This window comes from Ambystoma mexicanum, chromosome 11 (genome assembly GCF_040938575.1).
Source record: "Ambystoma mexicanum isolate Mex_15411 chromosome 11, UKY_AmexF1_1, whole genome shotgun sequence".
NCBI classification, from domain to species: domain Eukaryota; kingdom Metazoa; phylum Chordata; class Amphibia; order Caudata; family Ambystomatidae; genus Ambystoma; species Ambystoma mexicanum.
Window position 1 is genome coordinate 885757487 of NC_090934.1, and position 72089 is coordinate 885829575.

Consider the following 72089-nt stretch of genomic DNA (forward strand, 5'->3'; position numbering starts at 1 on the left):
TCACCAAGGCCCAACAATGCTGGCCTTAAGGAGTTCCCACTCGCAGGCGGTGAGCGTGTGAGGAGGCAGCTCCGCCTCCGGGCCGCCCAGCGTTGAATCTTTCCCTCAAACATTCACTCTTATTTTAATACTCTGCTCGGCGGGAGCTACGCTCGAAGAGCGAGAAGTTTAGCAAAGTGTACGTTTGCCTGCTTGCCGAATCAAAGTCATAAAAATAATTCATTATCCCGCGGCCTCAGTGCTCGTCTGCCACAAGCATGTGTGTGGAGAGGTGGCTTCCTACCCCTCTCCATTTCCAGACGTGTGTCATCTGAAAGAGGCCTGCTAGGCTTCCAGGCTCAGCCTGGTGTGAACAAGAGTTTTTTCTTCATGAAGTACTTTACTGCCCTGCTTGGTCTATCAGGCTTCTCCTGCTTGAGTCCACATTTCATTGTTTAGTGGAAGTATTCTGCAAGCATATTCCTCCCTCACACAGCGTTCTGTCGCTGTTTTTATTTATTTATGTATTTTCCCCTCAGCCTGTTCGGCTCTTCAGGTGCATCCTGGTCTTCCCTGGAGAAATACATTGCTTTGTCCCCGCATTCACAGCTATTGCATTGCACTGGGAGATTGTCATTTATTTTGTTTGGGCTGCAATTATGGTTGCATCCAAGGGGTCAGAGGGACCCCCTTCTGCAGATGCTAGTACCCAGGTTAGGCCTTCGAAGAAAAGCGAGAGGTCTGGGGAGGATTCTGGGGTTAAGGGTTTGGGGGAGAGCTCCCTAGCTCCCCCCTCCTTCAGTTAGTAGGGCTATTCAAGATTCCATGGACTCTGCCCTGCATAACCTAAACTCAACCCTGGCCTCAGCCTTGGATAGGCTGATTAATAAAATTGCTGATTTTCACCCCAGTTCCGACCTGGGTCCTTCTTTAGAAGTGCATGCCTCTAAGAAGTGCACAGCAAAATCTAAGCATTTGAAAGGACAACTCAGTCCTGTCTCCAGTTCCCCTAGCCCAACTAATTCCCCTGGTAGGGTTCTGAAGCATAAGCTAGGAGGGGGGTGGAGAGGTATCCCTGATCCAATTCCTCCAGCTCAAGCCACTTCAACTCCCATATCCTCTCCGGATAGTTCGGAGGATTCTGACTCCCTGCCAAAGAGGTGTAAGAAGAAGGGGACCCCTTTGGATTTATCTCAAGGGGCTAAGGGTCCGTTGTTGGATGATAGTGGGGTTCCGTTTTTTGACCTTTCTCTCATCCAACACCGAGGTCTGCGGAGCCGGAGGAGCCTGAGAAACTTAGAAAGAAAAACTGCAGTGTTTTCAAACACAATAACGTTGTATTTATGTTTGCAGTCATTTCAAAAGCGACTGCAAACATAAATACAACGTTTTTAAAGCTGCGGTTTTATTTCTAAGTTTTCCGGGCTCCTCCAGCCCGGAAAACTTAGAAAAAAAAATGCAGCTAGTGCTTATTTAAAAAAAAAGAAAATAGCACTTACCGAGATGCAGCTGCAGCTTTTCTGCCTGTAGTCTCCGGTCCGCGTCCTCCGAGTCCCGGCACCAATGAAGGAAAAGCCACCCAGTGGTAGCTTTTGTTTACTACAGCTGGCTGGCTTTTCCTTCATTAGTGCCGCAAAAGCAAAAGCCAGCACAGGCGGGCAGCCATTTCACAAAATGGATGCGCCCATGTGCTTGCCTTTTCAATTTTTGAGCTTGAATTGCTCAAAATTTTACATAGGGACTTCGAAGAAAAAAAAATGCCAATCGTTTTTTTTTTATATTGTCTATCTATTTTTGAAATAAAATGTTTTGGGCGAACCATGGTTGAGCTATTAAAGTAGGGCAAGGCTTATAGGACTATTAATGGGTTCAGATCAGCCATTTCAGCTGGCCATGTGCTTGTTAAAGGAGAGCCAGTGGGCAGGCACTTCTTGGTAAGGAAGGACCTTAAGTCTATTCGCATTAAAGTCCCTCCTACAGCTAGATATTCAGTTCTTTGGGATGTCAATAGGGTCCTGGATTTGTTTCTCTCTTGGCCCCATAATAACGGTCTATCTTTACAGCAGCTTTTCTCTAAATTGGCCATGCTTCTGTGTCTCATTTCAATTAATGAAAGTGTCAGATATCAACCCTCTGGATGTTGACAATAAGGTTTTCTCCCCAAGGGGGTAACTTTCTTTGTGTCTAGAAGAAATAAATGTATGATTTCATCCATCTCATATCCAGCTTTTCCATAAAACATTAAACTGTGTGTTGTACAATGTTTAAAATGTTTTGAATTGAAGACAGATGGGCTTAGACCCCCGTATACATCTCAGCTGCTTATTTCCTATGGGAAATCATATAAGCCTGTTTCCCCCCCCACCTTGGCCAGATGGATTAGATAGATAATGAAGGAAGCTGGCTTGGACATCTCTTCCTTCGGAGTGCATCAGTAAGAGGGGCTATTGCTACCAAGGCAGCCTTTCTGGGGGGAAGTCTTGAACAAATTTTAAAAGCAGCTGACTGGTCCAGGGAATCTACATTCAAGAGATTGTATCATAAGCGTATTGACCATGTGGCACTTAATGTGATGCAAAGGCTTTAAACTTCCTGTATTGACATTGAATGGTTAATCCCCTTCGCTAATGTGAGAGGGGGTTTAGATTCTATTATAGACAAGGAGGCAAGTATTATCCCACCCATGCACCCTATTCTGTTTTGTTTACATGCAGCTCCTGGATGAGGCGGTCCAGGCAAGGAAGTTCCTGGAAGCCCTCTGGACGGTGTGGCACAGGAGGATCCCGGAGCTGGTCATCCATTGGAATGTTTGTGTTACTGTTTGTCTTAAGGATGGCATTGTGGTACAGCTTCAGAAGAGGAGTTGCTATTAGAGGAATTGACTTATATGGGGGTGGGTCTCTGCTGATTGGTTACTGGCAGGACCTGGGCCCCATCTTGGAATGGGATTCCTCCCTTTGGTTCTACTGAAATGCTGTTTTTTCTCCAGTTTAACTTCTTGAAAGTTGTTTGCTTTACGAAAATGTCTTTGCTGCTATGGTTTCAGTAGTAAAGATTGGATTGCATAATTCTCGCCTCCTTGTCTTTAGTGAGGGGGATTAACCATTGTGCAATGGGGCCATGCATCCTCTAGCCCAACTGCTTCCGCCCCAATCTACAGGAAAGCAGTGGTGATCTTGCCCTCAGGCGGTTAGTCTCAGCAACTTCCCTATTAATAATTACTGCATCCTTGGAGTCGTTGGCATAATCGTCTTCCCAGTGCTGGCTTTACGTGGGTCTCCACGTCTCGTGGGATTGGACTTTCCGCACATATTACTTCTGCTCTGGTATCGACGTGCCTTAGTAAACATTGCAGCTGTGCGAGTCATACATTAAGAATGACTTAATTTATAATTGCAATGAAACAGGCTTACCAGATCAAAAATGCCACCAGCTGCCTCCTCCGCAGTCTGCAGACTGCTGACTACAATTAGCCTTGCCCTTGCCCATGAGCGCGCGCCACGCGAGGCAAGGCTTTTTTTTACTCAGGTGCAGGCAGTTCAAAATCCTTCAGGCAGCACTGGGGATTCCAAAAAGTGTGCTTTTCAACCAGCAAAATGAAGCAAAGTCCGTCAGGCCGCACTTGTAAGGCCAGAAGATATGCTGTTCAGGCTAAACTCCAAACAGCAAAAGCAAGCGTGTGTCTCCCACAGCCGACTGCACTTAGCCTCGCACGCGCCCATGCACGCGCGCCACACGAGGCCAGGCCAATTATACTCATGTACCACAGACAAGATCCAGGCCAGTTGCACCACACCCTATGGTTAATTATAAGTACAAATTAAACTAAATTCAAAAAGCCTCTAGTGTTTTTATATTTTGACAAGTGTCCAACACTTGTCAAAACAAGAAACACTAGAGACTTTTTGAAATTAGGCACATTTTTACTTATAATTAACTATAGGTTGTGGCGCAGTTGGTCTGATCTTGTCTGTGGTTGTAATGATCTAGTGGCCTAGGGTTAGGGGTCACTTTTCCAGACCCGTGCTTGCCTCCCTTTAACTTGGAAAGATGTGTTTGGTTTGATATGGTCAGATGAAGCTCAGTGGAGGACTTACCCACTGTGAATAGGGCGTATACTCATGTGGAGGCAGACAGTCCAAATCCTTCAGGCGGCACTGGTGATTCCAAAAAGTGTGCCGTTCAACCAGCAAGAGGAAGCGAAGTCCGTCAGGCAGCACTGGTAATGCCAGGAGATATGCCGCTAAGGCTGCAGAACAAAGCAGAGTAAGTGTACACAGACTCCAAAGAGCAAAAGCAAGTGACGCTGGATAAGTTGCACGGCAAGTTTGGTCAACTTTCACAGTCAAGATCAAGAGGTACAGGTTCAAAATGGTTTCATTTTGCTACGGGAAGTCTCATGTAACCTTAACTATTGTGATAGGGTTAGGGACTTGACTCTCTTAAGGGGGATATGGACCTGTTAGGACAGTTTCTCTGAAGTCCAACCAAGGGCTTAGTAAAACCAAACAACTGAGACAGTACAAGACTCCACTCTTAGTGTAGGTCTGCACCACCTGAGTATATGGTAGCATAGACAGAGAAGCCAGGCGTATCTTAGGAGGGAGGGCTGTAGCAAAGAATTTGAAGTATACATATGGTCCAAAGAAACACTGAAACACTATGTACTGTAAAAATAAAAGGTTTATTTAAATACAAGTAGAGCAAGGTATATTATGGGTAAATAAGTACTACCACATTATATGTAACCACAATAATAAAAACACATCACTCTGCTTTAAAGTACACTGACCAAAGCATAGACCTTATTTAGAAGACTAACAGTATTTCTAGGTAAGTCAGAACTTATCAAATACATTTAGTATAGACCATACCAATTCATGGGGAGTAAAACCATACTTACTTTCAGATGACTTTACAGTAATTCAAGGGTAGCAGATCCTGTCAGTAATGCAGTGACACTCTTTTAAGCAATCACATAATCAAACAACCGTGTTATTGAGATACTTTTCTGAATAGTCGAGCACATATTCAAGGAACAGTATATACCTTTAACTATTATTCAGGACAACAGACATTTATTCTAGGTGAGTAAGGCCTTTGGGTATAATATACAATTACAGTTGCTTGAAAGCTCAGTGGAACACAGTCTAAGATAATCAAGAACTTTTTACACGAATTTAGGATGCACCAGGCAGGCCAAGGCCAGTTACACCTAAAGAACACGCTATTCTAGGCAGGTAAAACCTAATATTGTAATATACTATTACAACTGCTTTTCAGATCAATGGAACACAGACTGAGGGGAGCAATAACTCTTTAACTTATTTTAGGATGGCACACATCTAACTCAAGGTATGTGAAACCTATATAGCTTTTAAAGGAGCTATCAGCAACCTAAAGGTTTGTGTAGACCGAAGACTGTTTTAGCATGCGTATAAAACAGTCCAGGGAAAGCAACACCCAATGTTACACTTTATGAATGACTCAATGTTATTTTAGGTAGGTAAAACCTAAGACAGACTTATTCTAAACTGGCTATACAGCAGTTTAGGTGAAGCAAGACCCAGTTGGGAACTTATACACCTATTCTCTGAAAGAAATAGTTAGTGAAGCCAACAGCATTATCTTTGGGAAAGAGGCACAACCAATTAACAGGTGAGTATATTAGCCTTATATATACTTTTCAGAATGTCACAACACAGATTCAAGGTAAGTAAGAAAGTTTTTTTAACTGTTCACTCTGAGTTACAGTTCGTAACTAACTCTTTCACAAGTAAGTCACTTTTACACAATTTACAAGCAATATACACAAATCAATAACACACAAAGCTCCTCATAAACACAACAATTCATATCAAATCACATAATGTTTTTAAAATCTTTTTTTTTAAAGTTTTTTATTAAGTTTTTCAACAAACAAACAATAAAACCAAACATACAGTGCATGTACAACAGTTTCATTACACTTTTTAAATTTCCTAACCACTACTCCCACTACCCCACCCCCCCTTGCGAGTCTATCACATTGAGTCATCAGATTTCACACCCTGTGGTTCGGTCTCCTCCTCAACAGGTTCAGTCGGGTTATCTAATGACCCAAACAGTCCGGCTATCAGTGATTTCCAGGCCATCAGGGACTCTTTCTCCTCCTCCCCCCGTTGCTGCACGCCTCTTGCCATGCTATGGTTTCAGCTTCTGCCCATTTTTGCAAGTCTTTCCACCACACCTCTATCCTCGGCACATGGCATGACTTCCATCCCATGGCAATCCTTCTCTTTGCAAGCACATAAGCCAGATCCCTTAGTTTGCTTGCATGCCTGAGTTTACGTGGTCTGGGGAACCCCCCCAGCAGGCAGGCCCACACCGTATCCACTACTATCTTGACCCCTCTTCCTTCTAGCTTCTCTTTTACACCCCTCCAGAACCTCTCTATGATCGGGCATGACCAAAACATATGCACCATGCCTGCGTTCTCTTCGTCGCACTTGGGGCATGCTTGCCGACCTGCATTATCGAACCTCGATATCCTCCAAGGCGTCATATAAGCCCTGTGTGTTATGTAAAGCTGTATCTGTTTCAGCCTTGCGTTCCTGGACACCCTCTTATGATACCTTTGCACCCGTTCCCAGGTCCCATCTCCCATTTGAGCCCCAACCTCCGTTTCCCAGTCCAATCTCGGCTGCGTGACCTCCTTCCCCAGTTTAGACATTAACATCTCGTACAGCCTGGAGACCTCATTGCCCCCCTCAGCTATATCATATATAACGTCGATGGTGGCGTCCAGTTCTTCCTCCAACACAGTGTCGGGCCACAGTCTCTTAATCCTCTGTACCATTCTGTGGTACGTAATGTACTGGCCTTCATGCAGCCCAGCCTCCTCCCGCAGCCCCTCAAAGGTAACACAAGAGCCCCCCTGCTAAATATCCCCCATCGTTGCCACCCCAGCCGGCTCCCAGTGGGTCCGGAGTATCAGTCTCCGCTGAGCGTCTACCCCTGTCAATACAACCAATGGCATCTGCGGCGAGCATGGGGACGGGTTCCCCATCAATTGGCATGCCCTGCGCCACACCTTCCACCCGAGCAGCATCATTTTAGGGCGCCCCACCATCTCCGCCCTGGGTGCCCACATAACTTCTTTCAAATAAAAGGGTGCACAATCCCGCCCAAACAGCCAAAATTCGGAGGTCTCTTCATCAGATAACCATTTGGCAACACTCGTAATTGGGCAGCTTTATTCCCCCTTTGTCATGGAAGTTCTGGAGCTTCCATAACGCCACTCTGTTTCGCGTGCCATGCCACAGAAAGTCCCTACACATGCTATTCAGTTTGGTAAAAAACTCTTTAGGAATCAGATACGGAATAATCCCGAAGTAATGTAGAAGCCTTGGCAGGACCACCATCTTTAGCATCGCTCCCCGCCCCATCATCGCCAAAGGCAGCTTCGCCCAAAACCGCATGCATTTCTCAATTTTTTGGATTGCCACCTCTGTATTACACCTATGCTCCTCCCCCACGGTGTGATATAAATCTACCCCAGGTACCGAAAAGTGCTAACCACCCACGGTACCTGTAAGACCAGTAACCTTTCCGCTGGAACCCCTGTATGCCCCCCCAACGGGAACAGACTAGACTTCTGGGGGTTCACCGCTATGCCTGCTAGCACAGCGTACCTCCCAAGCACTTCCAAAATGTACTGGAGGTTCTCCTCCGGATACCGCACATATAGCAACATGTCATCCGCATATAGGGAGACCAAATGCCGCTCCCCGTTTATCTTGATGCCTATGGTGTCATATTGCTGCCTCAAATAGATCGCGAGAGGGTCCAGGGCCAATATGTAGAGCATAGGGGACCACGGACATCCTTGTCTAGTACCCCTACTAAGCTGCCACCTCTCTGATATCACAGATCCCGTCTTTACTCTGGCCAGCGGTTCACTGTACAAAATCTTCGCCCACCTTACATAGCCAAGCCCTAGTGTTTCAGGGCTGCCAGCAGCCACGGCCACTTGACGGAGTCGAAGGTCTTGATCGCATCCAAGGACACGATTGCCATTTCCTCCTCACTTCCGCTGCCAAACTCAATGATCCTCTGAAGTCGCCTATGATTGTTGGTGATGTTTCTATGGGGGACATAGCCCATTTGATCCGGATGTATTAGCTTACCAATTACCTTTTTCAGTCTATTCGCCAAGACCGCAGATAATATCTTGCCGTCTTGGTTCAACATTGACACAGGTCTGAAGGAACCACTGCTGCGCCCTGGTTTATTTGGTTTAGGGAGAGGTACTATAACAGCCTCTCTCAGTGACTCCAGCAGGTGACCTATCTCGAACGCCTCATTTATCATCTCTAGCAGCGGGGGGAGGACCTCTTCTATATATACCTTGTAAAATTTGCTTGGGAGCCCGTCTGTCCCAGGGGTCTTACTAGTAGGCAACTGCCTCACGATCCCCCCCAGTTCTTCCAGGGTAATCGGGGAGTCCAATTCCTCTCTTTCCTCCTCACTGATCTCGGGCAGCCCCATTTCGTCAAGCGTTTCTTCTATCATTGCCCGGCTACTTTCCCCATCCTCCCCATATAGCACTTTATAATAATCCACAAACGCTTGATTAACCCCCTCCTGGGTGTCCTCTACGCTACCATCTTCCCTCTCTATAGTTCTGATTGTGACTCTGGGGGTCTTGCTCTTATATAGCCACGCCAAAAGTCTCCCCGGTTTGTCACCTCCCGCATGCTGTCTCTCTATATACCTTTTATAGTTAAGGTTGCACAACCTCTCCCAGTAATCCGCACATTTTTGCTGCAGCTTAAGTATCAAATCTAGTTTCTCCGCTGTATCGTCACCGGCTTTTAAGGCCTCTTCCAATTTTGCTTCCGTCTCCCTCAGTTCAGTTGAAACCCCACCCTGTAGGCCCTTGGATTTTACCATGGCCGCCCCCTCATAACAACTTTAAAGGCCTCCCATAGTGTCCCCGCCGAGTCCACACTCCCAGTATTGGTTTCAAAATAATTTACTATCTCCTCCCGTAAATCTTCTCTAAAGAAGGGGTCTCTCAACGCCTCCACTCGTAGGCGCCATGTCGGGATCCTCGGGGGGCAGTATTGCCGCGCAAGAATCAGGGGCGAGTGGTCCGAGAGGATCCTGGCCCTGTATTCTACGTGCACAATCTCCGCTATCATTTCAGGTTATGCGAAGACATATTCTAGCCTTGTTGATAACTGCTGTGGGGCAGAGTAGTGCGAATATTGCCTTTCCCCAGGGTGCCACACTCTCCATGCATCTTCCAACCCAAAGTCATCAAGCAGTGTCTGTAGCGCCCTGGCTGCAGGAGCCGGTCTATCCAATTTCCCGTCCGATCTATCCACCTTCAGGTTCAATACACAGTTGAAGTCCCCTCCCAGATCACCGCGCTTCCCACACACACGCTCAGGTTTGCACTCAGTGTCCTAATGTACGCCGCCGTGTTCTGGTTCGGGCCGTACGTGTTAACAATACTTATCTCCCTATTCTCTAACAATCCCCTCAGCATAACCATCCTCCCGTCTGTCTCAGCCACCACTTGCAACCGCTGAAACGGGACATGTGGCACCACCCATATAAGTATTCCTCTTGCGTAGGCCGAGTACGAAGAACCCACTAACACCCCCTTCCATTTTCCCGCAATCGTGTCCATCTTCTCACGTGTAAGGTGGGTTTCCTATAGCAATGCAATATCTATTTTCTGCCTGTGCAGATACAGCATAACCTTGTTACTTTTTAAATAGCTATTAAGCCCCCACACATTCCATGTGAGTATTTTAAGGTCCTCCATGGCCTGGTATGATCCCATTCCCTCCCCCCCAGGTGCAGTGTAACCTTGAGTTCCATTCCAATCTATGTAGGCTTGCATCCCCTTCTAAAACCCGTTAACCAAAAACACACCAAACTTCCCACTCCCTCTCCCACCGCCTCCCAACCCTTCCCCAACACTCTTCCCCCCCAACTGTTGCCCAGCTCCATCCCTGGATCTCAGGCTCCCCCGCATCTAGCCCTTTCCGGCTTTTGCCTTTACTCGAAGCTCCGCAGGATGAGGCCGCCCTAGTGGCCAACCTACTATAACTACAACTACAATTCGGGGGGTAGGGTGCTACCGCCCTGCCGCTCCAATAGCACATGAAAGAACTACACGTTGCTATACAGTTTAAATATATGTAACCGCCACTATATTCAAGTCCATCAAGTATCTCACAATCCGCAATATGTTATCGAATATAAGCCTCCTACAGCCAGGCCCATCGTTCTCAGCCTTCGCCTAGGCACCCTTGAGATGTTCGCTCGCCACCATAGCAAAATGCATACCATGTCTGAGTCACTTTTCACATCCATTTTGAGCCTCCTCCGTGTCTTGATCCAGGCAGCCCTGCAGATCCAACCACCTAGTCGCTTCTTCCGGAGTGTCAAAAAAATGCATTTTGCCCTTATACACGACCTTCAATTTCACAGGGTACAGCAGCATATATTTTATCCCAGCCGCCCGCAGCCTCCTTTTGATGGTTACATAGCTGTACCGCTGCCTCTGGACCAGCATAGTGTAATCCGGGTATGCCGTGATAGTGCTCGAAGCCCTCTCGATTATTCCGCCTTTCCGAAAATACTCCAATATTTTTCCCGGTCTTTTTAGTTCAGTAGTTTGGCAATTATCGCTCGTGGAGGGGCCCCCGGTCTCGGCTTCCACATGAGGGCTCTATGTGCACGCTCAACCACAAATCCTTGCGAGAGTGTACCGGCCCCGATTCCTTGTAGGAGTAATTTCTAGATATAATCAGTCGGGTCCTGGCCCTCTTCACCTTCCGGCAGACCCACCACACGAATGTTGTTTCTCCTCGCTCTCCCTTCTGCTTCTTCTGCTCGAGGCCACCTGTTGCTTGAGGACATGGATCTCTTTTGTATTGTTGGCGCTGGTGTCCGTATTAGATTTCACCGCGCCCTCCAGGCTGCTTGTGCGTTCCGCCAGTCCCCTGACATCTTGTCTCAGCAGGGAGACTTCGATGCCCACTGCTTCAATTTTAGCCTCCAGGCAAGTGCGTAGGTCCATCATCACAACCCCCAAAGATTCCTTCAGTTACGTAATGGCTTCCAAAATCTGACGATTATCAGCCGCTGTCGCACCCTCTGCCTCTGCCATCGGGCCTTTGGCTGAGGTGGCCGCAGGAGACAGTTGTGCTTTCGCAAAAATGTCCATCGTGGGTTGTTTGTTCTTATTCTTGCCCACGGCCCCTCGCGCCGCCATTTTCTGGTTTTCATTGGGCCTCTCCCTATCACGATTCAGTGACCGAGTGTCTACCCAGCCGCAATTTCCGCTCTTTAACGACTGTCGCGGTGGTCTCCAGGCAGTCTCAACCCCCACCTCCTCTCACCGCTACTAGTTCAATGCCGAGCAAGCACTTCTCGTGCTTGTCGTGGTACAGCCTGCATATTCACACCTCTGCTGCCCTCGGGCCCCTGCCGTCTGGGCCAGCACCCAAACTTTCACGACTCAAGGTCTGCGGCCCCCGGGGTTTTTTATTATTTTTTTTTAAAATTTCGCCTTCACCTCGCCATTGTAGTTCTTTCCCCGTGGCCGCCGCCTCTATTCGTCCTCTTTGGGTACCCTGGTTTCGTTTCTTTTGTTGTCGGCCATCTTGTGTGACAATGGACCGAGCCGCCGCCGTCATTCGTCGAGCAATTCCTCCAGACTCCCGCTTACAATTTTTCTCGATCTTTATGCAATGAGCGAAGCATCATTCCCATGCGTGTGTGATCGATTCTGGACCCAGTGGCGCACTTTTAAAGGTAGTTTGTACGGATCATCTGTCGGATCCTCCTGAGCTCCACGGGAAGCATGTCCTACTCCATGGCTGCTCAAGCCACGCCCCCCAAAAAACATAATTACATGTTAATAAAACGAATGAGCTACCTAAAAGATTAAAAAAAAAAAAAAAATGCTGGAACATTTCTCAAACATATCAAAGTGCTTAATGTAAAGTGCATAGCATGATCATAAGTGCAAAAAAGCACAGCAGCCTCATAAAGAGTGCCCTAGTTCTTGAGGGTGTCTGTGCTAAAGTGCAAAGTGTGTAGCATATTTATAAAAAGTGGCAAGTGCCCACTAGCTAAAAACATATGTATTTTTTAGCATTCACTCGAACAGCGATCCCTCTCTATTCTTCATATAGCCACGGTGCTGGCTAGTTTTGGCGAAGAACCAAAGACCTTGTATTCGTCAGGCACAATACTAATGGTTGATTTTGCCCCAAGAAATTCAAGGAGAAGCATTTGGAAATTAGGCTTTTCCATCATAAGGGCCCAAGCCCCCGTCTGAAGACAGAAGACCGAACAGAGTGAATAGAGAAAGCAGTTGAGCCAAACATACTTTGCAAACCTGTTCCCTGTGTATGAGAAAGGACCAGAGCCAGGGGCAGGGACAGTATGCACTACAGGAGAAACAGACCACAGATTTCATCTCCCTGTGGTGGTTCAAGGTCTCACTGCCCAAGCCCTCCTAGACTCTGGGAGCAAGAAAACCGCTGTTGGGCTGTCATGATTGCTTTTGAGAAACTACGGGCAAGAAGCTTGACCCAAACCATATGTTTCTGTTACACTTCAGGCTTCCCCGCGGGCATCCTTACAGAATACAACTTCTTTACAGGCTCCTCTATGGTCCAGGTACAAGCTACCATGGCGTCTGTACAAACGTCGACGCATTCCAGGTCACCTGACACGTCTTGTACGTGGAAGACGTACAGCAAGCCACGCCCCTCTTACGACTATAAAACTACCGTCTTCCAAGGGGCTCGTTGCTGCTAATTAGCGTTACCAGCTACACGCGGTTTCGTCCGTTTCCTCTTCGGTCTCCCTACACGAATCCTTATCTGAACTCCTGGTTTTGACCCTTTGCCTGACTTTTGGATTGCCTCGTCTCCTCCTTCATTCCTGTCATGCTCGTCTGGTTGTTGGACTCGGAACGCTACTGGATTCGGCTCTCTTCTGTGTCTTGCGGTTCTTTCCTGGTTGCCGCTCTGCACATCAATTTGCTGTCTACTATCCGGATCATCTCAACAGCAAATCAACTATACTTGTATACTCGGTAACATACCGATTGTCTTCCATGGATATTGTCTTCTGTTGGATTCTGGGACATTGAGTGACTTTTCTGTGAGATTGCTCTTAAGTGCATATGAACGCCCTCCTGAACTGCACAAACTCGGCACTAGTGCGTCCCTCGTGCCGTTCGGGATTACTTACCTGTACTAACTACCCTGTTTGTTATTTTCTCCTGTCGTTGTCTTCAGAATCCTGGACTCCTCTTACTCCATTTATCTTTATTCAGGTCAGTTGTTTATCAATTCTATAGCTATAGTGGGAACCGATACTGATTTAGTTCAATTCCACTCGTTTGTGTCATTCTTTGTAGATCATCCCGGGGAAACTCAACTCCACTCCAATATCTATCTAGGTAGTTGTCCAATCATTTCAACTGTTCTAATCACTTGTATAATATCAACACTGTCTAATATCTTGGTATTCTTTTGCAGCATTGGTATTGGCGGTGTGTGTTCTCCCCGCTCTTTTACTCAATTGACATCTCTGTCTGTTCTAACTGAAACAGCAGAGAGGTACATTGTGGAAAAGAGCCCCTCTTTGAGGAAGCCTGAGTCTTGTACTCAGGGGAGCTGGGATGGAAGGCTGAATTTGGAATCTTATACCACCAACATCTCCAAGGTAATTTTCTCTGCATCTTCGGCCTATTCGGAGTGGTAACAGTTTCCATGGAGATATGGCTCTATACCCACAAGCCAATATCACCTTCCAGGCACTGCAAGAAGAAGTCACAATGTCCATGGTTGTAATACCAGGACTTCCAAAAGAGGTCATACTTGGCACACATTTCCTGTTATTTTACCTATGCCTCCAAGAGGTTAAGAGGTTCTTTGTATTGGGGGCATGTGTGTTGAGTCAGCTAGTGGCTATGGGCAGAAGGAGGCCTTAGGGGAAAGGGTGGGGATGTGTTAAAGAGTCAGTAGCCTGACTATATCACAAGGAGATGAGAACCCCTATCAGCCGAGGGTGGGAGGAATACAAGGATGGAAGACAGAGGCTGTTGTGGGGAACCCTGCATAAAGTCTCCTCCCAGATGGCCAGGAGAGGGCAGACAATTCCTAATCCCAATCCCGGGGGTGGTGTACTGCGGGAGGATCACCTGGGCGGAGACAAGGCCCAGGATAATGGGGAGATTTCACAGGGTGAGACATGGTATTTCTCCTCGGAGAGGGATACTCTTGCCACTGGGTTAAAGGAGGAACTGGCTTATTGTCACTTTGATATATCTCATCCTCATAGTAAGGATGAAAGGGTAAACTTCAAGGGTGTAATCCAACAAAGTGTTGTATCCAAAGAACAGGTCTTTGGTACCCCTAAAATTAAATGACCTCCCCAAAGTCAAAGGTACACCAAAAGGAATGACGTAAATGTGGTCTTTTCTATACCATCTGTCTCTAATAAGGTTACACCCTACAATCTCTCTTCTAAAAACATCAAGGGAATTACAACCACTATTAAAAGCAGAAAGGACACATCCCTCAGGGACTGTGACTAAGAAAAGGTCCGAGGAGGCATGTAGAAGTAAAGGACAGGCAAGCGGGCTTAACAGCATTTACCAGGGTCAGGCAATTAACACTAAGGGCCTGCACCTGAAGCCAATTGCCCCACCTAAGAGGCATAAAAGGCTGCAGCAGGAAGAAGCAGTAGAAATAAGATGGAGCAGGAGCTGGTAATTTGGCAGTAGTAGCAGAAGAAGAAGCAGAGCACAAGGCTGGCAATTCACAAGGAAGTGTGACCACTTAATGAACGTTGGAGCGAGAGAAGAGCAGATTTCACTTGCAGGTTCTGAGTTGGTCCTGTGCTCACACACCCTGTTTGGCTGTGGCTGCATTGGAAGAGACTGGGAGAAGTTAACAGACTTTCCAGGTGCACCTAATTACTGTGAATGCAGAGCTGAGGTCATGCAACTGCCTGAGGCCCGTGTGCAGAAGCAAGCTGAGGGAAGCAGGTGAGAAGGAGACTCTGAGATTGAGGCCAGATCAGAGACACCCGTACTAGAGAGGGGTGTGGGTCCCAAGAGCGCCTGGAGCAGTATAGCAGAAAGGAAGTCGGGAAGTGGAAGCAGTCTGCAACGGCTGTGACTTTGGAGCCGGTGAGTGAAGCTCTGTACTCCAATTCACAAGAAACGCATTGCCGGTAACTGTAACCAGTTACATTAACATTCTCTTAGTAGTGTGAGTGAGTAAAAGTATTTTCTTTTTGCCGTGGGAAGTCTTCACAACAAAGACATTGTATCATGTGCATGTTTAGCACAAGTTAAAGTGCTTGTGTAAAAGGAAAGCCTTTTTATTTCCATTGTTGTATTAAAACCATTACCGGAGTGGCCACGTGTCTCCTATCAATAGGGAGAACCTTAACGGTAAACACTTGAGAGGTAGCAGGTGACTTACCGAATTGTTACAAGCATACTTACATCAAAGAAAGGCACTTGTAAGTAATTGTGATTCCCAATCCACGTTGAAGCAGAACTGTATATGAATAAAAGGGAACGCAAGTCTTTAAGTTGAAATTCATCATCATGGTCACGTGTGCCTCATTTTTTTCACTAGTGAAACCTGACTCTTATAACATTCAGAATAAATACTTTGTAGTTGTAGAAGGTGTTGAAGTCACGAGAAGAACGAGTATTACTCAAGCCAGTAGACTGATCCTTTATGGGGTGAAACCAACCCGATTAAGACCTAAACACTGATGTTTTGAAGTTGTTGACACTGTTATAAATCCAGAGTTCTCTGATACAAGGGTGACAAGGTTATCCAAAACTGGAAGAGTGGCAATACAGCTGTGGGTAACTACTGGAAACAAGAACGTGTGCATAAAGCAGGGGAAGGGAGCTGGGTGCTTGTTAAAAGTACTGATCAACAGTCTGTGAAGCTGAGACTGTTAAAGACGAGAGAGAGTAGCAGTCTAGAAGCCGATACAGATTTTAGTGGTAGCTGTAAGACAGATCGAAGAGGCAAAGCGGCTGCCATTTTTTATGGCTTAGGAAAGAAGAGTGCCCTGCCTACCTGTAGAGGTTGAAGAGTCTGATCTAAGTTGCCTGATACATTCTTAAGGTTTTAAGTTGCAGCAGAACCAATAAAACGGTGGTTGTCTGTTATATTGTCAGAACACTTTATATTGAATGTAGTTGAAGCAGTAGTAGGCTGTGAAGCAAAGGAGCCTGCTTTCACAGTACCATTTGTAGAAGGGAATTGCCAAGGAGAAAGCAATCCCCTTAGAAGAAGCATCCTGACAAGTTATATTAAAGACGCTGCAGAGGTGACAAAAGAAGAATTGTTAAGGGTTTTAAAAGAAGAATTTTTGTTGAAGCAGAAGTGGTTCTTTTGTTTTGAACTTTATCATCTCTATCCTGGAAGGAGGTTATCCAGGATTACCATTGGTGCTGTTTTCTTTGTGGTACCTGGAAAGGGAACTTTGCAACAACCAAAGAAGAAACTGTTTCCAGTGGATTTTTGTTTGAGTGAACTTTTGTTTCTTTGGAACTTTTCAATAAATGATTTAAGACTTTCCTTTTCTTTGGGAGAAATTGGGCCTCATTCTGAGATTGGCGGTCAGGGATACTGAGCACCGGTAAGGAGACCGGTGCCGGTAATCCCTTAACGTCCTACTGCAAGGTCCCTTAGCGGGTCCCTCCAGTAACGGCTGGTCTGACCAGCCGTTGTGGACGGGACCTGTTAAGGGACCAGGGCGCAAATAACAGGCTTGACATTCGCGAGCCCGTTATTTGCACCCTTCCCATTCCCATTGAGCCCTATGGGGGCTCAATGGGAATGGGGAATGGCTTTTTCAATGGGGACTTACCGGTCCTGCAAAGGTTGGACTATACCGGTGCCGGACCCGTTATTGGTGGCAGTCATCGCGCAAATAGCACCATGACTACCACCAATCTCGGAATGAGGCCCATTGACTTTGGACATTCCAGGACATTCCTGGGGAACGAGATCTGCCCAGGACAAGCAGAAGTAATCCAAGAAACAGGTTGTTTGGTAACCTTTCATTATGTTGTTCATGCTTTGTTTTAACTGTTTTGTTGTTTAGTGTGAGGGCCAGTTTTGGTAATGCTAGGAGATTTCCCTTAGATCCTACACTAGACAGGGAATTCTCTGGTAGAGTAGGTTTAGTTAGGTTCTCTTTGCATGTTTTGTTTAAAATAAAATGTCAAATATTGAGAAAACCACAAGCAGTTGTCCACCTCGCATTACTGACCCCTCACGCTGTCCTACCCAAGAAGGGGATGGTGGCAGTTGAGAGGGCACCAGTTCCGGTCCCTTCCCAAAGGGCATCACTCTAGGGGCCTCATCATAACTGGCCCGGTATGGAAACAACGGTGGCGGTAAACCTGCTGCCACCATTGTTTCCATGCCGGGCGATCACAACTCCTGCAGGCGGAGGCGTCAAACCCGCCAGGTCTGACCTGGCGGGTTTAACACCGCCCGCCTGCAGGCGGACGAGGAAACACCTGCACCATCACGAGATGGTGCCGGTGTTTCCATGATCCCCATCCCCATTGAGTCCTATTGGACTCAATGGGAATGGGGATTAACACCATTCCGCCTCCGGAATTCCCGGGACACCGGGATTGTAATGCCCCAGTAATTCCAGGAGTCTCGGAGGCGGAATGGTAATACGAGTCCGGCGGTAACCAGGCGGTTTTACTGCCTCAGTTACCGCCGGACTCGTAATGAGGCCCTAGGCTTCTTAACAAAAGTGATGGCCAAGTTCTCTGTTTCTTTTTGAGAAATGCAAGGGAAACCACAATCACGATAGGAGACCATTTGCAGGACAGCAGCCCCTCAGCACCCCACCAATCCAATCCAAGACCCCAACCGGGGACAGAGAGCCAGTAGAAAGAGAACTAGAGCTCATACAAGCCTGCTTCGAGCCCTACACGATCCACGTACAAATGCTGCATGGAAACAGAGAACAAACAAATGAGGAGCCAGAGGTCCTCCACAGCTGCTCCAGATGCTGCACATCGAACCCCAGATCCGGCATGCATGGTAGCAAAACCATTGTGGCTGCCCTAGACCACCAGAGACTTAAATCAGCAGCTCACTGGAACTGAACTCACCTTAAGGAGATCCGAGCCAAAGTCAGCTACCACGAACTCTGACACTTTGCAGTGCAGGCCACCATTGTTGCAGCCCTTGGGCGAATGCATTGAAATAGGGGGAGGTTTAACCCACACCTTTGATACCTTACTGTAATTCTGATCCCTCCTGAGTGGTTAAGGCCAGCGCCTGATCGCACAGTGCCAGCAAGCACAGATGCTTTTCAGACTCATTAGGTCTCAATAATGAGATGCAGACTAGCCCTTTTGAAGCTGCGTGTACATGTATATTCATGTATATTATAGAGTTGCGGTTATGTCTGCATTGTGTCATAGATGGTGAAAAACAGAATAAATACTTAGAGAATTGCCTTGGTGGTGTTATATTTTAAGAGAAAGGCCTCAAGATACCTGGTGGCATAATATAGGATGACAAGGGTGTACTTATTACCGGCCTTGGAAGTCTTTACATGTCCAACGATGTCCATACCAATTCAGGAGAGTGGTATTTGAAAAATGGTCAATGGCTGTAGAGGTTCTCGTAGTACATTATCAGGTAATGCTGTCTGACAGATGGGACATACAACGCAAAACTGTTTAAAATATGCATACGCACCAGGCCAATAAATTTGGTTTAGCAGATCTTTCTGCATCATCTCTAGAGCCAAATGTAATTGGAATGGGGTAACCCCATCACTGCCCTCTGAAAGGGCTTAGGGACTAAGAGTTGGTAGTACTGGGTTCCTTCTCCCCTTCGGTTTACTTCTACTGGGTATAGGAACCATCGTCTGTCGATAAAATAGGGGGTTCTTCAGGGTACAGTTCTATTCTTCAGATATTTCATTTCTCTGGATCTGTTCCAGTAATATGTATGTTCGCTGGGCTTCTGAAAATCGCAATGATGTGGGCCCTAGAGCTTCACATGATTGGGTAACTTCTCTCTGGGTTTCTGTCATTTCCCAAAACTCCACTTTAGCCCTCTCTCTGTCATCGAGGTCTTCCACTTCCTCAAAATCGAAGACCAATATTTTCTCACATACCAGTTGGGATATAGGCTGGCCAGGATTTTATGAAAGAGAAATATCCCAGATGGAAGAGTACCACCTTCACCTCTCCTCTGTAGTCCTCTTCAATGATTCCAGCCTCCACATCCAGAAAGTGTTTATGCTCTAGTACAGACTTGGGAGGAGTCAGACCATACATGCCCTCTGGTGCCTCCACTCTTAGACAAGTCTTAACTAGGGCCTTCCTTCTGGGCAAAACCACTATCTATTCAAACCCCCCCCCCCACCAATTAAAAAACAAAATGATGGGTCATGTCCCTTTCCTGCTTTCTGAGGTTCGCAAGAAATCGACCAAAATAAATCAGTCTTTTTAAATGTGACCTTCGGAAAGCAGGAAAATGACATGGAATCGGTTCCTTGTGTGGATTACCCTACCTTCCCTCCCATTGGTTGGAGCTCTCACCTACTCCCATGGGCCATTCTCTCTACCTGGCTTCTCCCCGGGAGTTTGGTTACGCAGGTGCAAGGTTCCAAAATTGTAATATAAGCCCCTCATCTTTCCCCAATGCAGAGCAGCGGTATTTGTTCTATGTTAATGTCCGGTCTATATTGAATAGGGACTTTTAAGCAGGTCTATTTTATGTACTTAGCCACATATTGCTTTACAACTGCACAGGCTATGTCGCCACTAAATTGATTATATGTATTATGCTTTTTATGCATTTATTTGTCTATACAATTAAACATATATATTTCCTTTACATTTTTTTATTTATTTATTGCTATACGAAATGGACCACTTGCTCACGCACTAGGGGGGACGCCTCCTTTGCCCTTATGCTAACATAAGCATAGGTGGGGCTATTGCGAGATACACTTGGCTTCCATTTTGTGTGCCCTCAACTCCATCTTTGGACTAGGCCGCACTGCGATAGTACAAAAAAGCTTCTCTCCCCTCTGCAGCGCCGCACACAGTGCACTCATGGCCCCTACCTTTTCTCCCACTGTCTGAAGCTTCATAAATACATTTTCTCGCGGATTCGCTGGGGATAATTGAAACAAATAAACACTATGGCCCTCATTACGACCCTGGCGGAATTCGGAAAACGATGGCGGAAATGCAATACCGCCATCGAATAGCGCTCGGTGCGACTATGACCCGTCACCGCAAAGTACGAAGCCATTAGCGACACCGTAGTGAACGCTAACGCTAACTGCACCAAGCACGCGCGCGCGCGCCATGCCAAACCGTAAACACCACCATGGCGCAAGGGTACGCTAATTCCGACCCTAGCGGACATGTACCTAACGCCATCAAGCATGGCGGAATGTACCATTCCGCCATGGTGAGAAGTACGGCATCGCGAATCAACCGTAAACGGCCCCACTGAGTGCCTGTACACCGCTCCCTGCCCACAAAGTACAACTCCCCGTAGGTGCAATGAAGTCACAATGCAACCATTGAAATGTACAAGTCACCCATGCATGCCAACGAACAAATGAAACACAAGAGGGGCCAATGGGAGCTGCAGGGCACAGATGGCACGAATACAGAAGCCATCCCAATGGACATGACCACAGTCCCCCACCAAGAAACGCACGCAAACACAGGCACCTGTGACCAGCAATATTCCGAAAATCACATCATTCCACCAGTCCACCTGGCTGACCGGCATCTGTTACACAAAACCCAATCCCCCGCCCCTGAGCATGACAACATCCAAACAGTCATATTGGCAGCCCCCATCCCTGACCTCACGGGCTTCGTAGGCAAACGCGCCCAGTACAGTACCACGCAACTAAACTCCGAAGCTGGAACCCAATGCAGATCTCCTCACAATACATCGCTCCCCAAATAGGAATATGCCACATCACTTGCAAAGAAGAACGCTACACGGGCCAAATCAGAATAGAAATTTAATGCACAACAAAATCACCAAGCCCATACAGCCATCAGGCCATGAACTCCAAAACACATTTCACCATTGTGGGCTGCATCCGCAAGAAATGACCAGCCACTACTTGTGTGACGCCCTGTTCCATCATGGTACACAGAGCCACATTCACGTACGAAAAGGCAACATGGAAGCGCACAGAACCGCAGGGCCGTCCCAATGGGGAGGTACTAGTCCAGCTGAAAGGCCGAAATGTTGCTCCGAGCCACTAGTACTTCGTAAGGGCATGTGGCCCATTGGCGATCGTCCCATAAGATCGTAATGCTGCTCCACTGATTAACACGAAGCAGCAGGTGTCGGGAGTAAAAGCCATCTGCAGGAGTGGCATACAGATGGCAGTGGCAAAAGGGGAGGAGATACCTGTCAACCAAAAGAAAAGAAAAAGAACAGAATGGCCATCAGAACTACATCCGAACAACTCACTTCAATGATCACACTGAATCCACAGCCATATGCATGCTAGCCCACTCCAAAGGATCATCACCACCCCAAAACCACTTGCGACTCATAACCATCTATATCGAGGTGTAAACACCATCACAAACGAGTGTACCTGTGCATGCGTCTGTGAAAACAGAATCCATCTGATGGGATTGTTAACGTGCATGGACACAAGTGTCTGAAGGCGCGTCGAGAAAGGGAGGGCTCAACAAGGCCAGATAGACGATGGTCCCACTATGGCAGCCCTGCATCACATAGCGCAGGGGAGGCGGATAGATTCCAAGAAGCCCTGAACATGGCAAACTCTGTATCAAATCATCTGCCCATGCATCCATTCATCATTCCCTCATCCCGGTATAAAAACGCCAGAACATTTACTCACATAACATTAGAAATATCCATTGAGTCTGTGCGTTATGCAGCCTGCAAAATCCACAGTGCCCCAGCCCGTAATTCCAGTGTTGTGAAGTAACATGTATTTGGGAACGTCCGGCCTCATCGCCCACGTCGCTATTGCGCATCCCAAACTATTCATATCAATCATTGCTTCCTCGCCATGGCCCCTGTCTCAAGGACATTGAACAATAGAACGTTATATTTGCAGTCAGACCTGTGGGCATCTCCTCGCCGCGAGCTGAAAACCGAAAGCGCCGCCCTTCGAATTCCTCATTTGCAACATCACGTCGAAAAGGCATCTGTGGCCGTTTGAAATCACAAATTAATCCATCTAGTGCGGCTGTGTGTGAAAATGGCAACTGCCTTCACCCACAAATGGGACGCCCCGCCCGTCGGTGCAACTCGGTACAGTGATGCATGAGGGCCCACCGTTACTCGAGTACTACGTTCCACTGACCCTTCACAAGTCTGTTCGCGACGGCAAAGATTGTATGTGAAACAATGGGACCATAGCCGAATGTACATATCAACAAATGTTACACGGCCATCGGGTACAAATACATGATTGCAATAGCAAGATGCCATTACCGAATTGCAGCGTTGTGTGCGGAACGTGCTCGGCCAAAGGGGAGAGCAGCTTGCACAGGTGGAATGAATCACCACAGGTGGAGGCCATACAGCCTGAAAACACATAAATTGCACACCCAGTCTCCTCCCACAACCACACCCACTCCGAAATGCTACCGGCAGGACTCGCGATGTTGGCCCTGGGGGACCTGATAGCACTGCAAGTACTCCAACTCCAAGAAGAAGACGAACACCAACTACAACCGGCCGCACGGAGGAGACGCAGGAGGAGGAGGAGGGCAAGGCAGGGCCAGCAAGGGCCGCCAGCACAGCCACTACCACCACGCAGGCAGGCCGCAATCCCACGCCTCCGAGCACATCCGTTCAACCTCACTGATGAGCAGATCCACACCCTCTACCGTTTGGACCGGGACACCATAGCCGCCATTGTGGACATGACACAGGCTGACCTTGTCAGCATGATAGATAGCCCAACCGCCATCCCACCCCTACTGAAGGTGGTGTCTGTACTCCACTTCCTGGCCACAGGCACCTACCAGCACACAGTCGGACAGTTGCATGGCATTTCTCAGCCACTGTTCTCACAGACACTATTGCAAGTGCTCGATGCCCTCCTGCAGCACGCAGACGACCACATCTCCCTACCACGCTCGGAGCAGGAAATTACAAACACGAAAGTGGGATTCCATGCACTTGGCGGCATACCGGGTTGCATTGGTGCCATCGACTGCACCCATGTTGAATTGGTCGTACCACATGCCATGGAGGCCCAGTACCGCAACCGAAAACAATTTCATTCCCTGAATGTACAAATGGTGTGTGACTCCAACAGGATCATTACACATTGTTGTGCCCGATTCCCTGGATCAACCCATGATTCTATGGTCTTGAGGAACTCTACAATACCACGCTACATGGAGCGACACGCAGGGAACAGATCCTGGCTACTCGGTGAGTCTCATTACATGCATGATAATGTGGGGTATGTGATTCGGCAATGACCTGGCAGGAAGGGGGGGGGGGGTGGTGTGCGTACGTAGCAATGGCATTCCACATAATCCGTTTATCGTCCACATACAGGTGATGCTGGATATCCACTGAAGAGATGGCTCCTCACACCAGTCCGGAACCCATGGGGCCAGCATGAGGAGGACTACAACCATGCCCACTCACGTACCCGTGTAGTCATTGAACAGGCATTCGGCCTACTGAAGACTCGTTTCCGCTGCCTCAGCAGGTCTGGCGGGGCACTCCTGTACCGCCATGAGAAGGTTGCAAAGATGGTGATGGCATGTGTCATGCTCCACAACATGTGCGTACGTAGAAATGTGCCCATGCCCCCTGACGCAGAACTGCAAGCACCTGATGATGGTCATGATGAGGGTGGGGATGTGGCAGCACCTCAAGGAGTCTGCGAGGCACCGGAGGGCCGTGACATTCGTCGGCATCTCATTGATGCATGCTTCTAGCACTCACGCCTGGTGGCTGATACATGGACACGGTACTCGTGGCACTGTGTGTGTCTGGTACATGCACAATATGGACTGTACGCCTATGATGGCCTAGTACACAATGATCATTGTCCACACATCACATTGGTTGATCGTGCACTGTTTATGGCATATGTGATATCATATTGAACACCCTATCGACCCGCCACCCAAGTGAGCCCAACACACCCCCTCCACCCTCCTACCTCCCCCCCGAACACCAGTGTCCAAAGATGCTCATTGTCAGTGGGCTGTCGCTATTGCAAGCCCCCTCTGCGGGTATCAGGGGCACCCCTGCCTGTGGAGCGCAGGTTCCTCCCAGATCTACGTTGGGGGCTGCCCTGGACGGAACTTGCAACGGATGATGTCTCTGCCTGCTCACGTCCATGCATGTCCCTAAGGGTTTGTGAGAGCTCAGTGAGCACACGGCGCACTGCGGCAAGTTCGGCACATACGTCTGTGGACGTCGCATGCAGTTCCCCCCTCAGGCTCTCGGTGCTTCTCTCCATTTGGACTCTCAGGCTCTCGGTGCCACTCTCCATTTGGACTCTCAGGCTCTCGGTGCTAGTCTCCATTTGGACTCTCAGGCTCTCGGTGCTACTCTCCATTTGTGCCCTTAGTGTCTCTGTACTTCTCACCATTTCTGCCCTAAGTGTCTCAGTTGATGTTTCTATGTCTGCCTTAGTGCCCCCACATTCATCGGCATGGTCCTTGAGGAGCGTGGCCAGTTGCTGCTGTTGCACGATTAACTGGTCGAGGGACTGTTGCCTCTGCTGGGCCATGGCCATTTGCGGGGGTGTCACAGAGGGGCTGTTGACCTCATGTTGCCTTGCCACAGGGCTTGTGGGGGATGGCCAGTCGTCGTCTTGTGGGTGCCCCTGCGTGGTATCCTCATGTTGTACGGGATGGGACAGACAGGGGGATTGGGACAGGTCATGGATGGATCTGACTTCGACATCCCCGTCTTCTGTGTCGGAGCATGCTGCCATCAATGGGGTGTCACCTATGGTGCTGCTGCCACCAGAGGCAGTGCCTTCTGTGGCATCCGTTGGGGGGACCTGTGGTGGTGGTGTTGTGGGCATGCTGGCTGCTGGGGTGCCTGTTGATGTTCCCTCCTCTGTGCTGCCACCTGATTTGTGCTGCTGCCGTGTCTTGATGCGTGCAGCTGAGGTGGAGGGTCTTTGGCCGTTGGTCTTGGCCCTCTTTGCAGGTGTGCTGGTAGGGGTGTCCTGATGCTCGTCGTTTGGATCGGACCCTGTGGTGGAGTAAAGGAGGGCGAGGGTTATTAATGGGTCTGTGGGTATTGGAATGGCATTGTATCACATGCATTGGGGTGGTACCTGAGGGTGATTTGGGTCAGGGCCTTGGAGGTGCTTTCATTTGTGTGTGGAGTGAGGGTGCAGTTGTTTGGCAGCCTGCAGTTAGGGTGTGCCTGCTGCACGTGTAGTGGGTGTTTTAGGGGTTTTTAATTATTTATGTATTTAATGTGAGTTTTAAAGTGCGCTATCAGGCCGATGTGTGTGGACGTTCTCCTGGACATGTGTTTCTGTTGCACTATGTGGACACATGGTACTTCACATGATTGGACATTGTGGATTTAGCATTGTTTTATTTGGCCCACCTACCTGAATCTTCGGATGTCTGCACTCCTTTCTCCATCCCTCCGACTCCCTCTATGCTCTCCATTCCGATGGTGGAGGCACAGATTTCTTCCCAGGGGGTCAACTTGATGGGTGATTCAGGACCTCCCCCGGTGGCTGTGGCAATGTTGCGGTTGGCAGAGAGTATGCTGCGGACGCGTATCCGCAGGTCGTCCCATCGCTTTCGGCATTGCTGTGGGGTGCGGGGTGCAGTCCCCACCGCACTTACCCGCTGTGCCACCAGAGCCCATATGGCCTTCTTGTTTGCAAGTGCCGTCCTGGTCATTTGTGTGCAGAAGACGACGGCAGCATTCTCCTGGAGGGTCTCTGTTAGCACGGTGAGTTCCTCACGGGAGAAGTGGACCTGCCGCTTGCGGTCGCACGCTTTCTTCGCTACTTTTCCCATTTTTCTTGGTTTCGCTAGGGTGGATGACGGGTTGGGGTGTGTCTCAGGGTAGTGTTTTTAGTGGTTGTGTGGTTTTAGTGGTTTTATAGGTGTACGGCGGGATGTTTCCCGTTCCGGGCCCATGTTTTTACTTCCGTTTCCGTATATTTACGGTCACCGTACTTTCCGGTAGGCGCACACTGCGGTGTCCGCTGTGATGGGTGGCGGTATTGCACCTAGGGCGCCGTACGGCGGCGGTGTGGGCCGTTTTGGGGTCATTTCCACCATCGCGGACTTTGCACTTCCGCCATGCCGTGGTGCTCGTGCCCGATAGGTCGGAATGGGCCGCACTTTGCTCCTTCGTGCAATGGCGGAAACGCTATTTACGCTGTGGCGGTCCGGTCAGTCACTTTCCGCCAGGGTTGTAATGAGGGCCTATGTATCCTCTCACCTTTCCTCTGAGACCACTATCCTTTGTGTGAACCGGCCTGAGCCATGGCTTGCTTGTAGCTCAGCCATCTACACAAACCTGCTCCTGCCTTCTTACCCCCGCTGTTGGAAAATTACTGCTAATGTAACCCTGTGCCCTCCAAGGTATTCTCTTGATGTACCAGACGGACAAACCCCCTAAGCCCTGTACCTCATAAAAGTCCCAATGAAAGATGATGCAATCATGTGTATGCAATTTATAGGTTTGCAAGATTTACTCAAAGGTATACCAACAATTGTTGTTTATTATGTCTAATGGTAGTTTCTCATGCCAGCTTAGTTAGTGTCAACTCTATCTCGCCATGACCTGACCTTCTCCCCCTCCGGACACAGGCAGCTGGACCTCGTGACTCACACCCTCCCACCAAATGGGCAGCCTCTCCTGAGGAAGCAGCGCCTACAGAGCCATATGGGACATCACTCGCCAGCCAGTCATATGCCAGCATTGTAACCTATATTGTGATGATGATATTTTGCTTTATAATCTTGTGTAATTGTAATTTTTGCAGAGCGCTCTTGAGGCAGGAGAGCTCTCTGGTTGCCATTTTCATATAAAGGCTTGTTAACCTTGCAACCTGTTCTCTTAGTCTCATTCCCTACTGGGAGGTGTCATTTATTATAATTTGTAGTGGTACAACGTGGAGTGAGCCTTTACATTTAGTGACCCCCGCGATGTGATCGAGAAGGGTGTGCTGAGAGAGGTCCCCTTGCTGTGCGGCAAGATCCGGGACGCACCCAGCAAAACCATCGCCTCTACGGTCGACCAGTGTGCGCACAAAAAAAGAAAGGTTCCAAGGGTCCCCGTAATCTTTGCAAATACCCAACTGCTCGACATGGCGGGTTACGGCTTGTTTGGGGTGCGGCCCCGATTGTGGATGGACTGTGAAAGGAGGCTCTCAGACCACCCCTGCCAGGTGAGTACTGGTTGCGAGATTCTCAAGTGAGGGGAACAAATTGTGAAATAGTTGGTGCAAAGATAAGGGCGATAGAATAGTGGGAATTAAAACTTTGGATTTAGGGACTGTGTGAGTGAAACTATTTAGGCTTTTCTTATCTATCCTTTATATGGCCATTAGGTTGTTGTGGACAAAGAGATAAAAGGAATATGGGATCCTAGCTCCGAAGGGAGGCAGAAGGCAGTGCCGCGTAGCATTGTCTTGACCAGTGCTGGGTATAAGTGGAAATAAAGAAAAAACGTAGGAGTCTCTTAAATTTAGTAGGCTCAGAGTAGTAATTTAGAATATTCTTTTTCTGTGTGAGTAGAGGGTAGAATCTAGAAGAATCTTTTTGAAATTAGGCACATTTTTACTTATAATTAACTATAGGTTGTGGCACAGTTGGTCTGATCTTGTCTGTGGTTGTAATGATCTAGTGGCCTAGGGTAGATTCTTCTAGAGGGTAGCCTAAGAGGGCTCAGAAGTGGGGAGAGAATGAAAAAATAAGAATAAGAAGTAAGAGACTGGAATAAAACAAAGGGGCGATTGACACCAGAGGGTAGTACATGTTATATGTTCAATGTTGTTGAAGTTAATTGTGTTGGTCTGTCGATAAAGTATGTGTGCACTTATGTTGTCTATGGAATAAGTGTTGATGGAAAGTGTGTTTTGTGGTTCCTAAAAAAGGTGTAAGTAAAAAAGATCATTGAGGTTTAGCCTGGTGCGGGCCACAAGGTGTTGATAAGAGTAAATAAAAGTGTCTTCTCAGTTGTATTGTGTGATATACCAAGTAGAGGAGTGAAAACCCAAAATTTAGGACAGAACCATGGGAGGGAATACACTGTTAGCTCATATTTGTCAACACCTCTCCTTGTACAGTGAAAAAATACAGAAGTACCATGAACAGTGGCTTACAGAGATAAAGGGAGAGGGATCGTCCCCAATTTGGCCGGCAGGAGAGTCCTTTGAGAAAAGAGTGTTAGATCTCGTAACAACCCACTTGTTAGCAAAGTATCGGGGTAAATAACTGAAAAACAGACGTGAAATATTAGATTTATGGAGGATGTTTGAGGAGACATCCCCGAGCAGTGACGCAAATAAGGATGTATCCTCGGAGAGACCAACATCCCTGACAGGGGAGGAAGGAGTTACAGCAGAAGAATGTACAGTAAAACGGGAGAAAATGACCTCATCAGGCTTTACCCTTTATTAACTAGGCCTGCTGCAGGATACAGTGATCCTATGTATGTTCTTGCACCGAGTGCCCCTACAACCCCATCTGCTACATCCCCGCCACCTTATGACCCAAGAGGCCTATACGGGCCCACTAGTGCCCCTCCGGTAAACATAGCATGGCTTACTGGGGATTTAGAAAGACAACTTGCCAGTACACAAATGGAATTAACGCGATTAAGGGCTCTGTGTAACAGAGGGCAGATGTTGCCGGGGGGAGGGGAGGCACCACCTAGTGTAGCAGGGCATCTGACGCCCCCACCCAGTGTAGTGGGAGGATCTACACCCTCCCCACCACGACAGGGAAACATACCCAAAAGACCGGGAAATGAATGGCAGTCAGGAGAGTTTTTCTTCCATTTAAATGACAAGCTAATAAGAATCGTGCGAGCAGAACCCCAGACGACCAGGCACGAGAGGGACAAGGGGATGGAGATTCAGATAGGGAGATAGATGAAGTTTGGAGTGATCTACATGAATACGAAGAAGGAGCAGCAGTGGCAGGCTTGTCGCTTCCATTAAGGGAGGACCCAGAGGATGGGGGAGGGCTCCAAAGATGGCAAGGCAGACTGAGGCAGAGGTTGGGAAACATGTCATTAAGCAAAAGCAAAGAAAGTAACGGTAAGTAAAAAAGGAGCTAAGGCCAAACTACAGATGCATCTGATACATAAGGGTGCTGGGAGGCCCCACTATATACCATGGGCACAGATGGATAAAAATAACTTGTTGAAAATGCTCCCTCCACTTTCGGGTGGGGCTGGGAAGTGAATACACACATTTGAAAAGAACACGGCAGGGGTGCCCTTGGCTATAGGGGATGTAAAATGTTTATTAGTGTCCGCAGTTGGAGATCAATCAGATGGGGTGTGGCTGAAGTCTGCTTTCCCGGGAGTAACAATAAACTGTGTCCGCCATGATGGGTCGTCATTCAACAATGTGAGGGCACAAGTGTGGGATGCATTGCGGAGAACCTTCCCAAACACCCCAGACTTACATTTAGTAATGCAATGCACTATGGGAGAGGAGGAAGAGGCTGCACAATTCATCCTTCGGGTGCAGGACTTATGGAGATCAGAAACGGGCACGGCATGGGACCAATCCACCGCCCTGTTCTACTTTATAATTAAGCGGGGGCTCCCGATGGAGGTACAGTAGGCCTTGGGTAAAATATCTGGGATAGAAGCCAAAGGCTGGCCAGAGATTCAGAGCATAATAGTGCATCACTGTAGGAGGATCAAAGAGAGGGAAAAGGGGAGAAAAGGAGATAGCACAGAGAAGGTTGGCAGATGAAGCAAAGTTAGTTCAGAATAAATTAGTGAAGGTTGCGGCAATCAATTCAGCCCTACCCACTGAAAGACAAGCAGACAGGGAGGAGGGGTCAGGAAATACACCAGCGAGGATGGCAGCAACATGGTCTGCAAACGGACAAGAGCAATGGACAGGAGAGGAGCAATACGAAGGTCCCCAATGGCAGGGCAGACCCGCAAGAGGACGAGGTGGTTACCAGGGACAGAGAGGAGTATTTGGGGGAATGGTAAATAGAGGGTTTGGAGGACAAGGAATGAGGGGAGGACCCCAAGGGTCATGTTCGAATTGTGGGAGGTGGCAACATTTTTATAGAGAATGCCGAATGCGACTGATGCGATATTACCAAGGGCCGCCTCCCATGGGAAATGAGCAGCATTTTGGACATCCACACCCAGGAAGTACATATGGGTTACCAATGGGTGGGAATGGGCAGCAAGCACAATGCTATAACGAGTACCCGCAGAGGGCCCAACAAATGGCACCCAGGCAGCAACCCCAGCAGCGAGGTATGCAACCACAAGTAGCATGTCAGAATACGATGGGAAATGCACACACTAATATCTTTGTCACAACTGCAAATGGCGCGCCGGCACCATTCTGCGGCACAGCTGTAGTTGGGGACAATGGGCCTCATTACGAGGTAGGTGGTAGCCATGGTGCTATTAGCACCATGGCTACCACCTTACCGCATTCCGGGTCCAAGTTCCTGAAATAGATACTTACCGGGTCATTCCAACCTTGGAGGACCCGGTAAGTCTGAATTCGGGGAACCACTCCCCATTCCCATTCGAGCCCCCATAGGGCTCAATGGGAATGGGGATGGAGCTAATAACGGTACCGCAATTTGCGGTACCATTATTAGCTCTGAAGTCCCTTAACGGTAAAACCCGGCGTTAAGGAAGGGACCCGCTAAGGGACCTCGGAATAGGGTGGTATGGGATTACCCGCACCAGTGTCCTTACCGGTGCAGGTAATCCCTTACCACCTACCTCATAATGAGGCCCAATGTCTTTTCCGTCCCCGAACAGACACATACCCAGATTAGGACAGCCCACAGAAAGCACTTGCGTGTCCAGTCCTATCAACTACCTTACGTGCAGAAGAGGAAGCACTAGTCGGTGCGGAGATAGGTAACAAGCAGTTCATCTTCATGGTGGACTCGGGAGCTGAAAAATCGTGCCTTATGGAAGGCCGGATCCCGCTCTCGGGAAAAAATTTGGAAATGCAGGGGTTTTCTGGGGCTATTTTGAAAGATCCTTACACAAAAGATTTAGACATAACATTGGGGGGCGGGGGGAGACAGTGCCAGCACCCTTATTATATCATGAAGACTCGCCAATAAATTTGTTAGGAAGGGATCTCCTGAGTAAATTGAATATGACCATCTCCTTCACAGACTGAGGGATAGCATGCTCCACTCTAGGGGTATGACCACTATGACAAATGAAATTGCAGTGAGAGGAGTGCCCATAGATATTGACATGTTCATTTATAGGATACGGGTTCTCGCTAGAGTGGTGCCTCAGATAACACGAAAAGAATGGAGAGTGCCATCTGATTTTGTGTTCCGCCTCATTGTAAACTCAGATGTTGTGCCTGGCACGATCTTGTCTATTGATTTGGAAGGGGTATGGGTTTCGAGCAAACGTATCGCAGTAATAGGACTGGACACACATGGATGCAAATGGAGGACAGTGTTGTTCATAGATCCAAACCTAGCTTTGCGCGATTTGACTGATGAAGAGCTGTTCACTAACAATGATACTGATGGGGAAATTATCATGGAAATAAGTGTACCATGTGACATAATGATTCAGCACACAAAAATACACAACCCCCTCACGGCCAGCGTCAGTGCACCGCCCACTATATTCGACGAAGATATGGAAAAGGTACAGCCAGAATTATGGACAACAGGCCCACACGATGTAGGGTTTTTGCAAGAGGTCACGCCCGTAAAAATAATACTAAAACCAGGTGCAATTCCACCCAGAGTGAAGCAATACCCATTATCAAGAGAGGCAGAGGGAGGAATAAAAGAGACTATAAATGCATTATTACAACAAGGTATAATAGTGTCTTCAAATTCACCTTGTAATACGCCAATTTACCCAATCAAGAAAGCAAGGGGTGGGGCGTGGAGAATGATACAGGACCTCCGCCCACTTAATGCTGTCATACAAAAGGAATTTCCTCTAGTGCCTAACCCAGCATCAATTTTGTGTAGTATCGCAAAAGAGGCCACATGTTTCACGGTTCTAGATTTGAAAAACGCCTTTTTCTCAGTGCCACTTGACCCTAGTTGTCAGTAGCTTACAGCATTCACACTGGGGGGAAACAGATATGAACATTGTAGATTGCCACAAAGGTATTGCTAGAGCCCCAGCATTTTCAATAGAATCTTGCATGAAGACCTTGGTAATGTGGATATAAAAAGTTCCATAATTCAATACATGGATGATCATCTCATCTGCGGTGAGAGTGAAGAACAGTGCAGAGCATAACATTGCTAAATTTACTAGTAACAAAGGGGTACAAGGTAGATAAAGGCAAACTTCAATACTGCCTAGCAAAAGTATTATACCTGGGGTAATTGATTTCAAAAGATGGTAAAAGAATTATACCAGACAGAGCAGCAGCAGTACGCCACACAGAAATACCCAAGACAGTGAAAGACATGCAGAAATTCCTTGGCATATGTAATTATTGCTGTGCATGGATACTGGACTATGCTGCCTACACACGCCCGCTACTGCAAGGGCTAAAAGAAGCTCAAAAGTACAGCGCCCCAATAAAATGGACCCAAGAAATGATGACACAATATTTTAAATTGAAAGACCTCATCACACACGCGCCAGTTCTAGCGAACCCCGACTATGACCGGGAGTTTTACCTCTTTTTACACTGTAATGGAATATTGATGACAGCAGTTTTAACACAGAAAACATTGGTAGGCCACAAGCCATTGGCCTACTACAGCAGCACATTAGACTCAGTGATGCAAAGCCACTTTGCGTACGAACAAGCTCTCGCAGCAGCAGCCTTCATGATAGAGAAAGGCGCCACCATAGTGATGGGTTGCTCGGTGACATGGTATGCGGAGCACTCAGTATTTACCATTCTGGAAAGATCCAAATCAACACTTATAACACAAAGAGCAACAGCATATGAAATAATAATATCCAGTCCAAACTTCCATGTGGTCAGATGTAAACTGTAAATCCCGCCACATTTATTACAGAGTCCTGCACAGTAGAAGATATGCAAACACACGATTGGGCCACATATGAAGGGGAAGAAGATGACATACCAAAAGAATGAGAAAATAGCCTAGGGGGGGAGATATACTTTGTGAATGGGTCAGCATCAATTGACATTGAGACAGGAGAAAAACATGTAGGTGCAGCAGTAGTGAGAATAGAAGGAGAAGAGTACAAAGTAATAGTGCAGAAACTCCTCCCATCACACTACTCAGCACAAGCAGTGGAATTGATAGCATTAATTGAGGCATTGCATACAGCCAAAGGATGCGCAGTAACAATCTACTCTGACTCGGCATACGTGACAACAACGGTGCACTCCGGGTTGTCATGATGGCGAAGTAGAGGGTTTAGGAGGGCAGATGGCTCACCTGTACAACATGCGTCACTGTTGAATGATTTGATTGAAGCACTAGCAGAACCATCAGGAGTGGCGCTGGTAAAGTGCCAGGCACACACCAACAACACGGACGCAATCTCACTTGGAAACGCAGCAGCGGATGCCGCCGCGAAAGAAGCAGTATATTTTAGTGTCTCTCAACCGCTAGAATGCATTGTCATTGTAAAAACACCCACCCAAGAAGCGCAAGATGAAGTTTACAACTGCACCCTCATACTGCAGATAATAGAGTTACAAAAATGTGCACCCCCTGAAGAGCAAGAATTATGGGAAAAAAGAGGGTGCAAACAATCACCCACAGACTTAATATGGCAACAGGAAATGACAGGAAAGGTAGTAATGCCCGTAGAATTGTTGCAAATTGCATTTCAACAACTAAATTTTCCAACGCATGTAACAAAAAAACATATTGCAGCAGACATTCAAGAAGAGTGGTTTGTCCTCAATTTACAGGAGCACTTGTCGAAATTAACAATAGAATGCACAACATGTCAAACATACAGTTCAGTTATGACACTCAGAACATTACGAGGAACACTGCCGCGCCCTGTAGGGCACTTCAGAGAACTCCACATAGACTATGCCGATATGGGAGAAATATGTAATGGAGCGAGATATCTCATTGTAATAGTATTCCCATTTTCACAGTGGGTGGAAGCTGGACGTTGTGCCCACCCAAACGCAAAGTGTGCAGCAAAGTGTTTGGTAAGGGAAGTATTCTCTAGAAGGGGCATATGTGATGTAATCAGGTCAGATAACGGCACCCATTTTGTGAACGACCTCTTCAAAGAAGTGACCACTCTGTTAGGGGTAAAACATAAACTGTGTTCGATTTATCACCTGAAAGCTAACGTGGTGGTAGAAAAAATAAACGACCTGCTAAAGAGTAAACTGTCCAAACTATGCCACACACTTAAAAAGAACTTGGTGTATTGCTTGCCACTAGCACTGTTCCAACTCAGGACACAACTAAGTAAGGACCACCATTTGAGCCTGCATGAAATAGTGATGGGAGGGCGCATACATACGCCACTATCCCCAGTAAGGAGAGCTTCAGACGTTCACAGAGCTGCCACAGTGCTAGGGGATGAATTTAAGGAATGTCTCACCCAAATGACATGTGCACTGCGAAGTATAGCAAAGCAGATAGCACCCCCTTTTCACAAGACAGTGAGACAGATACAACACTAGACATTCCCACAGGACAGCTAATGCCAGGAGAAAATGTATATGTGCGTAGTTTCGTACGGAGATGGAACTCCCCGTGATTTCATGGCCCTTACGAAGTGATTTATTGCACGCCCACCGCTGTGAAAGTTAAGGGGTTGAAGTACTGGGTGCACCTTTCTGATGTAAGAAGGGCGCACAACAGTACAACACCCCAAAGTGAACAGCTACAGAGCCAAGATGCTGCAATCCCCTAAATATAGAAAAAAGGAACATAGGGCACAAATGAGGAAGAAAACATGAAAAGAGTATGGAAAAACAACATGAGAAATATACATAAAAATGGTTTAAATGATCATGTGCTCTCTCTCTCTCTCTCTTATTAGTTCCTTCTCTTCACTTATATTTCTCTTTCTCTTCCTCTTTTGTAATGTGAGATAAAAGAGTAAAAATAAAAAAAGTAAATTTCAGATAAATTGGTTTAACGTCTATCAAAATGTTTTTCATAACTACTAAAAGGTTACTGGTGAAAGAATATGTAAATGCTAATGTGTGTGGTCTAATGGAAAAACAAAATGTACATATATATATTATATATATATTTATACAGTTTTTGTGTACTCAACACTTCTATATCGCCCCTTCAGGTGGAAAAATGATGGAGAGGAGGGCCGTCACAAGCAACGGCTCCAATTTAGATAGTGATAGAGTTGATAATAGAGTTAATAGATATTAGCATTATGACTGTGGCCTGTACTTTGTTGCAATAGTATTTTCTGTAATGTTATTTTACCTTGGCCTCTATTGGAGTTTGACTTTCATATTGGGGGATATAAAAGAGGGGGGGAGTGGGGTACACCTGATACAAGAAGGATCAAGCCTCATATGGGCCGGAGTTAAGACCATTTGGACACATAATGCCTCCCTGAATGCTAATCTTACAACGCTGTATAAAAACCCTGTTCTTACATATGATGCTATGGGGTACGAGGTTGATGATGAAACCAATTATTACGATGGTGATTGTTCCCTGTTCAGTACACCGGACTTGCCATATACAACCACACACGCAAACAATGAACCTACCTTACATGGCACTGACACGCACTTTAACCCTAATGTCCCAACCACTCAAGATCTTTTAATACCGCAGTCCTGGCAAAATAGTAATGAACAGAGTGATGAAACATGGGCAAATAGTTTTCCTATAAAGTACCACAGAGTAAAAATGCTACATTACGGTCAAGGGGGGGGGGGCAGGAGGAGGAAAAGGGGGGCGGGTAAGAACGGATATGATGCATACCATGGCCTGGGATTAAATGAGTTCAAAGACCCCCGCCACCCGGATCAGTCTAACAAATGCTACTCAGACATGAGTACAACAGCTAAACAAGCAACAAATGAGAGCTGTTACGTTTGCTCTCTCATTCCTCATGCCTCTGGCACCCCCAAAGTTCTAATACCACAAGAAGTACCCATGTCGGATGCCCGGTGTTCGGTTCATCTGGTATTGTGTAGGATTTGAAGCACCTTCCAGTCACACACAGTTACAATAGAAATGCTGCAGAATGAAAAAACTTGCACGAATAAGCCGCAAGGAGTGATCTGCATCAAGGAACCATTTTTTTTTTTTATCAAAGGGACACGTTTCACAGAAAAAAAATGGCACAACGAGACAATCACCTGTAGAGCAGAGGCTCTGCGAGGTCTAAATGAGGAGAACTTTCAGTGGGTCAAAGAGACATGCACTCCAATCTGGTCTCAACACAACTCACGTGGGTTACAGCTCTCGAAAAACCCATCAAAACATAGAAAGAAATTGTACATGAACTTTGTTTCCAGGGCGAAGGGAAAGTACAGATGGGTTCTAACAAACAGTGCAACAAAACAATTATCATTCCAAACATGAAAAAAGGGATGGCAGCACTAATGGACACTTACTGGGTATGTGGCAAGCAAACATACCAGCATCTCCCACCATCGTGGAGGGGTACCTGTGCCATGGCCACACTGCATTCGGCATTGCTGGTGATTCCAGAGAGCCACATCCGCGGGGGTGGGGGAATTCGGCTGACATATGGGCAGCACCCCAGCCAGCAGCGAAGGAACCCTCCACATACGACTGTCCGAAAACAAACTACAAGACACAGTGTCCCGCAAAAGAAGGTCATCCAATTACATCCCCAGCAAATCATGAGAACTCTTGGCTGAAATTCCGGATAAAAACAAACTCTTCAACTCTGCCAAAACATTCTTTGCCATGACTTCAGGCGCAAACAAACACCAAATGGCTGCAGATCGTCAGCTGGGAGCTGATCCAACAAGCCAACGACACTGAAGAAGGATTCAATGTGATCAAGGTGTAACTCCGCACCCTACGGCTGATGACCGTGCAGAACCGCTACATCCTGGATCTCCTCACAGCAATGGACAGCGGTGTTTGCCGAACAATCGGGAGTGCCTGCTGTACATTCATACTTTCTGAAGATGTAGACAATGGGACCCTCTCCCATGTCATCTCGGCGGTGTATAACCTGGGGGAAAGAATGCGGAAGGAAGGAGGAATAGAGCCAAGCAACTGATTTGATGACATTTTTAACTGGATACCATCTTGGTTCAGCGTAATGATGAACATTTTTGTCCCACTCATCGTTTTCGTGTTGCTATTTTTCTGTGTGTGTCAGGTGGGAATTCGATGTTGTGCAAAATCAATGCCTAGTTCAACAATGATGATGGTAACAATGGGCAAATCGAAAACGGTACAAAATATGAAAGATGCACAGATCCAAACTGGGGAGTGTGGTCCTTCTAAGTATCGCATGACAGCAGTATACCATTATCTTGGGGATAGGGTGGACAATTTATATCATACCACAATTAAAGAACCCTGAGAATTACAATGGTATAGAGAGGTCTGGGTGGACCTGAATGGAGATGGGGGGATATACATGACATGCACACCTAATGAAAATGCTAGAAGGGGTCAGAGTTTACGAAGTGTCTGCAGGGCTTGAATGCCAATAAAAGGGACCCCAGCATGTGATGAAGCAGTGCAGGAAGCAAAGTAATATCAGAATGAAAATAATCATAAGGATTAGTTTGTTACTTTAGATGTAATGAAAGGGGGAATGTGAGGGTGTCACAGAATTCCCCCCTTCTCACCAGAGATCGCTCCTTGCAGGATTTCTTGGAGGAAGTCTTCTTGCGCACGGATCGGGTTTTGTACAAGCCCGCAAGAGTCTCCTCTGACTCCAGCGTGCGTTCAGCGTTCCAGGATACTCGGATGCTCAGGACGTCCAGGAAGCGAGGAAGTGTACACGAAGGAGGTACATGCAATCCGGGAAACAAGGTAAGAGATGAGGGAGGAATGAATTGGGAAATTAGAGGGTCCGGGAACCAAGGACAGGAGAATAGTTCAGGGAACTACGGAGCACACATCTAGTCACTAACAGCGATAGCGTTGAGATGCGCTGGGCCGCGGGGGCGTGGTCTATTTGTAGAATGTGCTACGTCCGATGTGGAAGCTGGTGCAAGGCGTACCACGTTAGACGGCCATATTGGGAGTATCAAATAGTGCAAGCCCCATTGTGACAATGAACAGGAAGTCCAAAAGGGGCTCGTTCTGTCGATCATGACAGCATGCCTCCTCCGAAAACTTGTTCCTCCAGGTTTGCCCGGGTGTATGAGATGATACCTTCTGAGCAATCGGGGGGCATTCAGATTAGAAAGTGGTTCCCAGGTTCTTTCACTCTGAGGATATCCTTTCCACTCAACCAAATATTGAAGTTGACCCCGTTCATACCTGGAGTTGCATATTCTGGATACTTCATATTCCAGCTGATTGTCCACAACCACAGGGTTGGGTCTGCAGGATTTCCGAGGGGATTGGATGTAAGGTTTTAATAAGGAAGTGTGAAAAACTGGATGAATCTTCTTCCAGGAGTCTGGTAACTTGAGCCGGAATGAGACTGGGTTTATGATTTCCTTTATGGAAAAAGGTCCATAGTAATGGGGGGCTAGTTTGTTTGGTCGTAAATGTCGAGGCAGTAGTTTCGAGGACAGCCAGACCTGATCACCGACGGCATAAGAAGGCCCTGGTCTTCTTTTGGTATTTGCATAACGCTTAGTGCGTGTTTGGGCCTTTTCTAAATGTTCTTTGGCTTCCTTGTGAACATTGATGAGAGTTTCAATCCAGGAGTCAACTGTTGGTACAGGTGTGGGATGTGGGAGAATGGAAGGTAGAACTGACGGGTGGAATCCTTGGCTGCAATAAAAAAGTGCTGGTCTTGACTGCCGAATGATCAGAGTTGTTGTAAGCGAATTCAGCCACGGGTATAAGGAGTGACCAGTCGTCCTGTACCTTGGTGGCGAAACAACGAAGATATTGTTCCAGGGTCCGGTTTACACGTTCCGTAGCTCGGTTAGTCTGTGGGTGATAACCCAATGAGAGAGCATGTTGGATTCCTAGAATACGACATAGATGTTTCCAGAATTGAGAGATGTATTGAGGTCCTCGATCTGATATGATCGTGGAAGGGAGTCCATGAAGGCGAAATATATGTTCCAGGAAAATGCCAGCGAGTTCTGAGGAAGATGGCAATTTGTACAATAGTGTAAAATATGGGCCATGTGGGTGAATAAATCAATGGTGACCATGATTGTCGTATAGCCCCTAGATGGTGGTAATTCCACAATAAAGTCTGCAGCGATGAACTCCCAGGGCCTAGAAGGTAGTGTAGGTTGAATTAGGAGACCTGCCGGTTTCTTGTTATCATGTGTGTTTTGATTTCAGACTGCGCAGGCTTGAATGTACCGTTGAATGTCTGTTTTCATTTTGGGCCACCAAAATTGTCTTTGTACGAGACGAAGGGTGTTGGTGACACCACGATGCCCGGAGTGAAGAGTGTCATGACAGAGGTTAATAATCCGTAGTTGCAGTCTCTGTGTGGGAATGACCAGGGCATTGTACTTGAACAAATATCCGTCTCTAGTTTTTAGACTCCATCGATTCTTTCCTGTGAAGATCTTCCAGATTTCAGAGGACTGGGTTTACATTCGAATGTCTTCCAGGAGACTGACTGCTTGAGCTACAAAAATTGTGTGGGGAAACATCTTTGGGTAGGCCCGATCTTCAAGAGTTTCGTAATCAGGATGTCAAGATAGAGCGTCAGCAATTATGTTCTGTGATCCGGGGACATGATGGATGTGGAACTGGTACTGGGCAAAGAAGAAGGCCTAAGGGCTTCACGGCTATTCCTACATTCTATAGATTGCAGAACTTGAAGATTTAGATGGTCCGTACGGACCTGGACAGGATGTTTAGCTCCCAGAAGTAGATGCCGCCATTCGGTGAAGGCTTGACGGATGGCCAACAGTTCCTTTTCCAAGATGGAGTAATGAGTCTCGCTGTAAATCAGGGTTTGTGAGAGATAAGCAATGGGGTGCTCTAATTTATCCTCAAATTCTTGCTTTAACACTGCTCCTATGGCGTAGTTAGAGGCATCCGTCTCCACTAGGAATGGTCAATTAATATGGGGTTCAGCAAGGATAGGGGCGTGAGTAAACTCTGTTTTTAATCGTTGGAATGCCTTGTCCTGGGCTGGGGTCCAGAGGAAGGGGGTGTCTTTTTTCAATAATGTAATGATCGGTTGAACTATCTCAGAAACGGATGGTATGAATTTCCGGTAGAAATTGGCAAGCCCCAGGAAGGATTGAATCTGTTTCACAGAAGTGGGTACAGGCCAAGATAGTATAGCTTTTACCTTTGAATGGTCCATACCTATTCTTTCTGGACTAAGGACAAATCCTAGATAATGAACAGAAGTGACATGAAAAAGGCATTTCTTGGGTTTAGCTAGGAGTTTGTGTTCATGTAGCCGTTGCAAAACTGCCTTTACATGCTCTTCATGCTTTTGAGGATCCTTGGAGTAAATCAAGATATCATCCAGGTAAACGATGACGAAGAGGAACAACATTTCAGAAAACACCCTATCCATGAAGCGTTGGAAGACTACGGGGGCATTTGCAAGCCCGAAGGGCATGACCAAGTACTCAAAGTGACCAAAGGGCGTTCTAAAGGCTGTTTTCCATTTGTCTCCTTCCCTGATACGGATCAGATGGTAGGCACCCCTGAGATCTAACTTCGTGAAGATTATAGCTCCTCTCACCGCTTCCAGGATATCAGAGATTAAGGGCAAGGGATAGCGGTCCTTGAGGGTGCACTGATTCAATCCACGATAATCAAGACAAGGTGTAAGCTCTTTAGTGTCTTTCTTGGGAACAAAAAACAACGAAGCTCCAGCTGGAGATTTAGATGGTTTTATGGTGCCATTTTCAAGGTTGGTATCCAAGTATTCTCTAAGGGCCTTTTTTCCCGGTTCGGATAGAATGAACATCCTCCCAAAGGGAATCACTGCTGAAGGTTCTGTATCTATAGCGCAGTCTTCAGGTCTGTGAGGGGATAGGGCCTGGACTATAGAAGTTGAAAACACATCAGCGTATTCCTGATAGGCCCTAGGAACATGTATGACGTTTGAAACCATGAGTGGGCCTTGCTGGTCTGTTGGCGTGCTTTCGGAAGTTGTCAAGGAGGAATCCGGGAATAGACAGTGAGACATGCAAAACTCAGAACCAAGAAACAAGGATCCTGCTGCCCAATTGATGTAAGGATTGTGTTTCTGCAACCAGGGCATACCCAGTACCATGGGGTAATGGGCTGACTTGATGATGTCAAATTTGATCAACTCTTGGTGATGGTTTATCGAGAGTTGGATTTCTTTGGTCTGCAAGGATATAGGTCCTGAAGACAGAGGTCTTCCGTCGATCGCCTCCACAGGTTGCATGATACTTCGTGTTTCATATGGAATGAGGTGTTTAAAGACCCAATCTTGATCAATGAATATTCCCATAGCCCCACAATCCACCAAGGCCAAAATAGGGTAGGTCTCATTCTTGGATGACGATAGGAAGGCTTGTAGAATCACTAGATTGTTCTGTCTAGGAGAGTTCAAGGATGGAATAGATGTGGAGCAAACATCTCTCTCACGAAGCCTTGCTCCATCTAGGATCGGGAGCTGGTGTTTCCCGAACGCCGTGGAGGGGCTAGAGGACATTCTCTAACTAGGTGTTTATCCGAGGCACAATACATGCATAAGCCTGTGTGGATCCTTCTCATCCTTTCTTGCGGGGATATTGGTCCACGGAAGGCCCCTATTTGCATGGGTTCTGGATCGCAACCAGAGAGTGGAGTAGTGTCGGGTTTCAATGAGTTCTAAAGGGAAACCTTCGGGAAAGGCATCTTGGTCTTTTTCCTCTCTGCCTTCCTTTCCTGGATACAAAAGTCTATCTGCATGGCAAGATCCATAAGGGCCTGGAATGCACTTGGATGACCCGCTCTGGCTAATTCGTCTTTTATCTCTTCATTTATCCCCCTTTGGAAAAGAGTAAAGCTTGCTTCTGATGACCAATCCGCTTCCTTGGCCAATTGTTTGAATCGTGTGACATACGTAAGCATGTCCTGGGATCCTTGCCGAAAGTCAAGTAGACGTTCCTGGGCACTATAGACCTGTTCTGGGCGATCAAACATGGTCTTAAGGGTCTGTATGAATCAATCGTAATCATCCAGGAGGGCAACTCCAGAATTGACTAAAGGAGTAGCCCAAGTCAGTGCATTCCCGGAGAGGTGCGAGATTATAAAGCCCACCTTCGCCCTGGGAGTTGAAAAATAGTAGGGCTTAAAGGTAAAGTGGACTAAACAAGAGTCAAGGAATCCACGAAGGGTTTTTGCAGACCCATTGTATTTGTCTACAATGCCACCCAGTAGCACGCTTTCCTTTGTGGCAGAATCGCGGGACAAAACCAGTTGTTTCAATGATGCGTTTTCCACCTTTAAATTCTGCACCTCGGTCGTTAATTCTTGCATGCCACGCATGAGATCCTGAACAGCCTGTTCCATGTTGGTTTCAACTTCGGTCGTTTGGCGTGTCAAACTGTCACAGAATTCCCCCCTTGTCACCAGAGATCACTCCTTGCAGGATTTCTTGGAGGAAGTCTTCTTGCGCACGGATCGGGTTTTGTACAAGCCCACGCGAGTCTCCTCTGACTCCAGCGTGCGTTCAGCGTTCCAGGATACTCGGATGCTCAGGACGTCCATGAAGCGAGGAAGTGTACACGAAGGAGGAACACGAAATCCGGGAAACAAGGTAAGAGATGAGGGAGGAATGAATTGGGAAATTAAAGGGTCTGGGAACCAAGGACAGGAGAATAGTTCAGCGAACTACGGAGCACACGTATAGTCACTGCCAGTGATAGCATTGAGACGCGCGGGGCCGCAGGGGCGTGGTCTATTTGTAGAATGTGCTACGTCTGACGTGGAAGCTGGTGCAAGGCGTACCACGTTAGACGGCCATGTTGGGAGTGTCAAAGAGGGCAAGCCCCGTTGTGACAATGACCAGGAAGTCCAAAAGGCGTGCATTCTGTGGATCATGACAGAGGGAGTGAAGGGCCGTTTGGGCCCCCCCTATACATTCTATTCAAAATGGCCACTTGCTCACGCACTAGCGGGGGACGCCTCCATTGCCCTTATGCTAACATCAGCATAGGTGGCGCTATTGCGAGATACACTTGGCTTCCATTTTGTGTGCCAATGACTCCATCTTTGGACTAGGCCACACTGCGATAGTACGAAAAAGCTTCTCTCCCCTCTGCAGCACCGCACACAGTGCACTCATGGCCCCCACCTTTTCTCCCACTGCCTGAAGCATCAGAAATCCCTTTTCTCACGGATTCGCTGGGGATAATTGAAACAAATAAACACTATGTATCCTCTCACTCTTCCTCTGAGATCACCGTCCTGTGTGTGAACTGGCCCGAGCCATGGTTTATAGCTCATCCATCTCCACAAACCTGCTTCTGTCCCCTTTCCCCCACTGTTGGAAAATTACTGCTAATGTAACCCTGTGCCCCCCAAGGTATTCTCTTGATGTACCAGACGTGCGACCCTGCTGTGCAGCCCACCCCAGAGTTCCCCCACTAAAGCCAGACCTCTGTCACAGTATATTGTATCCTAAAATCAACATATGTCATTATACTCTCCATTTTCCTTGATGTGTTGAGAGCCACCCAGTCACCCAGGTTATCACGGAGGACAAACCCCCTAAGCCCTGTACCTCATAAAAGTCCCAATGAAAGATGATGCAATCATGTGTATGCAATTTATAGGTTTGCAAGATTTACTCAAAGGCATACCAACGATTGTTGTTTATTACATGTCTAATGGTAGTTTCTCATGACAGCTTAGTTAGTGTCAACTCTATCTCGCCATGACCTAACGCTTACCCCCTCCATACACAGGCAGCTGAACTTCATGACTCACACCTTCCTGCCAAATGGGCAGCTTATCCTGAGGAAGCAGCGCCTACAGAGCCATGTGGGACATCACTTGCCAGCCAGTCATGTGCCAGCATTGTAACCTATATTGTGATGACGATATTTTACTTCATAATCTTGTGTAATTGTAATGATTGCCAGAGCGCTCTCGAGGCAGCAGAGTTCTCTGGGTGCCATTTCCATATAAAGGCTTGTTAACCTTGCAACCTGTTCTCTTAGTCTCATTCCCTATTGGGAGGTGTCATTTATTTGTAGTGGTACAACGGGGAGTGAGCCTTTACAACAGCCAATGATAAAACATATAATCAACAAAAACAATTCATCACAATGCTAAGACATGAAATTCAACATTTAAAATCCCCTCAAAACACATTTGATCACAAAATAGATCTTAAAACCATCAAACTATACCTTAAATTCCATCAGGGTTGACAGGTCACGAAGCTCAACAATTTTTCAATCCTGTAGGATAACAGCTCATGTGTAAGTGCTTGAAAAACACCCAACGGTTTGAACATAATTTTTAAAAGGTTCACCAATGCAATAGAAAGTGAGACTGTCTCCCCATCAAACGAGTCCACAAGTTCTCACTGAAAATTGCACTTTTAGGGTGAACACATCTACCCAGTAATCTAAGTTGGTAGTCTCCAAGTGCTACACAATCTAACACCAGGTGTCTTAAGAGTTTTGGTTTGCTGCAGTTTACAAAACCTACAGGATCTTTCCTAAAGTTATAGACCAATTCTGGGCCCTAGTACTTCTAATGTAAGCGTACAATTTACTCTAATCCTAAAGAACATAATTCTAAAAGATCTTGAGGGAGATTTCAGCAAATAGGTCAAAGAAATATGGAGATCCATAGATGTAGCCCTGAATTCTTCATATAATTTACAATTTTGTAACATGTTCCAATTTTCAATATTATCCAGTTTTTTAAATGTTCTTTGCAAACATAAGTGGCCCTCCTCCAGATCAATTGAGGCTTCTTTTAAAAGTTCTTCACAATTAACCATAACATTCTTGGTGGAGATTTCACCATCCAACTTCACCCATTTTTTTTTTAAATGGCCATTATTTATCACACTTAAATACAAACTAAATTTATTGTGTTTGTAAGTGTACCACCAAAAGGTCAGTGCAAGTTCAATCTGAATAATAGAAAGAGGAACCAATCTGCGAAGACTAAATGGGCATGAGAAGAAAAAATGAAGCCCAAATACACAATAGCTCCAACTTCTACAATGGGGGTTTTATTCAAACTCCAAGAATAGTTTTTTATAGCTACCCTTTTCATTATAAATAAGAATTGGGGATTTCTCTAAATTGACCACCAACTTGTTGACTTCAGCAAATTGTCTGTCCCACCACTTTCAGCCCCCTTTGCAGGCCAATCGGTGTCATGTTGAATAAAACAATGCCGTATGCATAACCCAGCCACCCCACCTCCAACCAGACCAGCCTAGGAGTGAAGGTGGAGACCGACTGTAACGTAAACTGAAGATCTGACATGTAAAAATGAAAGGGAATTGGGGCAAGGACATATCCTTGCTCCCTTCTTTACCCTGCTCCTTTCTTTACCCTGATCTCCCTTGACAACACACCTTCTGAATTCATCCGAACTTGGATAATATTTTTAGAATTTAGAAAATAGTAGTTTCACAATATCATATTTAGGAGCCCTGTTGGAATCCCCCAATTTCTCACATTTGTGCTGCTTTTGTGAGTGACCGAGACTCCTTGTGAGTGGCCCTGTTGACAACCCACAAGTCGACTGCTCCTGCTAACTTCTTGGGATCAATTTCTTGTGAGTCAACCTCATTCCTCCACCTCCTATGAAATTCATGATGCAGAAAAAGGCCAAGAAGTACCACAATCACCCATTCCATTTTGGACCAATTCCCAGTGGTCCAATGTTTGACAAGTATGTCGAGAGATACCCCCTCAGCCAGCCGTATGCCCTCAACAAGCCCTACAGACCAACTGCAGTATGAATTTACCCCAGAGTGGATGAAGAGCCCCAGGTCTTAACCAAAGACAACTCCATTGACAGTCTCAACTAAAGCACCATGAAGCCACGATTATGACTGTTAGGCAGAAACCTGTGCAGTTCCCTTAGGGACCACTGCAAAAAGTTTAAGACCACAGGAGTAAGCAGTAAACCCAATTGGTAGCAGTCTGCACCACCCCGATTTACCTGGTAGCTGTGGCTGAGCAGTCAGACTTCTCTCAAGAAGAGTTAGGCTAGGTATACACAATAAGGCCAAAAATATAGTAGAACAAGCAAACACTGACCAGAGCTTTGGTATTAAAAGTATATAATTATTTATTTAAAACACACTTATGAAAATACACTGGCACTAATATATCAAGCAAGTTCAAACACAGTCACTATATGTATATACACCTCCCTAGTTAATTATTCGACAAGTCTAGGTTAACACACCACTTATTAGCAAAACAGAGGTGAGCGCGTAACCTTAGATGGCACTCTAATAATTCGTTAAAAAGGGAGAGAAAAGGCAGAGCATGGAAATAACAAAGTACCAACACTTTTAAGTAACCACAGCAAGTCAAGAAAGGCAGGGTCTACTGTAGAGCCAAAGTTCATAGGCCAGGCCCACTCTTGGAGAGAGCAAGGCTGAATGTGCCCAAGATCACACAGTGGAAATGCACTCAAAGTCTTTGCAGAAAATGTCAAAAGAGGTTGGATCAGTTCAGAAGGATAAAGTTAGAAGGTTTGGTGGCCAACCCAGTTGGAAAGTCAAGAATTTACGGGACACCTTGGACAGTCCGTTGCAAGGGCGGCCAGGCGGGACACAGTACCTTAAATGGTGAGAACGTTACAGCGGGGGCAGTTGTTCCTGGCAGCGGGTGTAAGTCGTGGCTTCGACCAGAGGAAGAGATGATCTCGACGAGGAAGAAATCTGGAAGTCGTTGCACTGCCAGGGATGAAACCAGCCACGGAGTTCCCGATTAAAAGGTATGACCTTTTTATTCGCGGTCAGTGGTCAAGCGTGGCTATCCGGCCACCGGGGTGCTTGGCACGGGCGATTCGACCATGAGACGTTCTGGAAGGCGAAAAAGGCAAACTGGTTGGTCCCACCAGCTCAAAGGGAAGAAGACTCTCCTGGAAGAAGATCTTCTCTGTCGTCGGTGAAGTGGTGAGTTCTTTACAGCAGGGCTCCACCGGTGGTGTCATCGTTGTAGATGGCTCAGCTTCTCCCTTCTTCGGATTCTTTAGGTCCTGTGGCAACTTCTGAAGTTCCAGTCCCCAAAGCCCTGCTTTTATGCAGAAAAACCCCAATTCAACAGCCTAGCTGTCACTCAAACATGCTAAGTGGTGAGCCGGGCGGCTCACCACTGGGCCAATCACACAAGAGTGCGACTTTAGTTGCAGAGGCAACTCAGTCCAGGGTGCCTAATCCCCCTCCCACACATCCTGTAGACCCCAGACAGAGTGGCACCATTTGGAGGGCTTCTGTGCAGAAGCACGCCAAAAAGTGGAACAAAGGGCTCGACTTGGGTTAGAGTTTCAGAGGTGAACACAAACGCCATTTTAAAACCCAGTCCTGGCAAAAAGACCCAACCGAGGAATTAATATTAAATAAATAACCCGGCGGTATCTTTAACATTGCACCAAAAAGTGGTGCGTTTAAAATCAATGGGAAAATCCCATAAGAAATATTCCGGTGGAATATTTTGCGTGGTATCCACTGCCACCAGCCAGAAACTCGACAAGGGGGGACTGGACAGTGCCCCCTTGGAAAACAGACCCAGGGGCAATCGAATTACCCCTACCAGTACTTCCACAATATGATGGTTTGTTCACAATTACTGGTTCACAATTTGAGACTAGTAAAGCCAATGGTGACTTTACATGCCCTGGGAGACAGTAGTCAGTCCCAGGGTATGGAGTCTATGTTTGGGGGTCACTATGACACCCCAGTGTTACTGCACTGAGGGTCCTGTGTAACACACATACCAAAACCACATGTTGCCCTATGGAGTAAAAGACCCCATAGCCCATAAAACACATTTACAGTCAAAGGACATTCTCAAATCATGCCTAAGAGTGGGAGAAAAAGAGTCTCACTCTTAGCAGGAGAAAAAATAAACCCCAAAAAATCCAGCAAAGCTGCTGGGGGACTCACTAGGTTTGGGAAATTAGCCTTAACAGAGAATTCTCCCTAACACTCGCCCCCCAGACTAAGGGACAGGAGGATTTAATCCACTCCTGGATGATTCTCATACCTCTAGTCGATGACATACATCCTAGAGAGACCATCAGCTTCTTGGTGGTGACACCCGTTCCTGTGCTTAATGGTGAAATCAAACCCTTGAAGGCAGATTGACCATCTCAGTAGTTTTGGGTTTTCCCCCTTCATTTGCATCAACCATCTCAAGGGTTGGTGGTCAGTCTGAATGACAAAAGTAGAACCAACCAAGTATGGCCTAAACTTCTTCAGGGCCCACACAATGGCAAAACACTCTCTTTCAATTGTTGCCCACCTTGTCTCAGGATCCTTCAGCTTTCTACTGATGAAGCAAATGGGGTGCTCCCTACCTTTCCAATCCAGTTGGCTAGCATCTATACCTACATTTGAAGCATCTGTCTGTACAATGAAAGTTTGGTGGTAGTCAGGAGCTCTCAGTACTGGGGCTTGGCAAAGAGCTTTCTTCAGGTTTTCAAAGGCCTGATTGCACTCCTCATTCCAGAGAGGAGATCACATTCAGTGGAGAAGCTATTGTCCCATAGTTCTCAATGACATTCCTGTACTACCCATTGAGGCCTAAGAAGGCTCTCACCTGGGTCTGAGTAGTAGGTGTTGTCCAATTTTGCACAGCTTCAATCTAACTGAGCAAAGGCCTTATTTCTCCACCTCCTAACTCATACCCAAGGTAGACCACTTTACTCTGTCCAATCTGGCATTTATTTGCCTTTATGGTCAGATTGGCCTTCTCAAGAGCCTGCAAAACATGCCCTAGGTGGTTAACGTGCTCTTCCCAGGAGTGGCTGAACACTGCAATGCCATCCAAGTATGCCATGCAGAAATCCTCCATCCCAGCCAGAACCTGGTTTACCATCCTTTGGAATGCAGCAGGTGCATTTTTCAGTCCAAAAGGCATAACCTTAAATTGGGTAGAAAATGCAGTTTTCTCCTTGGCATGGTGTGTCAAGGCTATTTGCCAATCGCCTGACATTAGATCAAATGTGCTGAGAAACTTGGCTGAACCAAGTCTATCCACCAACTCATCTGTTCTAGGCAAAGGGTGGGCATCAGTCCTAATGACTGCATTAAGAGCTCTATAGTCCACGCAGAATGTCAATTCTTTAGATCCTGCCTTTGGTACTAACACAACTGGGCTAGACCATGGACTAGTAGAGGGCTCTATTACTCAGAGGTCAAGCATCTTCTGACCTCCCCTTTGATGTGAGTCCTTACATTCTCTGACATTCTGTATCCTCTGCTTTTGACTGGCAGACAGTCACCAGTGAGTATATCATGCTGGCCCCAAGGGGTCAAGCCTGGTGAAAGTGAGAACAGGGAGGCAAACTGATCTAACATAGATTTGCACTCCTCTTGTTGCTCAGGTGTCAGATTTGAAGAGAGGTTAACTCCTTCAATCTTTTCATCCAAGGGTAAGCCTCTGAGGAGATCGGGGAGAGCTTCACTCTCTTGTTCCTCTTCTGATGAAGCTAGAAGCAAGGCTCCTACTTCAGGCCCAGAGACATACGCCTTCAGTCTGTTGGTGTGGAAGACTCTGAGAGCCTCCTTGGGATTGCCCAAGTCCACCAGATAGTTCACCTCTCCAAGTTTTCCCACAACCTTAAAGGGTCCCATCCATTTGCTTGCAATGCACTCTGCCTTGTTGGAATCATAACTAGAACTAGCTGGTCTTGAGTAAACTCAACCATGTTAGCCTTTTGATCATTCCAATGCTTGACCAAAGCTTGTCCAGCTTTCAGGTTATCACTAGCGTCTGCCATCATGTGTGACATTCTCCTCCGGAGACCTATCACATAGTCAGTCACTCTGACTGGCTTGGGGGAAGGAGCTCTCTCCAACCCCTCCTTAATCAGGGCCAATGGACCTCTGACTGTGTGGCCATAAAGAAGCTCAAAGGGAGAATAACCCACTCCCTCCTGAGGGACTTCTCTATAAGCAAAGAGAAGGCATGGCAGTAGAAGGTCCCACTTTTTCTTAAGGGGTTCTTCTAAAGCACCTATCATGCTCTTCATGGTTCTGTTGAACCTTTCTACCAACCCATTTGTCTGAGGGTGGTATGCGGTTCAGAACTTGTGAGTAACTCCACAGTTTTTCCACATGGCCTTCATGTAGTGGGACATAACATTTGACCCCTGTCAGAGATTACTTCCTTAGGAAACCCAACCCTGGTAAAAAATACCAAGGAGGGCCTTAGCCACAGCCTGAGCTGTAACAGTCCTCGTAGGAATTGCCTCACGGTATCTAGTAGCATGGTCTACTACAACAAGGATACAGCTGTTGCCTGAGGAGGTTGGAGGATCAAGGGGACCAACAATGTCAATCCCTACCCTCTCAAATGGGACTCCCACTACTGGGAGAGGCACTAAAGGTGCCACATTCTTGGAACCAACCTTACCAGAAGTTTGGCAGGTGTGGCAGCTCTTGCAAAGCTTATCTACCTCAGCCCCCATTTTTGGCCAATAAAAGTAGAGTGAGAGCCTTTTACTTGGTCTTCTTGAAACTCAGGTGACCAGCCAAAGGAATCTCATGGGCTAGTTGCAAGAACTGTAGTCTGTTTTCTTGAGGCACTACAGGTTGCTTGTAGTCTCCAGGTGCAGACTCAGTCGGTTCAATGTAGAAGAGGCCATCTTCCCAGTGCAACCTATACTTCCCAGGCTCTTGCCCATCAGCCTGAGACGCTGCCTGGTGGCGAAGACCTTCCAGAGTTGGACATTCTCTTTGTCCCTTACTGAAGTCTGCCCTGTTGGGTCCACCTTCTGCCAGTAAAGACTGCAGCTCAGGATGGTCAACGGGATCCAGATCTCCAATAAGTTCTTGGCCTTCTACTAGCTCCTCTTCAGAGTCTAGTTCAACCACACAGGGTTGTACCTCCCTCTCAGCCTCAGCTGGAGGTGGAGTTACAGGTGTAACTTTGGACGACCTAGAGGAAGTCCTTGTTGGAAGCACTGGAGTGCTGGCTGCTGGTTTCCTTTTAGAAGTCTTAGGTTTCCCCTTTGCTTCTGGTTGTTCAGATATAGCAGACAGTAACTCCAGTGGAGTAGGAGTGATATCTTTCTTCAGCATCTCCAGAGAAGAACCTCTCATGGTTTTCTCTCTTGCAGGTCTGGTTAGCTCCTGTGACCTTTTACTAGGTGGTCTGGGGTGTGTGACACTACTCCAAGAGTTTTAAGGTCATTTCCCAACAGAGCCCTTCCTGGTACCTCACATTGTACACTGATAGGTATCTTCACAGTCATATCATTGCACTGGATGAGAACTGGTAACTGGGGAAGCATCTGAACAGGCCCTCCAGCTAACTTGGTGAGGTGTTTGGGTGCCTTAGCAACATCCTCTGCCTTGAAAAATGATTCATCCACCACAGTTATGCTGGCCCAGTGTCCCTAATGGCAGGAGTCTTCTGACCATTCACCTGGACACTGTCCTTATAATACTCTTTAGTATTATCTGGGATAGAATTATACACATCTAAATTCTGTTGTTCCCACAACCACAGGGACACTAAAAAAGCACTGGCTGAGACTCCAATGGGATCATCAGCCGGTAGTGGAAAGTTTCTACTGGCCATTTGTACTTCCTCCTCTGGAGCGAAGGCTAAGGAGACAGTGTGGACCCCTGAAGGTTTACCCTTACATCTGGGATCCCCTTTCACATGATCAGGAGAGCTACAAACATAGCATTTACCAAATGCTTTTTGGAATGGTGGTTTGTTCTGACCTCCTTCTGATTTGGCACCCAAAGGTACACTAGCCTGATTTGGTTTCCCTTGTGGCTTACCCTCATGGTTTTGTTTGGGGCCCTGTTTGGGATTGGAATTATTAGAATTCTCTTTGGAGTCCTTTTTAGGCTGTTTCCCCTCATCCTTTTTCTGAGTTGCCCCAGAGTCCTTGTGAGGAGCCTTGTTGGCAACCCACAAGTCAGCAGCCTTAGCTAGCTTCCTGGAATTTAATTCCTTTGAATCAGCCAAGTGCTGTCTGAGCTCAGGAGAGCAGGCCTCATAAATTGACTCCAACATAACAAGATTCTTCATTCCCACATAAGTGTTCACCCTGTAACCCTTAATCCATCCCTCTAAGTTTTTCAAACTTTCACTCACCCAGGTAGCCCAAGGGGTACCATCATGCTTTTTGAGGGTCCTAAGCCTCTTAAGGTACTGGGAAGGGTCCTCCCAAATCTAGCTATTAAAGCTAGCTTCACACATTCATAATCCTTCTTATCCAGCTCCCCCAACTCCATTACCACAGCAGATGCAACAAGGGGGAGCCTAGAGAACAACCAAGGAAGTAACTCATTCCCTGAGATGTACTGGAGCCCATGATTATACTCAAACATAGCCAACCAATCTAACACATCCAACCTAGGCTCATACATACCCACAATCTCTTTAGGAATCCGGGGTCTTTTGGGACTGGAACTCCTAGAGGATCCGGAGAGAGAAGCATTTTCAACAGACAATTTCTTTATCTCTAGCTCCTGCTTGAGCTCCATTTCTCTGAGCCTTAGTTCTTGGTTTAATTCTTGGTGCCTTTGTTCTGCTTGAGCATTAAGTCTCTTAAACTCCAATTCAAGCTTCATTTTCTCTAGTTCAATACATTGAGGACTAAATGTGGGACCTGGCAAAGGTCCAGTAGGTAGAGCTGGTAAAGCAGACAGAGGCCTAGGGGGGACAACTACAACAGCCTCCCCCTCCTCTTCTGACTCTGCCTCAAGATTATCAATACTTTGATCAATATCAATATCATCACTGTTATCTACATTTGCTGGGAGAGTAGGCTCCTCTGAACCACTACCCAGACTTTGGTTTGCTAACAATCTTTCTATTAGCTCAATTTTCTTGCCTTTAGTCAGGAGATTCTTATGCTTACAGAGAACTCTTAAACAATCAGCAGTTTTTGTAGCAAGGGACTCTTGACTATAACTTTCCATAGTTGACAGGTTAGAAAAACTTTTTAGTGCTAAGCTTTGTGGTTAGTTGCACTAAGGTATTTAAAAGAACACTAAAATGTATACTTAATACAAATCCCACCGCTGTACACCAGTGTTAGGCAGAAACCTGTGCAGTTCCCTTAGGGACCACAGCAAAAGGTTTAAGACCACAGGAGTAAGCAGTAAACCCAATTGGTAGCAGTCTGCACCACCCACATTTACCCGGTAGCTGTGGCTGAGCAGTCAGACTTCTCTCAAGAAGATTTAGGCAGCATATAGAGTATGCACAATAAGGCCAAAAATACAGTAGAACAAGCAAACACTGACCAGAGCTTTGGTATTAAAAATATATAATTATTTATTTAAAACACACTTATGAAAATACACTGGCACTAATATATCAAGCAAGTTCAAACACAGTCACTATAAGTATATACACCTCCCTAGTTAATTATTCGACAAGTCTAGGTTAACACACCACTTATTAGCAAAACAGAGGTGAGCGTGTAACCTTAGATGGCACTCCAATAATTCGTTAAAAAGGGAGAGAAAAGGCAGAGAATGGAAATAACACAGTACCAACACTTTTAAGTAACCACAACAAGTCAAGAAAGGCAGGGTCTACTGTAGAGCCAACGTTCATAGGCCAGGCTCACTCTTGGAGAGAGCAAGGCTGAATGTGCCCAAGATCACACAGTGGAAATGCACTCAAAGTCTTTGCAGAAAATGTCAAAAGAGGTTGGATCAGTTCAGAAGGATAAAGTTAGAAGGTTTGGAGGCCAACCCAGTTGGAAAGTCAAGAATTTACGGAACACCTTGGACAGTCCGTTGCAAGGGCGGCCAGGCGGGACACAGTACCTTAAATGTTGAGAACGTTCCAGTGGGGGCAGTTGTTCCTGGCAGCGGGTGCAAGTCGTGGCTTCGACCAGAGGAAGAGATGATCTTGACGAGGAAGAAAGCTGGAAGTCGTTGCACTGCCAGGGATGAAACCAGCCGCGGAGTTCCCGATTAAAAGGTACAACCCTTTTATTCGCGGTCAGTGGTGAAGCGTGGCTATCCGGCCGCCGGGGTGCTTGGCAAGGGCAATTCGACCATGAGACGTCCTGGAAGGCGAAAAAGACAAACTGGTTGGTCCCACCAGCTCAAAGGGAAGAAGACTCTCCTGGAAGAAGATCGGTGGTGTCGTCGTTGTAGATGGCTCAGTTTCTCCCCTCTTCGCATTCTTTAGGTCCTGTGGCGACTTCTGAAGTTCCCGTCCCCAAAGCCCTGCTTTTATGCAGCAAAACCCCCATTCAACAACCTAGCTGTCACTCAAACATTTTAGGTGGTGAGCCGGGCGGCTCACCACTGGGCCAATCACACAAGAGTGCGACTTGAGTTGCAGAGATAACTCAGTCCAGGGTGCCTAATCCCCCTCCCACACATCCTGTAGACCCCAGACAGAGTGGCACCATTTGGAGGGCTTCTGTGCAGAAGCCTGCCAAAAAGTGGAACAAAGGGCTCGACTTGGGTTAGAGTTTAAGAGGCGAACACAAATGCCTTTTTAAAACCGAGTCCAGGCAAAAAGACCCAACCGGGGAATTAATATTAAATAAATAACCCAGCGGTATCTTTAACATTGCACCAAAAAGTGGTGCATTTAAAATCAATGGGAAAATCCCATAAGAAATATTCCGGTGGAATATTTCGCGTGGTATCCACTGCCACCAGCCAGAAACTCGACAAGGGGGGACTGGACAGTGCCCCCTTGGAAAACAGACCCAGGGGCAATGGAATTACCCCTGCCAGTACTTCCACAATATTATGGTTTGTACTGGTTCTTTTCACAATTTGAGACTAGTAAAGCCAATGGTGACTTTACATGCCCTGGGAGACAGTAGTCAGTCCCAGGGTATGGAGTCTATGTTTGGGGGTCACTATGACAGCCCTGTGTTACTGCACTGAGACATTCTCAAATCATGCCTAAGAGTGGGAGAAAAAGAGTCTCACTCTTAGCAGGATAAAAAAATAAACCCCAAAAAATCCAGCAAAGCTGCTGGGGGACTCACTAGGTTTGAGAAATTAGCCTTAACAGAGAATTCTCCCTAACAATGACATCGTTAGAGATACCATGACATAGCAGCGTTAGACATTAAGTACACGTGCCATCCGCACTTCGGGACATAAACACGCACTCGAATACATGAGGCACACAAGCGTACAGTTGTATAGTTAGAGGATACTGTCATTGCTTTTATTATTTTTGCCACTAGCCAAATGCAGCAACACAGAAACCGCAAGAAGAAAGAGATCCTGAGCAAAACTTGAAGATGCTTACATGCAAATAACCCTATGAAACTGCAGGAGCACCTATGGGACCTGACAGAACACAGTGTGACTAACCTACGGAGAATGTAGTATAGCATGAACACTGTAGAAACCACATTACAATGGTTTAGGAAAATTTCAGCAGGTCACTGGCCTCTCAGCAAGAGCCGAGCTGAGCTGAATTCAGGCTGGACAAAGAGCAAGATGTGTGAGACAGGACCCGCAGCCAAGGCCACAAGATACGGATGACATTCCACTCCCTAGAAAACAAAGGGGGATGGTCATCTGGGTGACGTCCTTTATGGTGGCTAAACGGTATTACCCAAATTGTTCGAACACAATTGTTCGAATTACCTAATTGACCGAAAGTCGAGGGTCAGAATTGACCTTTGCACAATTGATCGTATATATATATATATATATGTATATATATATATATATATATTGGTTTGGTTATATATATTTATATGTATATATATATATATTTATATATATAATGGGGGTTGCGGGGGGTTTCCCCCCACATATATGTAACAATTGACCTTCACAATTCGGTCAATTGTGCAAACATCAATTGTAATTCGAACAATTGTAGTTCGAACAATTTGTATACAACCGGCTAAACAGAGAGACCAAAACTCTTGCAGCCGGGGGCAGGTCCACCACATGTGAAAGTAGGATCCTGGGAGGCCGCAAAATCGCCAACAGTGAGGGTTTAGTGCTGGTTGGAAGTGATGAAGGCGTAGAGGGGAGTAATACCAGCGCAGGAGTAGTTTATGGGCACACTCCTGGTTGGTAATACAGCGGGAAGTCGTCCGCGTTCTTGTCCAAATGTCCACCCATGTATGGTCCTCAATGGCGTGTCCGAGGTCCGTTTCCCATTGGGACATATAGGAAGGCCTGGACTGGAGGGGGTCCTCCTGCAGCAGCCAATACAGGGTCGATATTTTCCCCCGGGCTGGTAGGTCGCTCACCGTCTGTTCCAGTGAGGTAAGGGGTCTTGTGGCCGCCGCTCGGGTCTGTGGGTGGGAGCACCAATGTCTGAGCTGAGCGTAGAAGTAACTATCCGTTTCTGCTAGCTGAAAAGTCACCTTGCACCGTTCAAAGGTTAGGAGGGATTCACTTTCAAAAAGTTGCCCTAAAGTGGCGAGGCCCCCTGCGACCCAGTTTCTAAAGTTTTGGGGACGGGCCCCGGGGGAGAAAGCTGGGTTGAGGAAGATTGGGGAGAGCGCACTCAAGTCTCCTGGGACGCCCCGGTGTCCTGCGAGCCCACTCCCAGGCCCTAATCGTTTGTTTTGTAGCTGTGAGCGTGCCCGGCCAGCTGCGGCGTAAGGCTGTGGGTAAGAAAGGGAGGAAGCGAAGGGGAAGAGAAAGGCAGGATTGTTCGATCTCCAACCATTTCAGTCGACCCGTAGCAAGCCCCCATGCCTGGAGGTGGGACAGCTGTGCCGCCATATGGTATTTACGGAGGCCGGGAACCCATAGGCCTCCCAATCTCGTGCTGGCCATCATTGTTCTCCGCGGGATGCGCGCTTTCTTCCCCTTCCAGATAAAGTCCACCATCTTCCTTTGGAGCCGCTGCAAAGGGGGAAGCGGAATGGTGATCGGGAGGGCGGCACAGGCATAGAGGAAGCGAGGAAGTAAGTTCATTTTGCACCCCGTGATCCGGCCTAGGAGGGAGATCTCTTGGGGTTGCCAGCGGGTCAGATCCTTTTCTAGTTCCTCGAAGAGTGGCGGGAAGTTAGCTTGGTAAACTTCCGTTGGGCGTGCGGGGATCTGAAACCCCAAGTAGGGGATCGATTTGATGTTCCATTGAAACGGACCTCTCTTCACCAGGGCCTCCCGTTCAGCTGGCGTCATGCCCACTCCCAGCGCCGCCGACTTTTGATAGTTAATTGCGAATCCCGAGACCATCCCAAAGTTGTGGATTTCAGTTAAGGCCTCACTCATGGATCTCTCAATGTTTGTGATGGTAAGCAGAACATCATCCGCGTAGAGGGCCACTTTATGTTGCGCAGAGCCGGTGCTCAAGCCACTGATTCAGGGGTTTTTCCGGACTCGTTGAGCCAGCTGCTCCATGGCCAAAGCGAAGAGCTGTGGGAATAGAGGACATCCCTGCCTCGTTCCGCACGTGAAGGAGATTGGGTCCGACAAGCGGCCGTTGACTCTCAGCCTCGTCCTGGGGGACTGGTAGTTCGCCAGGATCATCTTCTGAAAGGTCGGACCGAAGCCAAGGGCCCCCAGAGTGAGGCGCAGATAAGACCAGTCCACCTTGTCGAAGGCTTTAGTTGGGTCCAGTGCCAATAAAGCTAGCTGTTGGGAATCCCGAGTGGCGATTTCAATGAGGTCCAGGGCCCTGCGGATGTTGTCTTTCGTCGACCTGTGGTTTATGAAGCCTGTTTGATCCGGGTCTATAATATTAGGGAGAATAGGTGCCAGACGGTTGGCCAAGACTTTAGTGTATATGTTGGCGTCCAGATTCAGCAACGCAACGGGTCTATATGAGCTAATATCATGAGGGTCTTTCCCGGGCTTGGGGATAAGGGCTGTAATAGATTCTTGCATCGTTAGGGTGACCGTGCCAGTGACCACGAATGAGGTGAAGAGGCGGCTCAGGAGGGCCACTAGTAGGGGCCGGAAGATTTTGTAGAAGCGGGTGGAAAATCCATCCGGGCCCGGGGCTCTAGGTTTTAAGCTCTTAATGGCTGCCTCCACCTCCTCGATTGTAATCGGGGCTTCCAGGTCTTCCCTGGCCGCCGGGGTCAGGTGTGGTAGGGCCGCCTCTTGGATGTATGAGTGCTGCTTGATCGGATCCCTCGGGGCCGCCGTCATTATTTCCAGGTGGTGGGCAGTTGCCAAGCGTACTGTCTCATGGTCAGCGTAGTGGATCACCCCCTGCGGATCACGGAGGCCTAAAATAGTATTCCTGCTCTTCGCTTTTGCCAGTTTGTTAACCAGGAGCTTGTTGGCCTTTTTGTTGTGGGCATAGTACCATTGCTTAGACTTGGTTAGCAGGTTCGCCGTAGTCTCAGCGTAGTGGGCTTCCAGCCGTTTCCTGGCCATTTGCAGGATCCTGAAAGATTTGGGGGCCCAGCCCTTCCTTTTATGCGTAGCCTCAGCCTCGCGGACTGCAGCTTCCAAAGTGGCGCGCGACGCCCTCTTTCTTTTGTGGTATGCGGATCCCTGGGCAATCAGCTCGCCTCTGAGGACCGCCTTCATGGCGTCCCAGTTGTTAGCCGGGAAGTGTCCTCGTCCTGGTTTTCAATGAAAAGGTTCTTAATGGAGTCGGCGATTGAGTCCCTCACTGCCATGTCTCCCAGAATAGGGTCATAGAGGCACCACCGGCGCCGCGGAGGGGGGTCTGGGTCATGAGACGGCAGGGTCAGAGTAAATGGGGCATGGTCCGAAAGGATCCGAGGCCCAATTATCACATCATCAGTGAAGGACAGGATCTGTGGGGAGGTCAGGATCAGGTCAATTCTGGAAAAGGTACGATGCACATATGAATAGAAGGTAAAGTCTCGTTCGTCTGAGGACAGAACCCTCCAAGAGTCCACAATGTTTAGTGTGCGAAACAGGTGGAGCAAGCCGGCGGCCAACTTCAAATCTCTAGAGGATGGGGGGTGAGATCTGTCCTTGAGAGGGTCCGGAGCCCCGTTAAAGTCTCCTCCCATGACGACATGCCCCTCGATGAATGGGAGGAGAGAGTCCTCCAGGTCCTGGTAGAAGTTCTCCTGATACTCATTTGGGGCGTACACTGAGATGAGGGTGTAGAGCTGGCCATGGATGGAGCATTTGACTGCAATAAAGCGACCCTCTTGGCACCGTAGTGAGTCAAGGATCTGAGGCCTCAGGTCTTTTGCGAATAAGATAGCGGTGCCCCCCTTCTTAGTGCCATTAGAGGCGAGGAATTGTAGCGGGACGAGTCTGCTTCGCAGGTGTGGAAAGTCCGCCGGAATCAGGTGCGTCTCTTGCAAAAAAGCGACCGACGACCCATCGTCTTGTAGCCTCTGTAGGATCGATTTCCTCTTTGGGGGGGAGTTCAGGCCCCTAACCTTCAAGGAGATGAACTTGAGTTTCTGGTGAGGGGGTTGATCCGGGCGATCCTCTTGCTGAGGGGAAGGGGGTCGTGGGGGAGTTAGGTCAGCCATGGACGTGAGAGCATGATTGAATTGGAGTCTCCTGTGGTTGAGGGTTTTTTAACTGGTCTAACTGGTCTCCAACGGGAGAAAAGCACATTCAAAAGCGACCTCCAACGGGAGGACCAAAGTGCGGCCAGGGGGGTCGATTTAGAACTATCGACATGGCCCCTAGGCAACAAGGGTGTCATTCGACAGCACCAACATGTTTGAAAGTCTCTCCAAGGGTAAAGTGATGACATCCGCCTTGGAGGGGGTTATGGACCGCGTCGGATCTGCGGCAAAATGTGAGGCTTAAGGTCGTTCCAGAGTCATGGCTCCAGTGCAGGCGTTAAGGCGTGTCATTTAGGTTTGCGATTTCTCTGCACTCTGGACCATGGGGTCCGTTTCGGCTTTGGGGAGGTTGCGTCTGAGGCCGGGCTTGATTGGCCCGGAGCGGACAGGTCTAAGGTCTCTGGGGAGTCTGGACGGAGGATTGACGTTGCATCGTCGAGGTGGCTGATGGTGCGCTGAGTGCCCTTGTACAAAAACTGTAGGGCCGTAGGAAAGAGCCATCTATAACGGATCTGCTGATCCCGAAGAAAGAGTGACAAAGGCCGGAGCATTCTGCGCTTTTGAAGAGTCAGTGGGGAGAGGTCTTGGAAGATCTGTATCGGGATTCCCTGAAATGAGAGCTCATCCTTAGAACGGCCAATCGCTGCTATGGCCTCCTTGGTGGTGTAGAAGTGGACCCTAGTAATCACGTCCGGGGGGGTCCATGTCAACCCCTCGGCGAGGGCACAGCCTGTGGGTCCGATCCAGCAGCAGTTGAGTCTCGTCCAGGTCTGGCAGGAGGGACTGGAAGAAGGTGCTAACGTATTCCGGGAGCTCCCGGTCGGAAATTGAGGCGGGCACCCCGCGAAGACGTAAGTTGTTGCGGCGGGAGCGGTTCTCCAAGTCCTCCTGTTTATGTTCGAGGATTTCGGTTCTTGCCACCAGCGATTGGACGGTGCGTTGAATTTCCGTCAATGAAGCGGAATGGTCCGTGGTCAGGTCCTCCACCTTGCCAACCCTCAGTTCGATGCCAGCGACTCTTTGCTCGGTCTGCTCCAGTTTGGCGGTGAGTTCCGACATGCAGGCTCTGAATTCCGATTTGATATCGCTCATGAAAGCCTGAAGATCCTCCTTAGTTGCGAGCGTTCCACCGCCATCGGACGTTTTCTGGGGGGTGAGCTTGAGGGGGTCCGCTTTCCCACCCTTCCCCGAGGCCTGCAGCATAGCAGAGATGTCGGCTGATTTAGGAGGCTTCAGTGTTTTGGCCATCGCTCCACGGGGAGGGGACGTCACCCGAGGATGACTCCCGAGCTCACGTTTTGCAAGGGGCTGAGAAGGGCGGCCAAATAGATCTGCGGGGTGGGCAGAGCCCGGGGATCCCAGGCGGTGGAGCGGACAGGTTAAGAATCCAGCTTCTCGCGAAGTAGAACAGTTCCTCAAAGTTGGGTAGTCCAGCGAGCTGGGCGGCCGCCTAATAGTCATTCTTATTATCTTGAAAAGGTACAAAGAGAGCTAAGATTCTTTGCAGATGCCAGGCCTGGGGACGTCAGCTCTAGCCGACTACAATTTACTATCCTACGGGTGGGTAGCAACAGGTCAGAACCAATGGTAAGTCCACCACACTGCAACATTGTTATAGATAGTGACGTGGGGATGAACCAGGCCAGCCATCTGACATGTGAGGGTCAGCAGAGTAAAACATATAGTGCCCACTAAGAGGTAATAAAATACTCAATACCCAATAAGGTTAGGTTAACCCGATAGGTTTTCTGGAGAAGGGCCCAAGTTGTGACATGGCGCTGATGCTACACCAGAGTAAAACCGGCCTGCGAGCCAAGAACGAACAAGATGTGCATGGATTTCTCCTGTTCCTGTGCTGATCCCTGTTGGTTTTTTCTGTAATAAACCACAGTTTCAACATGCCGTTGACTGAGTCCTCTGTTTATCCTGGGGAGGGTTTATAACCCGTTACAAGAGTCTGTAGACTTCCAGTGTCCCTCTGGTATACTTGGGAGTTCTTCCCAACAAGTTGGTAGCAGAGAGGATGGTTGGCTGCGCAAGCCCAGCACAAGGTCGTCTCCTTCACTGCCAAACCTGAGAGGCTGAGGGACCCTCACATATTTCGAGAAGATGGGAAAATGCGTGCCCATGTAAAGGCCGTCAAGAGCCCCTTATGAATCATTCTGCCCGAAGTCAGCGAGTTGTCCAGGCAGACCAAGATGGGGAGGCGAGTGCCTTGAAGAGGTGTCGGCAGCTGACAGTGCCAGAAAACAATGGATTCTAAGTATTGACCCAGTCTAACGGCATCTGTGGGTGTGAGGGAGGGTATTGAGTATTGTGGAGTATTGTCAAGTATCTTCGAGTATTTTCAAAGTATTGTCTAGTATTGTCAAATGAATAGGGACTGGAGCAGAGGTAGAAGTCCTTCTTCTATGTTTAGGGCACATTTGGTTTAAGAGGTAAACGGTTCTGGTGAATAACCTAGACTATTGACTCAAGGGCACGGATGACAGAAGATATGTAAATATTGGTATTCCTGTGGGTTGGGCATTTTAGCTCGGGCCATAGATGACGGTATCCCCATAAGGGTTAGCAAGGGAACGGGCCTAATTAAGGAAGGTGAGTCAACTGGTTAAGTCTCCTGGAGTGAGATGTTTTGCATGCTAGGCAATGCAGCAGGTGCAGTTCGATGGCAAGAGAATATTGGTATACTCCCCCTGGAGTGCGGCAAGAAAGCTGTGGGGTTTTGTGTGGGTAGGGAGTAACGGGCTATTGCAGTGTGCGTGCTGTGTTTGATCTTCCTATATTACTCTGTTAGCTTGGTGATGTCACCCTTAGCTTTGCACATAGGACACGCTTGCGACGTGAGGAGCTAATATTGGAAACTTGGGATTGGCAGATGAGGAGAACCAGCGGCGGTGCGTGGAAGGCGCATGCGCAAAATTATGAGTGTGCCTGAGGAGGCAACGAGCGTGAAGGAAGGGCAGTGCGCGGAGCACGCCTGTTAAGTTGTGGAGCTTGAGAGGCTTGAAGAAATTGAAATGTATCGTTATTATATTGTGCCTTTCTCTCTTAACAGCGGACTGTCGAAATACTCGACTTGAGGTCAGGTAAAGGTATTGAAAGATGTCTCAGGCCAAGTGCGGGTGGGACACGCGTCTGCAGCATTTGTGTAAGACATTACCACCTTACAGGGAGAGGATCTGTACATATAGCATAGAATGTTCCAAAGGTACCGAGGGGAAATTAATTAAACCATGGCCACCTTGTGGAAGTTTCAGAAATCACTATTTACACACATAGAATGTTCAAAGGTACCGAGGGGAAATTAATTAAACCATGGCCACCTTGTGGAAGTTTCAGAAATCACTATTTACACACATACAGGGTACCTATAAGGGGAAGAAACTGACCAAGCGCATGGCTATATTTGAGCTATGGCGCATGTTTCAGGAGGGTGAGGGGGATGCTGCGAGGCGTCAGTGAATGCTAAGCCAGCAGGAGGTGAAGGACCCAAGCACCCATCCCTCTGCACCTCCCCCCTGCCCCTCCGAGTTTAGTATTCGATAATACAGACGATGAGCAGGGAATGTACCAAAAGGGGGAACTCAGGGCAGCAGAGGGGTATTCGAATCCAACATATAAACCGTCACCATATACAAAGGAAGAAAAACTGAAAGGTGCAGCCAGCTATTGACACAGAGGCAAGCAGTGAGGTGCAGCAGGGCGCGGAGGAGGGGCTCGAGAGCATAACCAAGAAAGAATGGATAGCAGCACAGCTACTCTTGAAACTGCAAGGGAAGACAAACAGAGAGACAGAAGGGGCAACTGAGGCGATAGAAGGGCTGAAGGGTAGCAGCGAAGTAACAGATTGGGCAGAGCTAATGGACGAGGAAGACCACAGGGAAAACTATAGGAAAGTGAGCCTAGAGCACGAGGACAGGGAAAGTAGGAGAGAAGAGAAGTTGGAAAGGGAGGATAGGGAGCAAAGAAGGGAGGAGGAAAAGGAATGCATGGAAAGGGAACACGAAGAAGGGATCGAGAGAGATCTCAAGGAACAGAAAAGAGCGGAAAGGGAGATGAGGGAGACAAGGGAAAGGGAGCTGGAGAAGACGGAAAGAGAGGGTAAAATAGCAGAGCAGGAAAAATGCAAGTTAGCTGAGAGGGAGCAGAGGAAGTTACAATTGGACAGACTGGCAAGGGAACAAGAGAATAGGGAGGAGGACGAGCGAGCAATAAGGGCAGTAAACACACAAGTAGCACTAGATAGGGGAAAGGACAGACATGAGGAGGACAGACGTACAGAGCCTGACAGCACCAACTCTCGGCGCAGGAGTGCAACTGAAGGAGGAGGAGCAGGCCTAGGGGCCTGGGCGGGAGGAAGTAAGTACAACTTGAGAGACATCGACCTTAACATGAAGCCTAACACAGACTTGACGTCGAGGAGACTGAGTTTTGTGGATGGATTCTGTAGCAACATGGACACGGGATTGAAAATGAGGACACGTACAGTGGAGACGAGATGGGGGAACAGTTTCAATTCCAGTCAGCGGGGGCGGGGACAGACAAATGGGTGTCATAGGAGTTTAGGACGCATACACAGGGAGAAGGGGAGGGGGGCTCAGACGAGCAGCAATGGCAGGCGAATGACTTTTGCACCTCACACAGCACCTATATCAACAGACTAAGGGATCTCCCAGGACAAAGGAGAGGGGAGACAGCTATAGCTTGTTCAAGGGGACAATTGACTAGAGTATATGACGACAACAGGAGCATGCCCATATTAGAGCCAATAGATGAGTGCGCAGCTATCGAGAGTGAGAAGGGTGACCTCCAAGTGAGACTGACCAGAAGGACACAAGAGGAGGAGGAAGCATTCACACAGATGCCCTTATTATAGAGAGGAGGGGTGCGACCTCAGTATGTGCCATGTAAACACACAGACAAGGAGAATGTGAAGTGTAGGTTACCATCATTGAGTGCAGGAGCTGGGAAGTGGATTCATGAGATGGAGAAAATGACAGCTTTCCATAGGCTAGCAGTGGGTGATGTAAAGAGACTATCAGTATCAATATTAGGAGACACAGCTGATGACGTATGGGAGAGGGCAGGGTTCCTAGGGGAGATGACACAAAACACAGCCCATGACGGATCGCCATTTGCAAACTTTAGGACGGTAGTATGGCAAGCATTGAGGACACAATACCCAGACATGACAGATATCAGGGCCATTACATCACGCAAAATGAGGGAAGATGAAGACCCAGTGCAGTATATTCAGGAGATTCAAGAACTTTGGTGCCTCAAAACGCGAGAGCCTTGGGATAAAACAGTAGCAATATTCTATCATATACTAGTACATGGGCTACCAGAAGCAATGCAGAGTCTAAGGAAGTTAATAGGGATGGAGGCGAAAGGATGGCCAGAGATACAGCTCACAGTAGTTCACCATTGTAGGCTGTGGCAGGAGAAGGTTAAGAAAAAGGAAGAGGACAGGAAGGCAGATGACGCAAAACTAGTACAGAAAAACCTATCTAAGTATGCGATGGACGGGGCGGTCATAACCAGCCCCACCACACAAGAACAGCAGCAACAGCCACAACCAAAAACCTTTGCACCGCCCATGGGAGGAAGGCACATGGGGTGGGTGTTAGGGAGAATTTTCAGTTTAGTGCTAAATTCCTCCCACCTTAGAGCCCCCAAGCTCTTTTTTGCTGAACTTTGGGACTGTGTACTTTTAATTCTATGTGTTTTATGTGTTTCTTTTGACTTTGGAGTCTGACAAACTCCATAGGCATCATCTGTACATTGTGACACACAGCACCTTCAGTGCAGTCGCACAGGGAACTCTCATAGATTTCCCACAGGTTTAAATACCTTCTCTTGGTGAAAGTACTGTTTCTGAGAGCAGTGAAGTGAAATTGACTTTACTTACATTTTGTAACTTTCTAGACCCAGCACACACTATCTTACCATAGGGTGCTGGAGGGGTTACTTAGTATCCCCTTTGTCTAGTTTCACATGTAAAATGTTTACGTTACCCTTTCTACAATTGCTGGTGGCAGTGGTTTACTTTTTACTACCATTGTGTGTTTTTACTGCAGGCTGTGTTCGCAGCTGCAGTAAGGCACTCATGGGTGCCCATTTTGTCAAAATGGCCCTGGTCTTCTTTTTTTGCCATTTCTTGTTGGAAAAGTCCTTCTTGAGATTTACTCTGCGTGCCAAACCAGGTTTGATCCCTTTGCACATTTTGTCTTTGGCGGGATTTACGAGTGAAGCCCACCTCCGGCTCCTGTATGTCTGGCAGGGGCAGGAAGTGAGGGAGGTGCCTGAAACTCCCTGTGCATAATTCCCTTGGTTACAGGAATGTACCCAAATGTGATTGGCCAGCTGGCTGTCCTTGGAGGACAGCCACCCTGCTGTGTGATTGACAGCTAGGCTGAAATGAATGGGAGAAACCTGCATAAAAGGCAAGGCTTTTTGGCTTGGAAGGCAGAGTCGACCATTGGACGAAGGAATCTGAAGAAGAAGTTGGAAGAGACGCCTGCTGCAACTCCTGGACTGTTGGTTTGCCCGGTGAAGCGCTGCTGCTGTGCTGAAGCTCTGAATTCGTTTCGACTAGAGAAGCCCTGCAAGGACGACTTCTCCCCTTGGGTTGGTGGGACCAATCAACCCCAAAGTGAACTTGTTTGGACATTCTCTCAGAGCTGGCTGTACTTCCACTGCTGCTGCTGCTGGAACCGAAGTGCCTGGAAGAGGAACACCAAACCGAGTGGATCGATTTTAATTCAGACCCAAGCACCAGGAAGATCCTCCGGACTTCCCTGAAGCAGGACTGACCAAAGCCTGAGCCACCTCAACAGATTGCTGGACCCCAGATGCAAGGATAGTCTGAAGTGGTATCCGAGAACCGTGGTGTTGCTATTTGCTGTAGACGCGACGAGATGAATCCACAAAGTGCCACTGAATTGAAGTTTGTCCGTTGCTGCCGCTGACCTTTCATTGTAGTGCAGGGGTCCCCAGACGTCCTCCCTCTTGTCCCCGCGACTGAGGCTCAGGAACAACAGGATCTGCAGAGCTGTACAGGAACAGAAGCCAGCTGGAACCATTTCTTCTAACCAAAGGTGCTGTAAACATAGGTTGACTTACCTCTTGTTGTGTAGCCTTACTTGCTCTCAGTTGAGACTTGTGTTGGTTGCCCTTGCAGAGTTGCTTACAGCTTTGCCCCCCACAAGCTGCACAGCTTGTGGACCTTCAAGTGGTTTTATTTCCACCAACGTTTCTTAAAACATTGTGCAAGACTTTTACTTACCTGCAAAGAAGATCTTCAGCTCCCCTAGACTTTGCTCAAATAACATTGGCTGTCCTGGCTCCCTGAGAGACTCTTCTTACCTCTGACTCTGTGCCTTTACCTTTCCCGCAGGAAAGGGTTAAATTTACTTGACATTGGAAGTTCTAAAAAGTACTAACGTGTTTATGAATTAACCTTTGCACCAAACTCAGCATTGCTCTAAATATACTAGTTATAAATCAATGTCTACAGTGTGCTAGCTATTTAAGTCACTTGAGGGTGTAGGAAGTGTCTGTGTGCCATCCCCAATGGGTATCATCTGATTTAGAGAAACAGGGTGTGTTTTGAAGTATATTATAATTGTTACATGTTTTGCTCCCTTCTGAAGAAGTCTTATATAACTGACTGTTAAATAAATTAATAATTGTTTAATCAAGAAACCTTGAGTGCAAGTGTTTTATTTGAATAACTGTCACTGTGAAACTCTGTGTTACAACCCTATTCTCACATTGACCCCTCGAGATAAGCCTGGCTGCTCAGCCACTCTACCAACCTGTTTAGTACAGGCGTATACCAAAGGTTGGGTTCCCATTGCCAGGAGGTCAAGGTTGCTGTAGTCTTCCAAAGGATACTGCACTCAATCTTGCCTATCACTGGTGGCAAGCAGTGAGGATCTATTGTAGAGTTGTTACATTGAGTGTTTGCTCTACTTATGTTCAACTAAATACCGTCACAAGGCTAAGCTCCACTAGAATAGCAATTGTAACATGCCTAGTATGGATAACTTCAAACAGGAAGCCCTGATCATTTTAACAGTAGAACAACTGAAAGAGATGTGTAGGATCAGGAATCTCTCTGTTAAAGGAAAGAACAATGAATTTATTGCAAGGTTGTTATATCACCAAAGGTTGATAGTAGACCTGTAACTCCTACTAATCCAGAAACTGTGGAAATTGATAATGAGGATGATAATTCAGAGTCTAACTCTAATATCTTAGAAGAGTTAGAGGAGGGAGAGAGAGGAGTCCCAGGAAGGGAGCCCATCTTTGCCTCAGCAAACCCTTTTGCCTCAACCTATATCCATATAAGACACTGATGTGGACAACTGAGATGACTGAAGCATTTGATGAACGGAAGGAAGGAAGCAATATGCAAAGCCACAGTGTTAGGGATCCCAGACTACAAAAAGGAATTCTTCTTGTGCTCACACACTGACAGTACAGTGATGAAGGTAGTACTGACACAAAGAACAAGCATGGGCCATAAGCCAATAGCTTACTGCTGTGGGCAACTCGACCCACTAATGAGAGGACATTATCCGTGCGAACAAGCTTTGACAGCTGTGACTTTCACATTTGAGAAGTCAGCAGCGGTAATGGTGGGGTGTACCACCACTCTTTACGTGGAGCATTCCCTCTTTGTGATACTGCAGAAGCCAAAGAGCCCACTGACCCTCACACAGAGAGCATCAGGGCACGAGGTGATACTATCGAATGTAGGCTTGAAGATAGTAAGATGCAAGACTGTAAATCCAGCAACATTCTTAGAAATGTTCAGTGAGACAGGCAATGTAGAGGAGGACGCACTTGCGGGAGGAGACGTGGTCTTCATTGACAGTTCTTTGACAATTGATCAAACTGATGGGGTCAGAACATACTGGGACTGCAGTGGTAAGACTGAAGGAGAACGGGACAAGTGAGGTGGTTGCAAGTGCGCGACTACCATCCCATTACTCAGTACAAGCAGCAGAACTAGTGTCCCTAATACTAGCACTGGAACATGGTGTGGAGAAGGAACCGACCGTGTACTCTGACTCCACCTTCGTGATGTCCACAGTACACTCAGGTTTAGCACATTGACTCAGGAGAGGATTCAGGGGAGCAGATAGGACTCCAGTTCAGCATGTGCTTTTATTGGACAGATGGATCGAGGTGATTTCTTACCCGACAAAAGTAGCAATAGTGAAGTGCCAAGTCCACACAAAAGGGGAAGATCCTATCTCAATAGGGAATGAAGCAGAAGTATTTGAGGCAAAATGCGCTGCGTATTTTGGAATTGTAGGAACTAGGAGAGAGACAAAATGCACAAGGAGGGGCAAGAAACATGGTGCTGAAAGAGGGTTACAATGTATTAACAAAGACACAGATTATGGATCTGCGCCCAAAGAGGAGAGGGAGCTATGGGTGAGGAGAGGGTGCTCAATGTCTCCAACAGATGCCTTATGGCAATAGAACAACAAAGGGAAGGTGGTCATGCCACTAGCATTATTGAATACAGCATTAGCACAATTGCACTATCCAACACACACAGGGAAGGAGGTCATTGCTACACGCATTAGAGAAACGTGGTTCTGCCTCAATTTAAATGAACATGTGGCTGAGTTTGTGACTAACTGCCTGACCTGTCAACAGATTACAGCAGGACATACTTAGTTGTGAGAGGAGCCATACCAAAAGAATGTGAATATGATCCAAGTCTGCCAAGTATACTGCTACATGATAGTGGTTGTCTGCCCATTCTCCAGGTGTATTGAGGCAGGTCCCTGTTCACATGCTAAAGCCCTTATAGTGGCCAGGTTCTTGGTTATGGAGGTTTTCCTGAGATGGAGTGTGTGTGAGGTCCTGCGGTCTGACAATGGCCCTCTCTTGGCCAACAAAATGTTTCAGCACATCACAACCCTGCTAGGCATTCAGCATAAGTTCACCTGTGTGTACCACCCGCAAGCAAATGGAGTGTGTGAACACCTGGATGGACTCAAGGAGTGCATAGCCAAGACACAGCAAAGCACCAAGAAAAACTGGTTGCAATGTTTGCCCCTTGCATTGTTTGCGCTGCGCAATAAACCAGGGTCTGACTACCATTTAACGCCCAATCAGGTAGTGACAGGATGGCGCATGCATCTTGCTCTGGCTCCTCCCACAAGGGCACTGAAGGACTGTGAGAATAGTGCAGATGTGTTAGGACAGGAAATATACAAATACATCACTTCTCTGGTGGCTTGCGCTTCTTTTATCTCTCGACAGATATAGCGAATCCAGGGAGGCCCAGAAGACGGCAACGAGACTGCGACAATGCACCACAAGACTGTGGACTGAAAAACACTGTGAAAGTGGGTGACATCGTTCTCTTACTCTCTAATTTCATAAGGCACTGGAACGCGCCCCAGTTCACCGGCCCTTATCTGGTTGAACAGGTGGCCAACCGTGCTGTCAAGTTAGTAGGGAAGGCATTCTGGAATCACCTGCAAGATGTCAAGCCCTACAAAGCAGTGGCCTCATCTGGCAACAAAGTCTCTGTGACCAACAGGGCCAATTTTCAGCACCTAGAAGATCTACAAATGCGTTCTGAACTTACACGACTAGGGAGGCAAGGAGACCTGATGGTCACGTGCTCCCAAGCAGCAGAAGCTGCGACTGGAACACTTGTCAAAATCGATTAAGGATACACTGTTATTTTACCTTACCGGACACGCACGGCCTACGTGAGTGCGTGGGGATTGTACTGTTTGTCTTCACCAATGTCACCTTCCACCCGTCATGCAGACACTTTCTCTAACCAGTTTGTCCATGCTGTGAGGAGACACAACCAATTCAGAGCATGATCCCCTGGAGTATATTATCTTGTCTTCGTTGAGTACTTGTGATGTATTTTGGGGAAGGAAATGGGTGCGCCTAGATGTATTTTGGGGACAGGAAATGTGTCACACTTTGATGTATTTTGGGGGCCAGAAATATGTTGCACTTAGATGGATTTTGGGTCTAGGAAATGTGTGGCACTTAGGTGTATTTTGGGGGCAGGAAATGTGTTGCACTTAGATGGATTTTGGGGGCAGTAAATGGGTCGCACTTAGATGTATTTTGGGGGCAGGAAATGGGTGCACCTAGATGTATTTTTTGGGCAACAAATGTGTTGCACTTAGATGAATTTGGATGGTGGACAATGTGTGGCACTTAAACATTAGCCTTCCCATTATGCGCAGAAGATTTATGATGGTATCATGACTAGAGCACTCAGAAGATTATAAGGAGAACGGTCCAATGCGCCTTAAACATATATGAGGACAGACTGTATATTACACCTAGAAGATGTATTAGGATAGAGTTTCCTCTGCTCAATCAATGCACTAGGACAGCCCGTCTATTGCAATTGGCCATGGTATAGCACCTAAAAGATTCATGATGTTAGCCTGTCTTTGCGCTTTGAAGAACTGTAAGGACAGTTGATGATTTGAACAAAGATTTATGCGGGTAGCCCTGATATTGCAATTAGAAGATCTCTGAGGATAGATTTGTACAAAGAAGATGAATTAGGACAGCTCTTGTTTGCGCTTAACAGATTTATCAGGATAGCCCGCCTATCGCACTTAGCCTTGGTATTGGACCAGGAACTTTCTTGATGTTAGTCCGTCTTTTGCGTTAACATTTGTGAGGATAGGCTAGGGATTGCTCATTGACATGCGTGTAGCCTGGTATGGCACATAGCCATGATTAGCACATATGTGCACTTAGAAGAAATTATGTAGTCTAGCTCCTGTATTGCACTTGGAGAACTGTGAAGGTTAACACATGTATTGCGTTCAGAAGAAATTGCGTAGGTTAGCCAATGTATTGTGTTAGTTAAAAAATGAAAGAACCACTCAATAGATTGGTGTGTGTGAGTGTGTGACAACGTTTAGTCCCATAAGTAACAAGATCAAGAGCATTAGCAATACAAATTGGCATGTATTGGAGAATTCAGGTACTTTAGCGAGGAAACTATTTTTTGTATTTAAGAAAAATCTAAATTTGAAAGAAAGATTAGTACAGACATACAAACAACCTGCAATAAAACAGCAATTGGAGAGGAGTTGGGGCTTTACACCAGTACGGTGGCACCATGCCAGTTTACTGAGCTTAGATATTTATATTTTTTTAACTCTCTATTTAAGCAAAC